This window comes from Nasonia vitripennis (assembly GCF_009193385.2).
Source record: "Nasonia vitripennis strain AsymCx chromosome 5 unlocalized genomic scaffold, Nvit_psr_1.1 chr5_random0004, whole genome shotgun sequence".
NCBI classification, from domain to species: domain Eukaryota; kingdom Metazoa; phylum Arthropoda; class Insecta; order Hymenoptera; family Pteromalidae; genus Nasonia; species Nasonia vitripennis.
In genome coordinates, this window is record NW_022279655.1 from 78,973 (window position 1) to 151,061 (window position 72,089).

The 72,089-nt window shown below is 35.5% G+C and overlaps 4 protein-coding genes and 2 long non-coding RNA genes across 7 annotated transcripts; 4 read left to right on the forward strand and 2 right to left on the reverse strand.

Annotated features, from left to right (window-relative positions):
- Positions 1-17,022: 17,022 nt before the first annotated feature.
- On the reverse strand, positions 17,023-17,433 carry LOC116417883 (coiled-coil domain-containing protein 115-like; the record flags this gene model as incomplete). Its single annotated transcript, XM_031932986.1, has 1 exon — positions 17,023-17,433. A coding segment is annotated over one exon (273 nt), but the record flags the coding sequence as incomplete, so codon positions are not given.
- A 1,772-nt stretch (positions 17,434-19,205) lies between these two features.
- On the reverse strand, positions 19,206-25,015 carry LOC100680327. Of its 2 annotated transcripts, none has more exons than XM_031932983.2 (5): positions 20,918-25,015; positions 20,768-20,831; positions 20,457-20,637; positions 19,450-19,666; positions 19,206-19,369 (listed from the first exon to the last, which is right to left on the reverse strand). In XM_031932983.2, exon 1 carries the CDS (start codon positions 24,771-24,773, stop codon positions 23,436-23,438), a length of 1,338 nt encoding a protein of 445 aa, XP_031788843.1. In that variant the 5' UTR covers positions 24,774-25,015; the 3' UTR covers positions 19,206-19,369; positions 19,450-19,666; positions 20,457-20,637; positions 20,768-20,831; positions 20,918-23,435. The 2 variants fall into 2 exon arrangements, with proteins under 2 accessions (XP_031788843.1, XP_031788844.1); XM_031932984.2 differs by having other exon boundaries at positions 19,255-19,369; positions 20,457-20,585.
- On the forward strand, positions 19,660-20,707 carry LOC116417884. Its single transcript, XR_004228105.2, has 2 exons — positions 19,660-20,263; positions 20,341-20,707. It is a non-coding gene; the product is annotated as an uncharacterized LOC116417884 (long non-coding RNA).
- An 8,305-nt stretch (positions 25,016-33,320) lies between the features above and the next one.
- Positions 33,321-41,324, forward strand: LOC116417880. Its single transcript, XM_031932982.1, has 2 exons — positions 33,321-33,499; positions 39,149-41,324. The coding sequence occupies exon 2, from the start codon at positions 39,151-39,153 to the stop codon at positions 40,909-40,911; it is 1,761 nt and encodes a 586-aa protein (XP_031788842.1). The 5' UTR covers positions 33,321-33,499; positions 39,149-39,150; the 3' UTR covers positions 40,912-41,324.
- LOC116417874 lies at positions 33,989-37,734 on the forward strand. Its single transcript, XM_031932977.1, has 2 exons — positions 33,989-35,519; positions 35,603-37,734. The coding sequence occupies exons 1-2, from the start codon at positions 33,989-33,991 to the stop codon at positions 37,732-37,734; spliced, it is 3,663 nt and encodes a 1,220-aa protein (XP_031788837.1).
- A 338-nt stretch (positions 41,325-41,662) lies between the features above and the next one.
- Positions 41,663-43,827, forward strand: LOC103316919. Its single transcript, XR_512621.3, has 4 exons — positions 41,663-42,251; positions 42,663-42,881; positions 42,962-43,345; positions 43,420-43,827. It is a non-coding gene; the product is annotated as an uncharacterized LOC103316919 (long non-coding RNA).
- The last annotated feature ends 28,262 nt before the right edge of the window (positions 43,828-72,089 follow it).

Here is a 72,089-nt window from a genome sequence, read left to right on the forward strand (position 1 = left end):
ATCAGGAAACTAATAGCACATACTTATTTGGAACGGATTAATGTAATTTTTATTCCCGTTATTTTATAAAGTAAATCGTTGAAAAACCTCTTTCGATAAACACAAAAACGAACTCATCGATTTACTTTGTACATTTACCTATACTGATATTACTAAACCGAGCGTGTCCCACTCGTATGTTATGTAACCCAACAACATACGGTTACACTGAGCGATCAACATAATTCTTGTATCCCCGTTATTTTTTTACGTAAATCGGTGAGAATCCTTTTTTTATACGCGGATGAAAGAACCCATCGATTTACTATGTATGTGTTACAATACAAATAATACTAAAAATTAGAGCATATATGTCCCGATCAAATATCAGGAAACTAATAGCACATACTTATTTGGAACGGATTAATGTAATTTTTATTCCCGTTATTTTATAAAGTAAATCGTTGAAAAACCTCTTTCGATAAACACAAAAACGAACTCATCGATTTACTTTGTACATTTACCTATACTGATATTACTAAACCGAGCGTGTCCCACTCGTATGTTATGTAACCCAACAACATACGGTTACACTGAGCGATCAACATAATTCTTGTATCCCCGTTATTTTTTTACGTAAATCGGTGAGAATCCTTTTTTTATACGCGGATGAAAGAACCCATCGATTTACTATGTATGTGTTACAATACAAATAATACTAAAAATTAGAGCATATATGTCCCGATCAAATATCAGGAAACTAATAGCACATACTTATTTGGAACGGATTAATGTAATTTTTATTCCCGTTATTTTATAAAGTAAATCGTTGAAAAACCTCTTTCGATAAACACAAAAACGAACTCATCGATTTACTTTGTACATTTACCTATACTGATATTACTAAACCGAGCGTGTCCCACTCGTATGTTATGTAACCCAACAACATACGGTTACACTGAGCGATCAACATAATTCTTGTATCCCCGTTATTTTTTGAAGTAAATCGGTGAGAACCTTTTTTTATACGCGGATGAAAGAACCCATCGATTTACTATGTATGTGTTACAATACAAATAATACTAAAAATTAGAGCATATATGTCCCGATCAAATATCAGGAAACTAATAGCACATACTTATTTGGAACGGATTAATGTAATTTTTATTCCCGTTATTTTATAAAGTAAATCGTTGAAAAACCTCTTTCGATAAACACAAAAACGAACTCATCGATTTACTTTGTACATTTACCTATACTGATATTACTAAACCGAGCGTGTCCCACTCGTATGTTATGTAACCCAACAACATACGGTTACACTGAGCGATCAACATAATTCTTGTATCCCCGTTATTTTTTTACGTAAATCGGTGAGAATCCTTTTTTTATACGCGGATGAAAGAACCCATCGATTTACTATGTATGTGTTACAATACAAATAATACTAAAAATTAGAGCATATATGTCCCGATCAAATATCAGGAAACTAATAGCACATACTTATTTGGAACGGATTAATGTAATTTTTATTCCCGTTATTTTATAAAGTAAATCGTTGAAAAACCTCTTTCGATAAACACAAAAACGAACTCATCGATTTACTTTGTACATTTACCTATACTGATATTACTAAACCGAGCGTGTCCCACTCGTATGTTATGTAACCCAACAACATACGGTTACACTGAGCGATCAACATAATTCTTGTATCCCCGTTATTTTTTGAAGTAAATCGGTGAGAACCTTTTTTTATACGCGGATGTAAGAACCCATCGATTTACTATGTATGTGTTACAATACAAATAATACTAAAAATTAGAGCATATATGTCCCGATCAAATATCAGGAAACTAATAGCACATACTTATTTGGAACGGATTAATGTAATTTTTATTCCCGTTATTTTATAAAGTAAATCGTTGAAAAACCTCTTTCGATAAACACAAAAACGAACTCATCGATTTACTTTGTACATTTACCTATACTGATATTACTAAACCGAGCGTGTCCCACTCGTATGTTATGTAACCCAACAACATACGGTTACACTGAGCGATCAACATAATTCTTGTATCCCCGTTATTTTTTGAAGTAAATCGGTGAGAAACCTTTTTTTATACGCGGATGTAAGAACCCATCGATTTACTATGTATGTGTTACAATACAAATAATACTAAAAATTAGAGCATATATGTCCCGATCAAATATCAGGAAACTAATAGCACATACTTATTTGGAACGGATTAATGTAATTTTTATTCCCGTTATTTTATAAAGTAAATCGTTGAAAAACCTCTTTCGATAAACACAAAAACGAACTCATCGATTTACTTTGTACATTTACCTATACTGATATTACTAAACCGAGCGTGTCCCACTCGTATGTTATGTAACCCAACAACATACGGTTACACTGAGCGATCAACATAATTCTTGTATCCCCGTTATTTTTTGAAGTAAATCGGTGAGAATCCTTTTTTTATACGCGGATGTAAGAACCCATCGATTTACTATGTATGTGTTACAATACAAATAATACTAAAAATTAGAGCATATATGTCCCGATCAAATATCAGGAAACTAATAGCACATACTTATTTGGAACGGATTAATGTAATTTTTATTCCCGTTATTTTATAAAGTAAATCGTTGAAAAACCTCTTTGGTATAAACACAAAAACGAACTCACCGATTTACTTTGTACATTTACCTATACTGATATTACTAAACCGAGCGTGTCCCACTCGTATGTTATGTAACCCAACAACATACGGTTACACTGAGCGATCAACATAATTCTTGTATCCCCGTTATTTTTTGAAGTAAATCGGTGAGAAACCTTTTTTTATACGCGGATGTAAGAACCCATCGATTTACTATGTATGTGTTACAATACAAATAATACTAAAAATTTGAGCATATATGTCCCGATCAAATATCAGGAAACTAATAGCACATACTTATTTGGAACGGATTAATGTAATTTTTATTCCCGTTATTTTATAAAGTAAATCGTTGAAAAACCTCTTTCGATAAACACAAAAACGAACTCATCGATTTACTTTGTACATTTACCTATACTGATATTACTAAACCGAGCGTGTCCCACTCGTATGTTATGTAACCCAACAACATACGGTTACACTGAGCGATCAACATAATTCTTGTATCCCCGTTATTTTTTGAAGTAAATCGGTGAGAATCCTTTTTTTATACGCGGATGTAAGAACCATCGATTTACTATGTATTGTTACAATACAAATAATACTAAAAATTAGAGCATATATGTCCCGATCAAATATCAGGAAACTAATAGCACATACTTATTTGGAACGGATTAATGTAATTTTTATTCCCGTTATTTTATAAAGTAAATCGTTGAAAAACCTCTTTCGATAAACACAAAAACGAACTCATCGATTTACTTTGTACATTTACCTATACTGATATTACTAAACCGAGCGTGTCCCACTCGTATGTTATGTAACCCAACAACATACGGTTACACTGAGCGATCAACATAATTCTTGTATCCCCGTTATTTTTTGAAGTAAATCGGTGAGAACCTTTTTTTATACGCGGATGTAAGAACCCATCGATTTACTATGTATGTGTTACAATACAAATAATACTAAAAATTAGAGCATATATGTCCCGATCAAATATCAGGAAACTAATAGCACATACTTATTTGGAACGGATTAATGTAATTTTTATTCCCGTTATTTTATAAAGTAAATCGTTGAAAAACCTCTTTCGATAAACACAAAAACGAACTCATCGATTTACTTTGTACATTTACCTATACTGATATTACTAAACCGAGCGTGTCCCACTCGTATGTTATGTAACCCAACAACATACGGTTACACTGAGCGATCAACATAATTCTTGTATCCCCGTTATTTTTTGAAGTAAATCGGTGAGAATCCTTTTTTTATACGCGGATGTAAGAACCCATCGATTTACTATGTATGTGTTACAATACAAATAATACTAAAAATTAGAGCATATATGTCCCGATCAAATATCAGGAAACTAATAGCACATACTTATTTGGAACGGATTAATGTAATTTTTATTCCCGTTATTTTATAAAGTAAATCGTTGAAAAACCTCTTTCGATAAACACAAAAACGAACTCATCGATTTACTTTGTACATTTACCTATATTGATATTACTAAACCGAGCGTGTCCCACTCGTATGTTATGTAACCCGACAACATACGGTTACACTGAGCGATCAACATAATTCTTGTATCCCCGTTATTTTTTGAAGTAAATCGGTGAGAAACCTTTTTTTATACGCGGATGAAAGAACCCATCGATTTACTATGTATATGTTACAATACAAATAATACTAAAAATTAGAGCATATATGTCCCGATCAAATATCAGGAAACTAATAGCACATACTTATTTGGAACGGATTAATGTAATTTTTATTCCCGTTATTTTATAAAGTAAATCGTTGAAAAACCTCTTTCGATAAACACAAAAACGAACTAATCATTTACTTTGTACATTTACCTATATGATATTACTAAACCGAGCGTGTCCCACTCGTATGTTATGTAACCCAACAACATACGCTTACACTGAGCGATCAACATAATTCTTGTATCCCCGTTATTTGTTGAAGTAAATCGGTGAGAATCCTTTTTTTATACGCGGATGAAAGAACCCATCGATTTACTATGTATATGTTACAATACAAATAATACTAAAAATTAGAGCATATATGTACCGATCAAATATCAGGAAACTAATAGCACATACTTATTTGGAACGGATTAATGTAATTATTATTCCCGTTATTTTATAAAGTAAATCGTTGAAAAACCTCTTTCGATAAACACAAAAACGAACTCACCGATTTACTTTGTACATTTACCTATACTGATATTACTAAACCGAGCGTGTCCCACTCGTATGTTATGTAACCCAACAACATACGGTTACACTGAGCGATCAACATAATTCTTGTATCCCCGTTATTTTTTGAAGTAAATCGGTGAGAAACCTTTTTTTATACGCGGATGTAAGAACCCATCGATTTACTATGTATGTGTTACAATACAAATAATACTAAAAATTAGAGCATATATGTCCCGATCAAATATCAGGAAACTAATAGCACATACTTATTTGGAACGGATTAATGTAATTTTTATTCCCGTTATTTTATAAAGTAAATCGTTGAAAAACCTCTTTCGATAAACACAAAAACGAACTCATCGATTTACTTTGTACATTTACCTATACTGATATTACTAAACCGAGCGTGTCCCACTCGTATGTTATGTAACCCAACAACATACGGTTACACTGAGCGATCAACATAATTCTTGTATCCCCGTTATTTTTTGAAGTAAATCGGTGAGAATCCTTTTTTTATACGCGGATGTAAGAACACATCGATTTACTATGTATATGTTACAATACAAATAATACTAAAAATTAGAGCATATATATCCCGATCAAATATCAGGAAACTAATAGCATATACTTATTTGGAACGGATTAATGTAATTTTTATTCCCGTTATTTTATAAAGTAAATCGTTGAAAAACCTCTTTCGATAAACACAAAAACGAACTCATCGATTTACTTTGTACATTTACCTATACTGATATTACTAAACCGAGCGTGTCCCACTCGTATGTTATGTAACCCAACAACATACGGTTACACTGAGCGATCAACATAATTCTTGTATCCCCGTTATTTTTTGAAGTAAATCGGTGAGAAACCTTTTTTTATACGCGGATGTAAGAACCCATCGATTTACTATGTATGTGTTACAATACAAATAATACTAAAAATTTGAGCATATATGTCCCGATCAAATATCAGGAAACTAATAGCACATACTTATTTGGAACGGATTAATGTAATTTTTATTCCCGTTATTTTATAAAGTAAATCGTTGAAAAACCTCTTTCGATAAACACAAAAACGAACTCATCGATTTACTTTGTACATTTACCTATACTGATATTACTAAACCGAGCGTGTCCCACTCGTATGTTATGTAACCCAACAACATACGGTTACACTGAGCGATCAACATAATTCTTGTATCCCCGTTATTTTTTGAAGTAAATCGGTGAGAATCCTTTTTTTATACGCGGATGTAAGAACCCATCGATTTACTATGTATGTGTTACAATACAAATAATACTAAAAATTAGAGCATATATGTCCCGATCAAATATCAGGAAACTAATAGCACATACTTATTTGGAACGGATTAATGTAATTTTTATTCCCGTTATTTTATAAAGTAAATCGTTGAAAAACCTCTTTCGATAAACACAAAACGAACTCATCTATTTACTTTGTACATTTACCTATATTGATATTACTAAACCGAGCGTGTCCCACTCGTATGTTATGTAACCCAACAACATACGGTTACACTGAGCGATCAACATAATTCTTGTATCCCCGTTATTTTTTGAAGTAAATCGGTGAGAAACCTTTTTTTATACGCGGATGAAAGAACCCATCGATTTACTATGTATATGTTACAATACAAATAATACTAAAAATTAGAGCATATATGTCCCGATCAAATATCAGGAAACTAATAGCACATACTTATTTGGAACGGATTAATGTAATTTTTATTCCCGTTATTTTATAAAGTAAATCGTTGAAAAACCTCTTTCGATATACACAAAAACGAACTAATCGATTTACTTTGTACATTTACCTATATTGATATTACTAAACCGAGCGTGTCCCACTCGTATGTTATGTAACCCAACAACATACGGTTACACTGAGCGATCAACATAATTCTTGTATCCCCGTTATTTTTTGAAGTAAATCGGTGAGAATCCTTTTTTTATACGCGGATGAAAGAACCCATCGATTTACTATGTATATGTTACAATACAAATAATACTAAAAATTAGAGCATATATGTCCCGATCAAATATCAGGAAACTAATAGCACATACTTATTTGGAACGGATTAATGTAATTTTTATTCCCGTTATTTTATAAAGTAAATCGTTGAAAAACCTCTTTCGATAAACACAAAATGAACTCATCGATTTACTTTGTACATTTACCTATACTGATATTACTAAACCGAGCGTGTCCCACTCGTATGTTATGTAACCCAACAACATACGGTTACACTGAGCGATCAACATAATTCTTGTATCCCCGTTATTTTTTGAAGTCAATCGGTGAGAACCTTTTTTTATACGCGGATGAAAAACCCATCGATTTACTATGTATGTGTTACAATACAAATAATACTAAAAATTAGAGCATATATGTCCCGATCAAATATCAGGAAACTAATAGCACATACTTATTTGGAACGGATTAATGTAATTTGTATTCCCGTTTTTTATAAAGTAAATCGTTGAAAAACCTCTTTCGATAAACACAAAAACGAACTCATCGATTTACTTTGTACATTTACCTATATTGATATTACTAAACCGAGCGTGTCCCACTCGTATGTTATGTAACCCAACAACATACGGTTACACTGAGCGATCAACATAATTCTTGTATCCCCGTTATTTTTTGAAGTAAATCGGTGAGAAACCTTTTTTTATACGCGGATGAAAGAACCCATCGATTTACTATGTATGTGTTACAATACAAATAATACTAAAAATTAGAGCATATATGTCCCGATCAAATATCAGGAAACTAATAGCACATACTTATTTGGAACGGATTATGTACTTTGTATTCCCGTTATTTTATAAAGTAAATCGTTGAAAAACCTCTTTCGATAAACACAAAAACGAACTCATCGATTTACTTTGTACATTTACCTATATTGATATTACTAAACCGAGCGTGTCCCACTCGTATGTTATGTAACCCAACAACATACGGTTACACTGAGCGATCAACATAATTCTTGTATCCCCGTTATTTTTTGAAGTAAATCGGTGAGAATCCTTTTTTTATACGCGGATGTAAGAACCCATCGATTTACTATGTATATGTTACAATACAAATAATACTAAAAATTAGAGCATATATATCCCGATCAAATATCAGGAAACTAATAGCATATACTTATTTGGAACGGATTAATGTAATTTTTATTCCCGTTATTTTATAAAGTAAATCGTTGAAAAACCTCTTTGGATAAACACAAAAACGAACTCACCGATTTACTTTGTACATTTACCTATACTGATATTACTAAACCGAGCGTGTCCCACTCGTATGTTATGTAACCCAACAACATACGGTTACACTGAACGATCAACATAATTCTTGTATCCCCGTTATTTTTTGAAGTAAATCGGTGAGAAACCTTTTTTTATACGCGGATGTAAGAACCCATCGATTTACTATGTATGTGTTACAATACAAATAATACTAAAAATTTGAGCATATATGTCCCGATCAAATATCAGGAAACTAATAGCACATAATTATTTGGAACGGATTAATGTAATTTTTATTCCCGTTATTTTATAAAGTAAATCGTTGAAAAACCTCTTTCGATAAACACAAAAACGAACTAATCGATTTACTTTGTACATTTACCTATACTGATATTACTAAACCGAGCGTGTCCCACTCGTATGTTATGTAACCCAACAACATACGGTTACACTGAGCGATCAACATAATTCTTGTATCCCCGTTATTTTTTGAAGTAAATCGGTGAGAACCTTTTTTTATACGCGGATGTAAGAACCCATCGATTTACTATGTATGTGTTACAATACAAATAATACTAAAAATTAGAGCATATATGTCTCGATAAATATCAGGAAACTAATAGCACATACTTATTTGGAACGGATTAATGTAATTTTTATTCCCGTTATTTTATAAAGTAATTCGTTGAAAAACCTCTTTCGATAAACACAAAAACGAACTCATCGATTTACTTTGTACATTTACCTATACTGATATTACTAAACCGAGCGTGTCCCACTCGTATGTTATGTAACCCAACAACATACGGTTACACTGAGCGATCAACATAATTCTTGTATCCCCGTTATTTTTTGAAGTAAATCGGTGAGAATCCTTTTTTTATACGCGGATGTAAGAACCCATCGATTTACTATGTATGTGTTACAATACAAATAATACTAAAAATTAGAGCATATATGTCCCGATCAAATATCAGGAAACTAATAGCACATAATTATTTGGAACGGATTAATGTAATTTTTATTCCCGTTATTTTATAAAGTAAATCGTTGAAAAACCTCTTTGGATAAACACAAAAACGAACTCACCGATTTACTTTGTACATTTACCTATACTGATATTACTAAACCGAGCGTGTCCCACTCGTATGTTATGTAACCCAACAACATACGGTTACACTGAGCGATCAACATAATTCTTGTATCCCCGTTATTTTTTGAAGTCAATCGGTGAGAATCCTTTTTTTATACGCGGATGTAAGAACCCATCGATTTACTATGTATGTGTTACAATACAAATAATACTAAAAATTAGAGCATATATGTCCCGATCAAATATCAGGAAACTAAAAGCACATACTTATTTGGAACGGATTAATGTAATTTTTATTCCCGTTATTTTATAAAGTAAATCGTTGAAAAACCTCTTTCGATAAACACAATAACGAACTCACCGATTTACTTTGTACATTTACCTATATTGATATTACTAAACCGAGTGTGTCCCACTCGTATGTTATGTAACCCGACAACATACGGTTACACTGAGCGATCAACATAATTCTTGTATCCCCGTTATTTTTTGAAGTAAATCGGTGAGAAACCTTTTTTTATACGCGGATGAAAGAACCCATCGATTTACTATGTATATGTTACAATACAAATAATACTAAAAATTAGAGCATATATGTCCCGATCAAATATCAGGAAACTAATAGCACATACTTATTTGGAACGGATTAATGTAATTTTTATTCCCGTTATTTTATAAAGTAAATCGTTGAAAAACCTCTTTCGATATACACAAAAACGAACTAATCAATTTACTTTGTACATTTACCTATATTGATATTACTAAACCGAGCGTGTCCCACTCGTATGTTATGTAACCCAACAACATACGCTTACACTGAGCGATCAACATAATTCTTGTATCCCCGTTATTTGTTGAAGTAAATCGGTGAGAATCCTTTTTTTATACGCGGATGAAAGAACCCATCGATTTACTATGTATATGTTACAATACAAATAATACTAAAAATTAGAGCATATATGTACCGATCAAATATCAGGAAACTAATAGCACATACTTATTTGGAACGGATTAATGTAATTAGTATTCCCGTTATTTTATAAAGTAAATCGTTGAAAAACCTCTTTCGATAAACACAAAATGAACTCATCGATTTACTTTGTACATTTACCTATACTGATATTACTAAACCGAGCGTGTCCCACTCGTATGTTATGTAACCCAACAACATACGGTTACACTGAGCGATCAACATAATTCTTGTATCCCCGTTATTTTTTGAAGTAAATCGGTGAGAAACCTTTTTTTATACGCGGATGAAAAAACCCATCGATTTACTATGTATGTGTTACAATACAAATAATACTAAAAATTAGAGCATATATGTCCCGATCAAATATCAGGAAACTAATAGCACATACTTATTTGGAACGGATTCATGTACTTTGTATTCCCGTTGTTTTATAAAGTAAATCGTTGAAAAACCTCTTTCGATAAACACAAAAACGAACTCATCGATTTACTTTGTACATTTACCTATATTGATATTACTAAACCGAGCGTGTCCCACTCGTATGTTATGTAACCCAACAACATACGGTTACACTGAGCGATCAACATAATTCTTGTATCCCCGTTATTTTTTGAAGTAAATCGGTGAGAAACCTTTTTTTATACGCGGATGAAAGAACCCATCGATTTACTATGTATGTGTTACAATACAAATAATACTAAAAATTAGAGCATATATGTCCCGATCAAATATCAGGAAACTAATAGCACATACTTATTTGGAACGGATTCATGTACTTTGTATTCCCGTTATTTTATAAAGTAAATCGTTGAAAAACCTCTTTCGATAAACACAAAAACGAACTCATCGATTTACTTTGTACATTTACCTATATTGATATTACTAAACCGAGCGTGTCCCACTCGTATGTTATGTAACCCAACAACATACGGTTACACTGAGCGATCAACATAATTCTTGTATCCCCGTTATTTTTTGAAGTAAATCGGTGAGAATCCTTTTTTTATACGCATATGAAAAAACACATCGATTTACTATGTATATGTTACAATACAAATAATACTAAAAATTAGAGCATATATATCCCGATCAAATATCAGGAAACTAATAGCATATACTTATTTGGAACGGATTAATGTAATTTTTATTCCCGTTATTTTATAAAGTAAATCGTTGAAAAACCTCTTTGGATAAACACAAAAACGAACTCACCGATTTACTTTGTACATTTACCTATACTGATATTACTAAACCGAGCGTGTCCCACTCGTATGTTATGTAACCCAACAACATACGGTTACACTGAACGATCAACATAATTCTTGTATCCCCGTTATTTTTTGAAGTAAATCGGTGAGAAACCTTTTTTTATACGCGGATGTAAGAACCCATCGATTTACTATGTATGTGTTACAATACAAATAATACTAAAAATTTGAGCATATATGTCCCGATCAAATATCAGGAAACTAATAGCACATAATTATTTGGAACGGATTAATGTAATTTTTATTCCCGTTATTTTATAAAGTAAATCGTTGAAAAACCTCTTTCGATAAACAAAAAAGGAACTAATCGATTTACTTTGTACATTTACCTATACTGATATTACTAAACCGAGCGTGTCCCACTCGTATGTTATGTAACCCAACAACATACGGTTACACTGAGCGATCAACATAATTCTTGTATCCCCGTTATTTTTTGAAGTAAATCGGTGAGAAACCTTTTTTTATACGCGGATGTAAGAACCCATCGATTTACTATGTATGTGTTACAATACAAATAATACTAAAAATTAGAGCATATATGTCTCGATTAAATATCAGGAAACTAATAGCACATACTTATTTGGAACGGATTAATGTAATTTTTATTCCCGTTATTTTATAAAGTAATTCGTTGAAAAACCTCTTTCGATAAACACAAAAACGAACTCATCGATTTACTTTGTACATTTACCTATACTGATATTACTAAACCGAGCGTGTCCCACTCGTATGTTATGTAACCCAACAACATACGGTTACACTGAGCGATCAACATAATTCTTGTATCCCCGTTATTTTTTGAAGTAAATCGGTGAGAATCCTTTTTTTATACGCGGATGTAAGAACCCATCGATTTACTATGTATGTGTTACAATACAAATAATACTAAAAATTAGAGCATATATGTCCCGATCAAATATCAGGAAACTAATAGCACATAATTATTTGGAACGGATTAATGTAATTTTTATTCCCGTTATTTTATAAAGTAAATCGTTGAAAAACCTCTTTGGATAAACACAAAAACGAACTCACCGATTTACTTTGTACATTTACCTATACTGATATTACTAAACCGAGCGTGTCCCACTCGTATGTTATGTAACCCAACAACATACGGTTACACTGAGCGATCAACATAATTCTTGTATCCCCGTTATTTTTTGAAGTAAATCGGTGAGAATCCTTTTTTTATACGCGGATGTAAGAACCCATCGATTTACTATGTATGTGTTACAATACAAATAATACTAAAAATTAGAGCATATATGTCCCGATCAAATATCAGGAAACTAATAGCACATAATTATTTGGAACGGATTAATGTAATTTTTATTCCCGTTATTTTATAAAGTAAATCGTTGAAAAACCTCTTTCAATAAACACAAAAACGAACTCATCGATTTACTTTGTACATTTACCTATACTGATATTACTAAACCGAGCGTGTCCCACTCGTATGTTATGTAACCCAACAACATACGGTTACACTGAACGATCAACATAATTCTTGTATCCCCGTTATTTTTTTAAGTACATCGGTGAGAAACCTTTTTTTATACGCGGATGTAAGAACCCATCGATTTACTATGTATGTGTTACAATACAAATAATACTAAAAATTAGAGCATATATGTCCCGATCAAATATCAGGAAACTAATAGCACATACTTATTTGGAACGGATTAATGTAATTTGTATTCCCGTTATTTTATAAAGTAAATCGTTGAAAAACCTCTTTCGATAAACACAAAAATGAACTCATCGATTTACTTTGTACATTTACCTATACTGATATTACTAAACCGAGCGTGTCCCACTCGTATGTTATGTAACCCAACAACATACGGTTACACTGAGCGATCAACATAATTCTTGTATCCCCGTTATTTTTTGAAGTAAATCGGTGAGAAACCTTTTTTTATACGCGGATGAAAGAACCCATCGATTTACTATGTATGTGTTACAATACAAATAATACTAAAAATTAGAGCATATATGTCCCGATCAAATATCAGGAAACTAATAGCACATACTTATTTGGAACGGATTCATGTACTTTGTATTCCCGTTGTTTTATAAAGTAAATCGTTGAAAAACCTCTTTCGATAAACACAAAAACGAACTCATCGATTTACTTTGTACATTTACCTATATTGATATTACTAAACCGAGCGTGTCCCACTCGTATGTTATGTAACCCAACAACATACGGTTACACTGAGCGATCAACATAATTCTTGTATCCCCGTTATTTTTTGAAGTAAATCGGTGAGAAACCTTTTTTTATACGCGGATGAAAGAACCCATCGATTTACTATGTATGTGTTACAATACAAATAATACTAAAAATTAGAGCATATATGTCCCGATCAAATATCAGGAAACTAATAGCACATACTTATTTGGAACGGATTCATGTACTTTGTATTCCCGTTATTTTATAAAGTAAATCGTTGAAAAACCTCTTTCGATAAACACAAAAACGAACTCATCGATTTACTTTGTACATTTACCTATATTGATATTACTAAACCGAGCGTGTCCCACTCGTATGTTATGTAACCCAACAACATACGGTTACACTGAGCGATCAACATAATTCTTGTATCCCCGTTATTTTTTGAAGTAAATCGGTGAGAATCCTTTTTTTATACGCGGATGAAAGAACCCATCGATTTACTATGTATATGTTACAATACAAATAATACTAAAAATTAGAGCATATATGTCCCGATTAAATATCAGGAAACTAATAGCACATACTTATTTGGAACGGATTAATGTAATTTTTATTCCCGTTATTTTATAAAGTAAATCGTTGAAAAACCTCTTTCGATAAACACACAAACGAACTCACCGATTTACTTTGTACATTTACCTATATTGATATTACTAAACCGAGCGTGTCCCACTCGTATGTTATGTAACCCAACAACATACGGTTACACTGAGCGATCAACATAATTCCTGTATCCCCGTTATTTTTTGAAGTAAATCGGTGAGAATCCTTTTTTTATACGCGGATGAAAGAACCCATCGATTTACTATGTATATGTTACAATACAAATAATACTAAAAATTAGAGCATATATGTCCCGATCAAATATCAGGAAACTAATAGCACATAATTATTTGGAACGGATTAATGTAATTTTTATTCCCGTTATTTTATAAAGTAAATCGTTGAAAAACCTCTTTCGATAAACACAAAAACGAACTCATCGATTTACTTTGTACATTTACCTATACTGATATTCCTAAACCGAGCGTGTCCCACTCGTATGTTATGTAACCCAACAACATACGGTAACACTGAACGATCAACATAATTCTTGTATCCCCGTTATTTTTTGAAGTAAATCGGTGAGAAACCTTTTTTTATACGCGGATGTAAGAACCCATCGATTTACTATGTATGTGTTACAATACAAATAATACTAAAAATTAGAGCATATATGTCCCGATTAAATATCAGGAAACTAATAGCACATACTTATTTGGAACGGATTAATGTAATTTTTATTCCCGTTATTTTATAAAGTAAATCGTTGAAAAACCTCTTTCGATAAACACAAAAACGAACTCATCGATTTACTTTGTACATTTACCTATACTGATATTACTAAACCGAGCGTGTCCCACTCGTATGTTATGTAACCCAACAACATACGGTTACACTGAGCGATCAACATAATTCTTGTATCCCCGTTATTTTTTGAAGTAAATCGGTGAGAATCCTTTTTTTATACGCGGATGTAAGAACCCATCGATTTACTATGTATATGTTACAATACAAATAATACTAAAAATTAGAGCATATATGTCCCGATCAAATATCAGGAAACTAATAGCACATACTTATTTGGAACGGATTAATGTAATTTTTATTCCCGTTATTTTATAAAGTAAATCGTTGAAAAACCTATTTCGATAAACACAAAAACGAACTCATCGATTTACTTTGTACATTTACCTATACTGATATTACTAAACCGAGCGTGTCCCACTCGTATGTTATGTAACCCAACAACATACGGTTACACTGAGCGATCAACATAATTCCTGTATCCCCGTTATTTTTTGAAGTAAATCGGTGAGAATCCTTTTTTTATACGCGGATGAAAGAACCCATCGATTTACTATGTATATGTTACAATACAAATAATACTAAAAATTAGAGCATATATATCCCGATGAAATATCAGGAAACTAATAGCATATACTTATTTGGAACGGATTAATGTAATTTTTATTCCCGTTATTTTATAAAGTAAATCGTTGAAAAACCTCTTTCGATAAACACAAAAACGAACTCATCGATTTACTTTGTACATTTACCTATATTGATATTACTAAACCGAGCGTGTCCCACTCGTATCAATATAATTTAATGTCTATTATTTCGTGAAGTTAATCGATGAGAAGCCTTTTTCAATAAGCGGACAAATGAACCCATTGATTCACAGATTCACTTTTCTATAGATCATAATATTAATTGCCGAGCACATATGTAGACCCTTACTCGGTATACGTTATTCTCGCGAAATACACGCTGGAAGCTACTTCCCTATGGAAAATAGTTTTGTTTTATGCTGCTATTGTAGAGCCACAGAATTTGAGAATTTCGTATTGGAAATTTTTGTATAATTTTTCAGGAGGAAGGTAAATACGGCAACTTCTTTTTATTTCGAATTATTACATACTAGGTATTAATTAGCTTTACTTTTTCAGAATTTCTGTCATGTTTCGCATACCAATAGACGAATTTGGTTTAGAGAGTAGCAAACGTTTGCAAGAAATTCTTAAAATATCAAAAACACACGATAAACACGTTTATACTTTTTAAAGAGAGAATAGAAATCGTATTTTTCAATTACTTGATAAACCCCAAAGACATTCCAGCAGTTAAAGAGAAATCGGAAACAAACTGTTAAACGTTTTTTGTAAAGTTATTACACGTTCTACTAAGTTGCCTCAATCAAATATTTTTAACAAAACATAATATCTAATTGTTAGATATGAAAAATATGACAAGAACACAGTATTTTCTTATTTTATTAAACTCTGTAAAGTTTAACGAGAAAACTACTTATATTCATTTGGTAAAAAAAATAGGCAATTTAATTTATTTTATATTATAATATATATAATGAGCGATCAAACTATGTATAGTACTAGCTGTACTAAATGTTCTTGTTGAAATTCACGAATACTAATTTATCAAAACAATCGTGCCTATATTAAATTGTGATGGTTTAATGATTTTTGTCATACTCTTTTACAATTAAAACTTGGTTGATCATTTATGCACTTATTGTGTCTATAGGTTTTTTAATTCTTAAAGGATGTGCATTTGACAAGGATTATTTTTTTACTACTTTTGTTTTATCTATGGTTAATACACTCGGTACAAAAATTATTTTTTCACTATTATATGGAATAATGGTTAATAATGTATGTACAAATATATTTGATTCTCAAGTTAATAGTTGTAAAAAAGGGATAGTTGGTTGAAGTATGGAGATCACAAACGAACAATAAAATTTATATAAAACTGAACTTTTTCTCTATTTATTAAGTATATTACAAACAAGCCATTGTACTTTTTAAAATTAATTAGACCTTATAGAAAAATACGCATCTCTGATATATTACAAAAACTTCATTAAAAAATATCTTAATCATATAGCGACTTTTTTTAGCAATTTCAAAGACTCAGACTGACTTGTGACTTTTGTCAACTGAGCTTGTACATTGGCAATTTTTACAGCGAGGTAAAGAGCGCCCTGAAAATGTTTCTGCGCGGTTTTCAAACTCTGTGGTACTAACATAACACCAAACCATTTGATAGGATCCTGTGGCGTCTCCTCCTCCTTGTTCGACTTCTTCAAACTTATATCAAAATTTGGAATGTCTTTGATTTTCTCTTGCTCGCCCTTACTATAGCTATTCGATTATGCTTCAGTGTCTCAGAGACGTGTTGAAATGTCGGAATTCTCTAATAATAATTAAATATTTTTGATATTTGGCTGCAGGGCAAATTGAAATAGCCCCTGAGCAATTTTTTGCCATATTTAAATTCTGTTATTATACTCGCTTAGTGAGATACAAGTATTCCAAAGTTGTAAATATTTCAATTTTTTATTTTGATTTTTCCTATAAAGACCAAGGCGGGGCAAATTAAAATAATAACATGGGTGGACTGAGCAAATTCAGATCTATCCAATAGTATTTTTTTTATTTATGTATATACATATTTGCGGGCTGAACTGGGGGGGGGGGTTTAAAAATATGTCAGAGTGGGGGCTATGGAAACTTATGTAAAAGTGTATGAGAGAGGATACCTAACGATACACTTTTAGAGATTGAGTCTCCTCTTCTGCACTCCGATTGGAGATAAGGCAGGGAAAGAGAACAGACAGGGTCAAGTCAATGAAGTACACTCGGGTTAAATAATAAAGACTTATATTGTAAACACTCGATTGGATGATAATGTACAAGACTAGGTGAATCGGGTCTGTTCAGCTCGGCGGCCCAGCCGAGACTCCTGATCGCGTCTAAACTGATAAGCTCCCTCGCGCTCGCCACGTCGTGGTGATCCGCCAGACGGCGCGCAGGTCCGATGGTGGCAGGAGGGGACCGCCACACACTTACTAAGTGTGTGTGAATGAATCGAGTTTGAAAAGCTCCGTATGTAAAAGAAAGTCTGCAATATTGAGTATATTTAAGTAATGTGCTTAGATTTTTTTCATGCATTAGTCGTTGATTAAACATATTTTCACGTTTGTTGGCGTTAGAATAACCGTTGTCTTTTTTTAATAAATATCTTTTGTTTTAAATTTATAAAGAAATTATTAATTGCTGTCAACATCAAAATAGAGCTAAAGTTATTAGTTATTAGTACAGTATTGTAGGGAAACGTAAGCAAACGTACGCGAACGTACGCGAATGTGCTCTGATGTACGGCAATGTCAAGAAATCTGCAGTTACATGTACGCTATTGTACGGCAACCTATGCAAATGTATGCTAATATATAAAAATATGCGAAAATGTATATTAAGTTACTAAAAGATGCAGAAAAATAGAAAGGACAAATAAAAAATTACAAAATTAATTCTTTATTTAATCATATTTATTACAACCAAATATAAAAAACAATAAATATTTTGTAATTTTTTTATTTTTACAAAACTATTTCTACCTTAAATATTTAAGTTTAACAGCAATAAAAGTCATATTTTCAAAGAGAACATCCTTAAACAAGTTTATATTAGAAATAAGTATATCTCTTTTTTCATGAACACAACTTAAATTTCATGTTACAAAACTAAAATAAATAATCTTTTATCAGAATTCAAATTCTTTAAAAAAACTAAAAGAAGACATAAAAATTATATTTTATCAAATATTTTTTAACTATTTTCTCCGAGTAAAGATGCTAATTCTTCATTTTGCTCTTGCAACTTTTTTAATGCTTCTTCAGCTGATTTTTAGCGTTTGTATTTTAATTTTGCGCAGGAAATTGCATTATGATAATATTTATCAATTTCTTGCAATTCCAATTTTATTAATTGCATGTTGCAATTATTCAATTTTAAAAATCTATATAATTCTCGCTCTATTGCCTCTTTTTTTACACAATGGCTGGATTTCTTCAGAAGGCTTATTATCAGATCTCTGTTTACGTGTAATAAGGTCCTCATAGCCATAAATACCAAACATTAGTTTTTTTATTACTTGAATTGGTTTTGACGATTTAAATGCATCTTTATAGGCTATCTTTTTGCATTCTACTCCGTTTAAAAGGGTTACAGTCTCCGATTCATCAGTCATTTGAAAAGGACCATCATACTTGTACAGTTGGTCGTAGTATGTCATTAATCAGGAATCTAAAAAAGTAAGAGATATATGTATTCGTATATGTACATATTTTATAAGAAGAATTATAAAACTAATGTATAATGTCTACCTGACAGTCCTGGCATTGAAGATTTTTCTTTGACTAGTTTATCATATTTTTCCTTCCAGTTCTGTATTTCAGTTTCAGCATCTTTACACTTATTTTGCAAAAAAATAACTTGCTGTTTATATGCATTCACAGCAGCTACACGCTTAGAATGTGGATTCTCATCGTTGTTTCTATTTTCTTTATTCTTATTAACAGTAGCGGGTTGCACCTGTTTATTCTGCAAAGTAATTAATATTGAAAGTATTAGATATTTCCTTATTTTTATATTTATATTATAGTATAATAATATACGATATTAGTTAAATGTTCTAAGGAGTCAAGCCTGTGTTGCAAAAAATAGTTTTGATAGAAAGTTATCAACAAATTACTCAAACCGTTGTGATTGTTTGTTTATCAATGTCTTAAAATAATTTAAAAGAGGTGCAAAAATTCAATCAAATTCAAATTGCCGCTTGAACATACTGCGCTAAACTGTGAGGGCTAAGAAGATCACTGTTTTACAAATTTAGAGCATTTCTATTCTGTGAACAGCTGTCTGCTATTCAAGGGTCTGGTATAGTTATCAATTTGAAAATGTCAATTTGCTGTACCAGTCACTAATATTAATATAAACAACCTAAGAGAATCAGATAAGTATAATAGACTAGATAAATACTTTCATATTTTATAAAAATGTTTGCTTTGTGTATTTATTTTTTATTTTAGGTGTACGTATTACCAAGAGGGATATTTATGTATGTCAACTCTCTGAGAGGTTAATTTACTGTATACTTTTGTGCTTACAGACTGTATACATATATTGAATATAATAACAGTAAGTGCAACCAAAATTATTAACATTAAAATAGATTAATTGAGAATTGATATCGATAACTTATATTTCATTTATAGCTTCAAGAGATGGTTATACAACAAAATATTGCATCCGGGTATCTAGAAATACTGATGAGTCAAAGCAATTTAATCCAGTTTTGACCCTTTAACATAACAATTAATTAAGTACTTACATCACGATTTGTTACATCCTTCAAAAATGTTGATAAAAGTAAACCATTGGGAAGATCCGGATCAGAATCATGATTTTCATAACTCAGCGATTCATCAGTGTTATCAGTGGTTCCAAAAGTCTGAATGTACTTTAACAAAATTTGATTAGAACTTTCTTGTTTTTTTGATTTTTTTTAATGCCTACAAAAATTATAATAGAGTAAAAATGTATTCAATGTAAATGATATCAATAAAATTAATTATTAATCAACGTCAGTTATTAATTACAAGGATTAACAAATTTTTATAGAGTACACATATCTATACATACCTAGAACTAGGTACTCGAAATCTTTTCTGCGAATTCACTTTGATTTGTACCAAAACGAGACTGTCTGAAAAAAATATAAATGAACTATTCAGCATATGTAAATATACATAAATGTAAAATATTTGCAAAGAATTCTTAATGTTTGTTTACCTATTGCATACAACACAAAACAATTCTTTTTGTTTCCTTCATCATCCCTATACTTCAATTGTTGATCTGCATAATATTTTGGATCTTCAAGGTACTTCTTATAATCAATTTTTCTTTGAAACTGTACTCCTTAAGTTTTAGGTGGAATTATGTAAATATAAGCATGAGGTTCCCTGTCATTAAGTTTATTTGCCATTTTGTGCAGATACACATAAATAATGATCCTTTTTTATGTAAAAAAATTACATTCAATAATTGTATAAACAGCCCAAAGTATTTACATCACTGCTACAAATAATGTTTATACTTTTCACTCGCACGGACTACGTGTATTTTTTTTTTTTTTTTTTTTGTATTGTTCGGAGCGAATGTTACTTCGTTCCCCGGCTGGACCACAAGGGTCAAAACGCCGACCCCAACTGCTTTTTTCCGGGTGGCGGGGAAATCTTCTTCTTCTTCTTCTTTTTTTTTCTTGGCAATGAGTTAGACTCGTGCTGCCATCACCCGGTAATAATTTGAATTATGGTCTGTTATTGTAGTTGGCGGCGATTTTGTTTTTGGTTTGGCAGTAAGGTATCTCGAGGCCGATTATTGATCAGCACCGTGGTTTTTCTGTTACATCTTATAGAATAAGTCAGGTGAAATCATCTACATAATGTGTAAATTTTTGATTATAAAGCTAAATTACAGGCTTTGAAAAATTCTGTTAGAAATTTTGCTTCTATGCTGTTAGGCATTTTAAATGTTTTTTTCAAGTCTAAAGGAATTGTTGATTTGTTTTTTTTTAATTTTTTAAGTAGGGATGCTCTCTCTTTAATATAGAGCGGGCATTCATTTATAACGTGATCTAAATCTTCTGTGAGGAATCCGCATTTGCATTCTTCTGAGTCGGTTAGGTTTTTCCTGAATAGACTCTCTGCTAGAGAGTAGTGGTTTGAACGAATTCTGTTAATTGTTGTTATATGATATCTGTTAGCAATGGTTTTATAAAACCAGGGTTTTGGAGTATCTTCATAATAATTTTCGAAGTATAGTTTACCCTTGTATGTTTTTTCGTGGTCTAGTTTTTTTCTGAAGCTTTTGTGTTCCTTTTTTTTGATTTCTTCAAACATATCAGTGTATGGAAGTTTTAGGTCAACTTGATCACCTGTTGTAATGGCATCTTTAGCTAATTTGTCTACTATTTCGTTATTTGTAATGTTTTTATGAGCGGGTATCCAGTAAATTTTCAGTTTTAGTTTTTTGTTTATAATCTCGTATAATAGGTTTTTTATGTCTAGAATAAGATAAGACATATTTTTTGTTTTTAGTGGGGAGAAATATTTAATCGCTTGTAGGACTGACTGGGAATCAGTAAAAATTCTGGAAGTTTTTATATTTTTGTTTAGTACTATTTTCAGTGTTTGTAAAATAGCAAATGCTTCAGCTGTAAATATGGATGCAATTTTGTTGAATTTGAATTTTTTTTCGAGATTATTGTATGGTGAATAAATTGCTGCTCCTGTGTGATTTTTGTCTTCTGTTTTAGAACCGTCAGTAAAAAAGTCAACCGTTTCTTCGGATGGGTTATTATAAAACATCTCCTCAAATGCAGTATTGGGGTTTTCTGATTTTTGTATGATAGAACCTTCTTTTATTGAGATGATCTCGTCCTCTTTGTCATTTAGCATTGTTTCAAGCTTGTATGGGTAAGGAAGTGGTAAGTTAAATTTTTTGATAAAGTGACCTCTGTGATAAAAGTAGTGTATAAATGATTTGAATAAAGGGAAAGAGCTTACGGTGAAAATTTTGTTTTTATTTCTTGCTAGGACAAATAATTCGCAGAGCATGTTAGAAAGTCTATCTGATTCTATTGATATGATCTTGACCGCTAGTTTGTCTGCTAAGTACTCCGTTCTGGTTGTTATGGGGACTTCTTTGGATTCTGCCAGCATGACATTGATAGGTGTAGAGTTTCTATATCCTAGTGCCAATCTGATTGCTTTGTATTGTAGCTTGTTGATTTTTTCTCTTAGTTTTGGATTCTTGATATTTATACAGAAACAGTTATAATCGGTGATGCTTCTAATCAAACCTTTATAGACATTGAGGAGTACTTGAGGATGTCCTCCCCACCAAGTCGTTCTCAAGACTTTTATAATATTTATAGTTTTTTGTATTTTTTCAATAAGATTTTGTGCGTGTGTATTCCAGTTTAGTTTGGAGTCGAGCCATACTCCAAGGTATTTAACAGCTTGTTCATTTTTAATTTTATGTCTATTTATGGTGATAGATATGTTGGGATCTATATTTTTGTTGGAGAAGATGATCAATTGTGTTTTATTCGGAGCTATATCTAGTCCTATGGATTGGAAAAAGTTGATAATCTCAGTTGTGTTGTTTTGTAATGTAGCTAGGCCTTCTTCTACAGATTTATTGTTTGTAAATATTATTGTGTCGTCTGCGAATTGTATGATATTGTTTTTAGGATTAATGTGTCGGTTGAGATAGATAACATAAATGAGGTAGAGGGTCGGGCTTAGAACGCAGCCTTGGCTATTGTAATGTTTTGATCTGTTGCCATGTTTTTTAGGTTTTGCTCTTCAATTTTTGCAGGACAACTTTTGTCAATTGGGAGGTGGTTTTGTTTACAGTGTAAACATGTAGGTTGTGTGTTAATGTATGGACATTCATTTCCATCTGTATGTTTTGGTTCACCGCATCTGATGCATCTTTCATTTGGGGCTTTGCAATTGTTTTTGATATGACCAAATCTAAAGCATCTGTAGCATTGTCTTACTTGCGGGTAGTATGTTTCAATTGGGTAAATTACTTTTAAGACCTTAGCCTCTGCCGGTAGAAATTGTCCTTTCACTGTTATTTGAACTGTTTTTGTTGGGAGGATATCTACTTTATCGGTTGATTTGTTGTATATCTTTTTCGTGAATCTTCGTGTGTGTGTGATCTGGAGTGGACCAAAAGGAGAGTCTAATTCGATGAACTGTTTTAATTCATCATCAGTTATTTCTACTGGAATACCCTTAATGATTCCTTGCTTTGAAAGCAGATGGTTTGGGATGAACGCACGGATTTTTAGATCCTTCCAATCTGTCAAGTTTAAGATAAGGTTGGCTATATTTCTATATTTGGCTATAACACAAACTTTATTATAGCTTAATTGTTTTATTTCATGTAAGGAGTCTTTGATTTCAATTTTTGGAATTAGGGATTTAGCAATCTTTATAGCATCTAGTCTATCATTGTCAATTGATTGTAGGTAGATTTTGTATGGTCCTTGTATGTTAATGTCGTACTCTGATGGTAAATCTTTATCATTTCTGTTATCATTGGGATCGGTCGGTAAAGAGTGGTCATTGAATAGATTTTTTCTAGCATTGTCGTTGTAAGGTTTTTTCTTGAATCTTTGATTGTTGGGGGATGATGACTCTGGCGATCTAAATTCGGCAGGTCTCTTCCTTTCACTGTCAGCTTTTGAGTTTTCGTGCGACGTGTTCTGGGATTCGTGATTGCGCTGGTCTAAGCTGCTCGTGTTTGTCTCTGTTATCGGTTGACTCTGTATTAGGGTTTTATTGTCATTTGGTGTATGGATAATCTTTTCGATTTCTTCGAGCGATATGTCTTCAGTTTCCATTTTTGTATCCTTTAGGTCATCACCTTTGGCTGTTGTGTTAATTTGATCTAAGTTGTTCGAACTTTTAGTGTGGTTAAGTCTTGCTTGTATCAGTGAGTTCCTCTTTGGATTCAGGCCATTTTTGGTAACGCGGGTGTTATGCCTATTATTAAGCTTAAGGCCAGAAGTAGCATACGTCCGAGGTGGTCTTAGCACTCTCGGAAGATTTTGTGGGTGATCTCCCATTTTTTCGATTAACCGCACACGCAGGTGCAGGTTATGTTGGGGGTTGCGCCCGCTTTAGCGGGCCTTTTTGGTTTCAGCAATCAGAAGTTTCTATATCTAATCCCTTTGGACGTATAAACACCGTTTCGTCTTCTTCGCCAGTCAAGTATTTGCCTGAATTCCGTTATTTATAAGTATCAAGAAACTAGCTGCAAAAAAAAACGCGTCCGTGCACTATGGCATCTCGAACCGTACTCCGGCGGGGAAATCAAAACCCCGTTTTTCGTGAAGGAGCCTTTGAAATCCTCTTGAAGGAAGCGATCTTAAAGTGGTTCTTGCGAGTGAATATTTGGAGTATCGACGACTTCGAAGTTTCGTTGGTTAGCGATTTTTATAGTCTGGTTTAAGCAAGCATTCATAGGTGTCGCTGCGTTCACGAGTTGTACGTGTAGTCGTGACATGGACGTATATGAATATGGCTCAAAGAAATCCGCTCACCTCCGCGTGGCGGGAATTTTGAATCCCTTGGAGGGAACAACGGTATCACCTGTCAGAGCGGTTAGATTCGAATACCAGTTTTTGAGAAAAAGTCGCAGAGTAGTTTTATGGCTTGTACATTCATTGATGCAAGAATAGAGTTAGTATCGCGTAAGGAGATACCAATTTTGTTTAGTTCGTCCTCAATCTCTTGTCTTGTAACAATGTATTGGTTACAATCCCAAACAATGTGACGGAGGTCACAGAAATCATGTCCACAAACGCAGATTGAGGATGGTATTAGATTGAATTCGTACAATTTATTGGGTGTACATTGGGAGTTTGTAAGGATTCGTATGTATGTAGTTAGTTGTGATTTATTTAGGTTTTTGAAAATTCTAGATAGGTTATTGGGGTGAGTGAAAGAAATTTTTTTAAAGTATTCTTTACCTTTCTTTTCAATCTTGTAGGAGTGTTCGCTATGCCATGCATTGTTGGATTCCAAGATCGAAGAGTTAAAAATTTGGTACCAATGGGATTTTAGTTCTATCTGGAGTGGTAATTTGAGGGCGCCTTTGGCTTCTCTATCTGCTATTTCATTTCCACTTATGTTTTTATGACTTGGAATCCAGACCAGTTGGATATTGAAGCCGGACTTCATTATAAAATTTAAGTTGAGTTTACAGTCTAGAGCGGTGGCCGGAATTTTAGCATTCGGATTGTTTGTTTTTATAAGATTTAGGGCCTGGTTTGAGTCGGAGAAAATGACAGAATTTTCTATATTATTGGATTTAATGTATCTTATTGCCCTTAGGACCGCGTATAGTTCTGATTCCGTACTCGTAAATAGATTTGTAATTTTTTCTTTTGATATTATATTTCCGTTTTCAAAATAAAAGGCTACTCCATGAGTATTTGAGTGGTCTGACTTTGATGCATCGGTGTAGAATCGGTTATAATTATGGTAATTTGTTTTGATGAGATGATCCGAGATTTGATCGCTGTTTGCAGTCAAAGTATCCTGATGAGTTGTCACTGTTGCCTCCTTGAGTTGACATTGTAATGGGAATTCATAAGTTAAAGGTAGGTCTGTTTGGAAAATGTTGTGGAATTTATGTTTAATTAGGTTATATCTATTGATTATAGATTTCATTATAAATTTTGATTTTGATTTTTTATTGTTTTTTATATTTTCTGACAATAATTGGAGTTTTGGGATAAGAGAGTGCTTTCTTAAACTAGCCGATTTCAAGAGATATTTGTCTATTAAACAGGATCTACGGTGAGAGAGAGACGTTTGCTGAGATATATTAAGAGTTAGATCGTTGGATGCGAATTTCGGAAGCCCTAGACAGATTTTTAAGCCCGTATTTTGCGTTGGTTCCAGTTTTTTAAGGTGAGTTTCTGCTGCGTTTGAAAAACATGTAAATCCCCATTCAAGAATTGATCGAGTGAGTGCTTTATACGTATTTAGTAAAATCGTGGGCTTTACTCCCCAGGATTTGTTAGAGAATGCTTTAATTATATTTAAAGTGTTTTGAGCGCGTTTTTTAATGTAGTTTATGTGGGGAGTCCATCTAAGTTTTGAGTCGAATATTACTCCTAAAAATTTAACTTGATTTATTGGTTGCAACATTGTGTTGTCTATTTTAAGAGTTATATTTTTTGATAATTTTTTGTGGTTATGGATTATTATGAAGTTAGATTTATGAGGAGCTATGTTTAAGTTCCTATTTTTTAGCCAACTTTTTAGTTTTTTAACCCCTTCTTCCAGTTTTAAGCTAGCTATTTCTGGGTTAGTGTGGGAAAAAGTTAGAGCGCAGTCGTCTGCGAATTGAAGGTTTTTACATTCACCAATATTTCGAGTTATGTTTCTTACGTATAAGTTAAACAAAATGGGACTAAGGACTGATCCTTGGGGAAGGCCTTTGTTTGTGGTTTGATCAATAAGGTGTTTCCTATTTAGATAGAATGATATTTTTCTTAAACTGATAGTGTTTTGAATGAATGCCGTGATCTTATTTGATATATTTAAATCAATCAAGTCTTTAATTAGGATTTTTGGATCCACATTATCAAAAGCGCCCTCAATGTCCACCATCAAGATAGCAAAAATTTGTTTTTTTGAAAGGGCAAGATAAGCGTCAGTAGCGAGCAATGTTGTGCTGTCTTGTGTCGATTTTTGTTTTCGAAAACCAAATTGGGAGTTAGGCAGAAGATGGTCGTTTTCGACGTACCAGTCCAAGCGCTTTTTAATGATTTTTTCCAAAAGTTTTAGGAGACTAGAGGCAAGAGCAATTGGTCTATAGCCTTTATTTTCGGGCTTCGGAATTAAAATTGTGTTATATTCCGTCCATTGTTTAGGGATGACTCTTTGTTCCAGTAAGCTATTAAAAGTGTCTTTTATTTTATCAAGTAAATTTGGAGGGAGATTCAGAATAATTTCGTTAGAAATTAAGTCTTTCCCTGGGGATGATTTAATTTTTAGGTTTTTAATTGCATATTGGAGTTCGTACGTGGTTATTTTGGAATCCAAGAGATGATTGGAAGTCGTGTAAGGGATATCTGTGGTTTCGGCATCTGCATTTGTGCAGAGTTTGTCTATAGTGGCTTTAATTTTAGGGTCTTCATAATCAAAGCTTGCTGTATTTTGACTTGTAGATAGGAATCCCTTTAAGCCTCCAATCATTTGCCATATTGAGTTCGTCGGGGTATTCACTCCTAAAGATTGCATGTAGTCCCGCGTATATTTAGATTTTAGAGTTTTTGCTAGTAGTTTGAGAGCGTTCATTGATTCGGCGTATTTCTGGTAATTTTCGGAGTTTTTATTGTCACGATATACGTCTAATTTCGTTTTCCTATCTTCAACAGCGCGGTCAAGTTCGGAATTCCACCAGGGCGGTTTAGGGGTAATGACTCTTTCTCCCTTAGATATCTTCGCTCCGGCTTCCATTATAGAGTCAATAATTAGTGAATTCATTTTATCGTAAGCTTCTATTGCGTTTGAGGGGCTAAAGTCAGTGTTATAAGTTTTTACTTCCAGGTCGCGTTTAAACCCTTCCCATTTTACTCTGTTTGTGTTTAGTTTTTCTCTATTTGTGGAAGAGTCTGTTTTTTTATTTGTAATTGTAATCGAAACCGGGAGGTGATCACCACCTAATGCATCTCCCAGCAGGGACCACTCTGTTTTATGGATTAGGTTAAGGGATATGGCGGATATGTCTGGGGATCCGGGTTTGTTCTGCGGTTTCGGAATTAGCGTAGCCCGAAAGGGGTCGTTTAAGATTACAAGGTTAGTATGAGTTATTTCGGAGGCAATATGTTTACCAATATGATCTTCCTTTCCCACACTCCACATAGAATGATGCGCGTTGAAGTCACCGCATATTATTACTTTATTGAATTCCGTAATATATTTGATTAGATTTTTGATAGATTTAATTTCTGTTCTGATTCTATGATCCCTATATAGATTAATAACCGTGATAATTTTTTTGTGATATTTTATTTCCGTGGTTAAAATTTCGAATCCGTTGAATTTTTCGGTCAATGGTATGTTTTTGAAACTTAAATTGTTTCTGACTGCAGTGATTAATCCACCACCATGGGTATCGGTTAAACGATCGATTCTACTGATGTTGAAATTTTTAAGTCTTACTATATCTTGGCTATTTAGCCAAGTTTCTTGAAGGCATGCAACATTATAATTGTTAAGTAATGATTCTAATTCGTATGTTTTCCCCCTCAGGCTGCGACAATTCCACTGCAGAATTTTTAAGTGTTTGTCTAGAGCCATTTTATTGTCTTTATTTCGGAGTGGGTTATAAGGTTGAGCTGCAATTGGGGTGATAGGGAATAGACTGCATAGATGGTTTTATCGTGTCTAGTTGCAAGTAGGGAAAAGGTTCTATCAATCGCCTTAGAGTAAAGGTGTGTAGAGTCAAACGATTGTATGATAAGTCCATGAGAGGTGGGATATTTGGACTTACTCATTTTATTTGTTAGTATATTGGTATTATAATAAGGATTAATTGGGATGACCTTAAAGCCTTTGTTTTTTTGGATTGATGATACGGAATAGCGGCAGTAATAGAGAGAATTGGTGGAAATGATGCATGAGGGAATTCCCGTCTTATTTGGAGCTACTCGAAGTCGAAATTTCCTAAAAGAGCTGTAAGAGCCTATAGGCATGTAATTTAGTATCACAGATATGCTTATAATTTTAATGTTAAAAAGTAGGTTAAAAACTTTATTGATCACGTTTTTTGTACTATTATAACTTTTACTATTTACAACGTTAATTGGTTTGGATTTTGTGAGTTCAATTGAATCCCTTTTTCTTTTGCAAGGATTTCGGTTAAGGTAAAAACCATCGCGTGCATCGCGGCATTTTTTTTGACTAGATCATGAATAGAGTCTATGAGTCTGTCTAATTTGTCAGTACCTTGTTGTAGCGAAGCAATTACGTGTTTGGGAATATAGCGCGATTCCGAGCGATTATCGGGAAGTTGTGTGTCATCGTCACTTAGTTGAACCGTTGGCGAATTGGATCTTCGGCGTTTGTTTATCTTTTCGGGATTATTAAGCAGATACTTGCTTTCTAGACTTGGGTGTTTACTAACACTGTTGGTTAGAGCGTATGAGTAAGGGCTTTCTGTTTTCGCATTCCGATAGTGATTAAGATATCCCGAGTGAAATAAACTTTTCGCATGGTTGAGGGAAATATTTTTAGTCGCCATGGCGTATTTAATTTCTTTTTGTTCAAGATATTTTAGGCATTGTTTATCCAGGGCAGAGTGTTTTCCCTTGCAGTTAATACACCTTTTTGATAGTACGCAGTTAGAAGCGGGATCGTGTTCCGAAGAGCATTCTGCACAGACAGGATTTCGGCTGCAGTTGTTAGCTGAGTGGCCAAAACGATAGCAGTTTTTGCATTGCAAAACATTAAAGATGTAAGGGTACACTTTGATGGAGACGCCGAAAAATTTTATTTTTTCCAGAAGATTGGTAGATTTGAAAAATATTTTGATCGAACTTGTTGGCTCAAGTTCTTCGTTAACTTTTTTGGAAATCCTTTCGATTTTCACGTCTTTATAACTGGGTTCTATGGCTAGTTTTAATTTTTCAATGGTATAAGAAGGATCGATTCCGTGAACTTGGCCGATTTTCAAAACTTTATAGTTGGGGATGTAATATATCCAGTGTTCGTAAATAGTTTTAGGAGATTCTACCGTGAGATTCGCTTCCTCTAGTGAGGAGAACGTTAGTTCTATTTTTTTGGGCCGATTTTTCGAACATTGTCGAAATTGATTTGGGCTTTGATTAAGATTTCACCTAGTCTTATTGGATCAATATGTCCGATATTATTTATGCTGTTAGTTGACTCTATGTGTACTATGAATGGGGCTTGGGTTTTGCAAATATATCTATTTTTTTGAAATTGAACAAAGTTTGGATTTGAGAAGGAAGGAGTCATTTGTTCGTCTGACATGATTTCAATTGTTGGGATTATAAATGAAGAATGAGAAATAGCGGTTTGGCGTACTTTAGCTATTTGGCAATCCCTTTTAATCCGGGTGAATATTTCCGATTGATGTTTAACCGAACTTGCAGTTTGAATGTACAAGCTACAGAGAGTAATATTCAACGCGAGAGGATTTGGTATTTTTCATTTATAGTTCTACAATTACATGTGTAGATGGTACTCGAATCAAACAACCTCTGTCACGCACCTTTTAATTACTATTGAGATTTTGCGTCAGTGAAGAGATTTCTGGACCTGGTGTGTATCTAGTCGGAGTCCTCGTCCTCTTGATTTATTGTGGATCGGCAATTAGGCGTTAAAAAGATTGTAGTTGGACAGTGAATGGCACTTTTACAGTCAATCGGCTATAGGATAAATCCTTTTATCCGGTCAACGGTCTGGTCTCTCTCGAAGTCGCACTCGGAATCCCTACGTGTATTTAAGTGATATATATGCAGACTGCATAAATTCGAGCACTCATGTGGACTCTCCCGCGCGTGCGCGGGTTTCTGATTGTAGACGCAGTTTACGTGTATTTACACACACGTTTTTGTCAACGTGCGATATAAATTTAAATTTGTAACATCAGTCAAGTATCGTAGAAGAAAACGAATTTTACCAGTTAAATATTATAATCATTGGGCGCTTTTTGTGACAGCCATGAATATATTTTTACATGACATAATTACTCCTCAATTGTTACAAACAGCTGCAATATTAATTGTAAAGTATGTGCATTATTTTGAATACGGTAAAAACTGTACTACAATATTCATTTATTATTACACTTGATTTTGAAAATGAAAATAGATTGTTATTAAGAAAAAAGAAATGTAATAATCGTATTGCTCAACAAATTGTTTATAGGCTTATTGTATACCAACAATTACCTTTACTTCAGCAAAGAAATTATATTTCAAATGATACAAGAAATTTTTGTAATAACATAAACAATAATAACCGACTAAAGAATTATGAAAAAATCGAAAACTGTTATTTATTAGGACGTGGGAAGATTCATGAGCTGTCAGAATTACAAAAGATGTATTTAAGACATTTTTTTAATGCCTCAAAAATAAGTACTTGTTTAATGTATTCCAAAATTATTTTCAATGGTTGTCGTTACACTTCTTGTACATGTAAGCAATCTACTAAAACAAACGATTCACTATTCAAAACAAAACATGGTGATTTCGGTATAATTCAAAAAATTTGTAAAATAACATGTAATAATAATAGAATCAATGTATTTATATTTTTTAATAAAATCAACATACAAGGTACTTATATTGTTGAAAATGCGGACGTATCTGTTAGGCATTTAAAACATTGTATAATACCGCAAACATATGATTTAAATATTATGAAGTTATGATGATATACGTCGACCATTTATTATAATGAAACTAAAAAACGATCTGTTTATAAGTTCCCTAAATAAATCAATGTTAGCAAAAAATGTTAACTTGTGACGAGACACGAGTCTCGCACATATAAATGTAGGTGCCCCACGTTAGGTGGCAGCACCTCCCGACTGCGGAGAGAGAGAGAGAGAGAGAGAGAGAGAGAGAGAGAGAGAGAGAGAGCAGCCATGCTGCGAGCGAGCGCCGACGCCGAGTAGAGTTCCGCAGACCACGGTACGTGTCGGTCGAGCTGGAGAGAGAGAGGAGAGAATAAAGTGATTGTTCAAGAGAAGAGTGTCCAGTCTCTAGCCCAGCCTAGACGTCCTCTTCCCACATTGGTGACCCCGACGCAGGCTTCTCGACGACGAGTCAACGAGCGCCGACGAGAAGAAGAAACGCACATCTCGGCAAGTCTCTCCAGCCGCGGAGTCTTTGTCTCGCACGTCGCGGACAAAGACATTTTGCGATTGCGTCATTCTTCACGCACATCGCACACTCCCGTGTGCACGCTGGCACGCCGGTGCACACGCGGAGTACTATCGACAACCAAGTCGATCTCCTCGACACACGTCTTTTCGTGTCGAGGGCGGCAGCAACAAGTCCTAGCGACGCGCCGCCATTTTGAGCTATACGCGCGCAGGCACGCCGGCGCGTATAGTCTCCCCGCAACTATACATTGCACAACGTGGAAGCCCTCGCCGATGGACTAAATCTTCTGCGCGAAGCCACCGTCACCGGCGCCTTCTCATCGTCAAGGCCGTGACCTTTGGCGCTCTACAACAAAGGATTTGCGTGAAGCCATCGTCACCGGCGCCTTCTCATCGTCAAGGCCGTGACCTTTGGCGCTCTACAACAAAGGATTTGCGTGAAGCCATCTTCACCGGCGCCTTTTGTCCACCCAACCAACACCTCCTCATCGGCAGCAGTAGTGGCGGAATTGTAGCGTCGTGTGTGGCGAGACGTGCGAAAATCCCACACTCAGGTAATTTAGTGCGCGCGAGCGAAATTTCACCGCAAAGCCGCCATCTTGGTTACAAAGCGGCTCTGATTCCGAGAACTGTGTGTGCGAATCGCAACAGTTCGTCGAAGTGTCACGCATACGTTGCGTCAAAGATTAGATTCAGTAAATCTATATATTTTTTTTTTTAGAATGCGTAATTAACACAAGTGTGTGATCTTCTTTTAGTTTCATAAGGCTTAGGGCACGTCAGGCCTCTCACGTGCAGACACGTTGCTTCCTTCTCCCGGACGTTGGTTCACGCAGAAGGAACAACAATCATCTCTAGTTGAGAGAGTCCTTTTACACACGCCGCAAGGTCAACTCAGCGCCGCGGCATATACAGGTTACAAACTTTAATTCCATAATCTTACGTTTCCTATCTAGGAACTTTGTGATTTCAATCATTTTCCTCTTTTATCAAATAAACAAACGACGATAATAAATAAATTCAAGCAACAGGCTCCCTCGCAAACAGACGCTGTTGCTTCCTCCCGGACGTTGGTTCACGCAGGAGGGACAACACGTCTTTTCCGAGAGCCACGTCGTTTGGCAACGCAGCGTAGCGTTAGCCTTTGCATTTGCACCTAGCAATAAGTTAATTTAGTTGGCGGTTGAACAAGTCTTTGCCTTGCTAATGTATGTACCTGCGAGTACACTTTAGTCTATTAATAATTTTGTACGGCTTGTTTCAACGTAGAGTTAGGCTGGTCGTTGCACCCCACCGTTTATGAGCGATAACGAGTCTAGCTTACAATTAAGGTCGGGCAAGCTAGTCCCCAAGACTTTCCTTCCTATTTCGCGTAATTCAAGGTCACTCAGAAGACCCGCGAAAATGTCGTTATTCCACTCTCCAGTCAAGACAACGAATACAAGTACCAGCAACGAGAGCACTCAGGATGCCACCACGAGCGACAGCCAACCAAGTATCTCTCCATCGCTCACCACCCACGTTAATTCGGGTTCATTACCGAGCACTTCGTCAAACACGATTTTTGACTACGTAGAGGTTACAAATACGGCAACCGGCTTTGGCCAGCAACCCAACGGTACGGCAAACGCCTTTCAAGATGGCTTTCGCCAGCCACCTGGCACCATAGCAGGAGGCTTTGACTTCAGTGGAGTGAGCCAGCGATCAAATTTTCCAACTTCAACTTCGTACTTCTGGCCCTCAAGCACCACTAGCACCATTACCAACTACACTGGTGCCACCAACAAAAACAGGCACTCAGACGGCCAGCGACGAGCGCCTAATGCCGACCAAATCCTGGAATCGATCGACCAGAAGATTGACAGCAAAATGGATGAATTTAAAAGGTACATGGAGGAATGCTTCGCCTCGTGGTCGCAGAAGCAACCCACGGATCACGTCATTGAAAACAAGGCTGTAATGACAACGACCTTGACCTTCGCAAGCTCGTCACTGGCAACGACAACAACTGCTAGCACTACCTGCTATAGTTCTTCCAGCTGGACGCCCAACGTCTTCGGCAACATTCCCTCAACTGGTCACACCTTTCAGCCGGACCTGCCTTTTGCTTCACATAGCAATTCAGGAGCAGACTTCCAACAACGAAATCAGTTTCAAGGAAACTCCATGCTTGGACAGCCACACTGCCTTCCAACGGCACCAAGCACCAAACATCTACAATTCTGGAACTTCCACAAACACGATCCTCAAGGATGGTTCAAGCAATTGGAAGATCTGTTCTTGACTCACAACGTCCATGACGAAGAAGCCAAATTCAACTTCGTCGGCACACGCTTGAGTCAAGACATTCATCACGAGCTCCAGTACAAGATGAACACTCTTGTTAGAGGCTGCAAATATGAGGAATTAAAAAAAATTCTCACGGATAAATATGCTAAGACTCCGGAGCAACAATTAGACAGGCTTTTCAAATGTCTGGAAATTGGTTGTAAGCGACCATCAGACTTCCTCGCTGAACTGCTCAGCCTAGCGCAGGACCGAGTGCCCAGAGATACAGTAATTTCGCTCTGGAAAAGCCATCTTCCAGCACAAATACGACTGATGGTTTGGAACTACAAAGAAGAAGCAGAACTTGTCAAAAGCGCAGATATGGCCTTCGACATCCTTCAACAGTCACACAACATCAGTGCTTTGAGGGACAATAACCAGCCTGCCGCCTACCGGGTCGACAAGTTCGAACAATTATTAGCTGCACTTCAGAAGACAATCAATCCTGAACAGCAAGGTCGTTCTAGGCCAAACAAGCGTCACAACAGGTCTCGTACTAATTCAAAGAATAGACGCGATTCGACCTCGGGCAGATCAAAATCCAAGCCGCGCTATTCCAACAACACAAACTTTTGCACCTTCCATCGGAAATTTGGCAAGGAAGCGCGTAATTGTCAGCTGCCGTGTGCTTGGAAACGTGGCCCCGGTCAGGAATACAAGATAAGGCAGCCAAAAGAAACGGACAAACAGGAAAACTAAAGAATCCTGCTGTCGAGGAGACTGACAGCCGGTCCAACCTCACCGCACGTCTCCACGTGAGAGACAATCTCTCAAATGAAGTCTTCCTGATAGACACCGGCGCGGACATTTCCGTAGTCCCCAAGCCAGACAATTGGCATGGAAAGCCAGCTGACCTCAAGCTCTATGCGGTCAATGGCTCTACTATCAACATTTATGGCGTCAAACGTCGCGAATTGGACGTTGGCCTACCATACAAAATCGCTTGGAACTTCACCATAGCGGATGTTCCGCATTCAATCATAGGAGCCGATTTCCTGAAGCATTACCATCTTCTGCCAGATCTCAAGCTCAAGAGACTGGTCATCATCTCAAGAGACAAAGGAAATCAGTTTACGCACGCTCCCGCTTTCGTCAAGTCAGTGCAGCCAGTGCAAATTTCCTTTTTGGCTCCGAACCATAAATACGCACACATCGTGAACAAATATCCCCAAGTCTTTGGCCCTGACCAGTTCAGAACGGTCAAGAAAAGGGGAGTTTTTTACCACATTGTCACCAAGGGCCAGCCAGTCTCGCAGCGAGCCCGTCCTCTCGCTCCAGCGAAGCTCAAGGCAGCGAAGAAGGAATTTCGGAAATGGTGCGAGCTGGGCATCTGCCGGCCTTCCAACAGTGCATGGGCCAGTCCACTTCACATAGCGCTGAAGAAAAACAACCAATGGCGTCCTTGCGGCGACTTTCGCAAATTAAATCTAATCACAGTCCCGGATCGTTATCCGATTCCGCACATGCATGATTGCATGACCTTCTGCCACGGCAAGAAGATTTTCTCGGCCCTAGACCTACGCCAAGCCTACCACCAAATCCCGGTAGCACCAGAAGATGTGCCCAAGACAGCAATAATTACACCTTTTGGACTTTATGAATTCCTAGTTATGACTTTTGGCTTTCGAAATGCCTCACAAACCTTCCAGCGTTATATTCACTCGGCGTTGGGAGACCTAGACTTTGTCTTCGTCTACTTAGACGACATTCTTATCGCTTCCACGTCTGAAGAAGAGCACCAGAAGCACTTAGACATAGTGCTCAATCGCCTCAACGAGTACGAGCTGCAGGTAAACCTGGAGAAATGCAGTCTCGGGGTTTCAGAACTCCTTTTTCTGGGTCACCTCATCACGCCTAACGGTTTCAAACCTAACCCAGAGAAAGTTAAGGCGATTCAAGAATTTCCATTACCACGGACCATCGAAGAATTAAGAAGATTCTTAGGTCTTGTGAACAGCTATAGGCGTTTACTCGCGCACGCTGTCGAGAAACAACGCCCTCTTAATGAATTCTTGAAAGGTGCCAAGAAGAAAGACAAACGCCCAGTTCCCTGGACTCCGGAAGCTGAGGCTGCTTTCCGCAAATGCAAAGAGGATCTCATCAACTTAGCTTTCACAGCTTTTCCCAGTGAAAACGCTGAACTGCGCCTCATCACAGATGCTTCCGATACCGCAATGGGAGCGGCCCTCGAGCAACACTCGGATGATGCCTGGCAACCCTTGGCATTCTTCTCGCAGAAGTTCTCTCCTGCGCAAATGAAATACGCCACTTATGACAGGGAACTAACGGCAATTTATGAAGCAATTCGTTACTTCTATCACTATCTTGAAGGAGCAGAATTTAAAATTTATACGGATCACAAGCCTTTGATCTACGCTCTTCAGCAGAGCCACGACAAAATGCCAGCAATTCGCTCTCGCAGATTGTCATATATCGCCCAGTATAACACGGAGATTCTTTATCTCCCAGGGGAGGAGAATGACGTTGCTGACGCACTGTCAAGAATCAACGCTTTCACATCTCCTGCATTTTTCAACTGGAGCGATCCTGAACTCTTGGCTGATCTACAAGTCAGGGAAGTCCTCGCTAACATCAACGCTTTCAACCTCCCAACACTGTTCGACGCCAAACAACTCAGCGAGGAACAGGGAAAGGACGAAGAGCTAAAAGAAATTCTGCAAACGCCGGACCACCCCTTAAAGCTGCGCAAACTTACGTGGGGATCCGAGCACGCAGCATTTTACTGCGACATCTACGAGGACGTCATTCGTCCATACCTTCCCAAGAAATTGAGAAAGGAAGTTTTTAACAACTTTCACTAACCCTCGCATCCTGGAGTCAAAGTCACAACCCGACTCATCCACCAGCAGTATGTGTGGCCGAACATGAGTCGCGACATCGCCTCTTGGTGCAAAGCGTGCACAGCATGTCAGCAATCTAAAGTGACCAAACACAATAAGTTTTTGCCCAGGCATTTCATTGCTCCAGATGCTAGATTCGATCACGTCCATTTGGATCTCGTAGGCCCCTTCACCCACAGCAACGGCTACACGCATCTCCTCACCATCATCGATCGCTACACGAGATGGCCAGAGGCAATACCAATTACAGATACCACTGCGGCTACGGTAGCTCGTGCTTTTCATGACAACTGGATCTGTCGTTATGGTTCACCCACGACGATCACTACAGATCAGGGTGCCCAGTTCGAATCCAAATTGTTTTCAGAATTATTATCGATCCTAGGAATCAACAGGATCAGAACCTCGTCGTATCATCCTGCTTCCAACGGCATGGTGGAGCGTCTCCACCGAGACATCAAGTCAGCTCTCATGTGCCACGGAGACAACCAAAACTGGGTTCGTTCACTGCCCACAGTCATGCTTGGACTACGCACGCGCATCCGTTTAGACACCGATGCTAGTCCAGCTGATTTAGTTTTCGGCAAGTCAATGAGGATTCCCGGTGATTTCTTTCCCTTCACCAACGAAGAGCCGAACGTTCGTGTCTTCTACAACGAATTTCGCGATTACATGAGACAACTGAGACCAGTTCCAGTTAATCACAAGACAGCCACCAAGCCATTCACACATCAAGGTTTAGATACCTGTACACACCACTGCTTACAGGAAGAACCTATTAAACCTGCATTGACGCGGCCCTATACTGGCCCTCACAAAATAATTTCGCGCAATCTAGCGAACCACACCTTTAACATAGATAAGGATGGTACTGTCAAAACAGTCAACATTGAACGGGTGAAGCCCGCGTTCATCCTGCAAGATGATCCCGACGGCACTAAGGAAAATACCACTTCTGAACCGATCAGGATTCCTTCACCGACGGATATCAACCGCGTTCAACCAGCAGACGACACACGTCCAGCACCCCTCACCACTGATCCGGTGGATCACCCTATTCCTTCCCCACAACCTCATACACCCAAACGTACGAAGTTCGTGCCGAACATTTTGAAAAGGAATAGGCATTCGGACTCGATTCTGTTACAAAACAAGACTTCTAAGAAACGAATCTCTTTCGCTCGTAAACCTCAAGTCAGAACGTTCGTTTCAGAAACTCAACCAAAGAACAAATTAGATTTAGTATACATTATTAACACGTTACGAGAAATTTTCTCACGTTAGTCAAGCTCATTTGCGCTGGGGTGTAGCGACTAAGTCCTCTCACGCTCTTTACTTATTTAATTTATCTAATAATCATTATTTAAACGTCTAGTCATGGACAAGGTCAGAGAAGCTCGAACACAGCTGCAGGCATACAGAAATGCCTCTTCCGATGAGCAGCTGCGTGCGGATTGCTTTCGAGTTGATTTAGACCTCGAGCAATTCGAAGTCTTCCTTCAGCAAGCCCTCGAACATCGCGAAACACGAGCACTCACCACCAGATACGCGAGTTCGTCAAACTTTCCGGTCATCCAAGATGCTCAAGTTCCTCAATTGTTCGTTAACAACAAACCTGTATTGCGACTTTTCCTGCGTGACATCCTGTATCGCGTTACTAGGAAAAAGCTCTACGAATGCTTGTCAGCACAAGGGTGCACCGATTTTTCCATAGATAGTCTTAAGAATACAAGAAAGGGCTCCGTCGCGGTCATTTCTTGCAAGTTGCTGTCATCCTCATGCGCTATTCAGATCAAATCTTGTAAAAAAGAACTGACTTTCACAGATCCTAGAGGCAGAGTCTCATACATCAAAACGAGACCCGATCAATTCACTCAGCAAGAACCTTTACCGAGCACTCAGCCCGCATTCAACAAATTAACGCTTCTACCCACTCCTCTTGTAGACATTTTACAATGTGGAGATGTGATCAAACGCCTAGCTCACTATCTTACTTACAATAATTTCCTAAATCTTTACACAGCTTGTCATGATGACCCCCAATTCCATGGCACAGCACTTCCATTCGACTCTTGTTACGATCGGTACTCTCACCCCAGTGGTCTGAATAGAATGCTTGAGGATGTCAATAACTTCAAATTCACTAGTATTTCATTCAATACTTCAGTCAATATAATAGAAATTCCGTTTATTAACAAATTGTTATGGCGCTGCGTCAGCCACAGGCCCATTCCCGACAAGTATCTTCGTCTGCGCGAAATGGACCTATCAGCTGTCACTGTCTCTAAGAAAACTTTCGATTTACTCTCGGACAGTTTTGCAATAAACAAACTCACGTTGGGCAGAACTCCAGGTGGGTGCGACGAATTTCTAACAATAACCAACTTAGAATCACTGAACTTTTTAAATAACAAAAATTTATCGCTTAAGTTTTTAACCAGAGAAAAATGCAGTTCTCTGTGTTCTCTATCGTTTAACAACTGCCAAGAAGTGCCTATCGAACGTCTGTTCGACTTCGTAAAAAACAATACACACCTTGCAGAATTAAATTTCTCAGATTCTCAAGGTAGAAAGAGACACACAGTCGATCTTATTATGTCAATTTTCTCTCCGTCCAATGTCACTGAAGCATTTAACTTCAATTATTCAGCTTGTAAAGTATTCCGTACTGAGATCATTCCTCGAGTAGTATTCTTGCGTACGACTGCTCTCAGAACACTCAATCTCGAAAACAACGACTATTTCAAAGGTTTTGTTACAGACATCATAGACAATGCGCCAAACCTAGTCGAGTTGAACTTATTAGGATTGGACTTCAATTATCCGTTACTTCTTTCAAATTTACCTCAATTACGATCGATCCGGATGAATTACAACCACCATATTGTAAATGCACTCATTAGTGCTGGTCCTAAACAAACCTTTGAAGTACTCATAAACAATACGTGGGAAAAGAAAAGAACTCGAGTAATCAACCTAGCTAACTTAGCTGGAGCGATTCACGCCTGCGAACAAATAGATTTTAAGTTTGTTAACTGTCGAATCAATGTTCCGACGCACGTTCGCCAAGATCTCGCTACACACGGCGTTAGTCTACGAGCGTTAGACAATACGGTCTCTTTACTAAAGACTTTGTAAATACTTTAAGTTCATATTAATAAGTTCATACCGCGAGTTGTTACCATTAGAATTTACACAATCGTTATATTGTAATCTCAGATTCTAATATCTTTAGTTTTAATCATAACTTCTGTAAACGCTCTCCAGCTACTGACACTTCGCAATCACAAAAAATGTTGTAATCTCTCTCCGTCATAATTTCATCGATCAAAATAATAAAAATACTTTTCAGTTTTTTTTCCTTTTCGGGGGGGAGTACTGTAGGTGCCCCACGTTAGGTGGCAGCACCTCCCGACTGCGGAGAGAGAGAGAGAGAGAGAGAGAGAGCAGCCATGCTGCGAGCGAGCGCCGACGCCGAGTAGAGTTCCGCAGACCACGGTACGAGTCGGTCGAGCTGGAGAGAGAGAGGAGAGAATAAAGTGATTGTTCAAGAGAAGAGTGTCCAGTCTCTAGCCCAGCCTAGACGTCCTCTTCCCACATAAATACACATGAAGACACCCCCCCCCGGCCCAGCCTGCGACTTTGCTGGATTTTAATTTATAAAAATACTAGTCGATGGTTTTTAATTTGCGCAGCAAGCCTACGTTATTCTATTTTGCCCAGCTTTAGTTTTTTCAGGAAAAATAAAAATAAAATAAAATTCGACTCACTCAACTTTGATTGTTTACAACTTTTTAATCAAGAGTGGGCTTTTATATTACCATGGCTAAAAAAATTGCCCCCGAGCTAATTTAATTTGCCCAGCCATCAAATGTTAAATTTAATAATTATTTAATAATCTAATAGTTAAAAGCTATAAAATTCTTATCGCGGACAAATTCTGGACAAACTTGAGTGACTCATGCGAGCAAGAACTTTAACTCCTTCATTTGAAAATTCACCTGCATGTTTACTAAAGCAGAAATATAGCAGAAAGAGGGAAACATAACCTCTGAAAATATAACATTTTTAAATCTATTCAATTATCAATTATTAACAGTCAAGAATTTTAATAACGATTAGAGTACTTCATTGGCATTTTTTAATTGCTGGGAGAGGAGCTGGACGAGGTGATGTCGTTGAGATTATTAAGAAATAATGAAAGAAAAATGATTAAAATAAGAAGAGAAGCGTGCAAGGAAAATGCAAGAACAAGAGAATTTAAAACAAGAGGCCGCAGCTGTGCCTGCTGTTCAAGTGCAGCAACTAGTGCTGGTAGAGGTAGAGAAAATCTGCTGGAAAAACTGTGCAGCAAAATGACACCAGGAGTATAAGATACTTCAACACCTATACCGTCTACAACAGCCAGTTACATCTGTGCAAACCACATCTACCGCAACAGCAGGCCGAGGAACACTCCTTAGGGCATTGATGAAAAAGTATGTTTTCTACTGTATATTTTTTATTTATATGTTTTATGACTATTACTTTTTTCTCGCAGGAATCACTGATAGCATAATAAGTGATTTCCTGATATAGCTTACTTTCTTGATATAGCCCAACATGCCTGATTAGGCAATTCTGGGTGATTTTCAATTATTATGTTGCACTGATTCTCGACATTCATTAGAAACTTGATCCTTCCTTAATATACTGCTATTTGACAAATTTCATTTCATCATGTTGGTTTTATAATTGTAAAAAATATTGATGTAACCTAAATTAATTGTTTTTTATGATATATGGTACTTATCGCTGCTGCAGTGTGCAAGTGTGATATTGACAATTTATACCATCCGCAGTTTTTATTTACTAATTTACTAATCATGATTATGAAATGTTCTGTTTAGCCATCATCTCTCAGCCATTTGTTGAAAACACCAAGGCAAGAATAGAGGGTCTGCCAAAACTAATGAGTATTGGTAAACATTAAACAACATACGTGTGTTGAAACTGAATCAGTTTGCTATGCTTATAAACCATTGGAAAAACTTTGCACGTTACTCATTACAACAAAAGTTAGTAATATTTTGGCGGATCTGGAAACATTACGTCTCTTTGCTACAATAGTAAGTGTCCTTGTATTTGATCACTTTTTAAACTTTTAAGCTGAATATTACATTAGAGTAATAATCATTATTCTGTCTAGATTCCAGAGTATTGTAAATCCATGGATGAATTGGAAATTGCTGAAAATTCATTCAATTTAATATTTGCTTTCGATGAAATAATTGCTTTAGGATACAGAGAAAGTGTTAATTTAGCACAAATCAGGACATTCGTATAGAAATGGATTCGCATGAAGAGAGAGTTTATCAAGCTGTTAGATTTACGCAAGAAAGAGAAGCTAAAAACAAAATGAAAGAAATGCCTGATTAGCCAGTTCTGTGCACACAAAGAAATCAAAGGAATTGTAATGATTTTGTTGAAACTCTGAAAGCTGTTTGTCAGAAAGTTAGCATCTGAATTGGTGATCCTCGGTTGGGATAATTTTCCCTGCGTTCAGACGAGATAAATATGCAGAAGTTAAAAAGTAAATATACAGCTTTGTTCATAATTAAAGTTAATTTTTTACGGATTGTTAATATTAATATTTTATATTTCTAGAGTTTGCTGTATGTGTTGCAGTGGACAAGAGGGGAGTGCTGGACAGAAATTCCAATTACATATATGTTCATGCAATGTTTTAATGGTGTTTAAATCCACTCTAACCCAAACTTTGGACAACTTGTGTGATTTTTATAACAGACTAAAGACGATTGTACTTCTCGAACAAATAAAACAAAGCCATCGAAATTAATGAGTCACAAAATTGTGTAATTACAAACATGACAATTTCAATAAACGTAGATCTTACCTGCTGTGTGATAAAGACTTAGAACTTTAGAAAAATTATAGGAAAAACGTTTATGTCTGCACTTAGAAAGTTTTCGATCATAGCAGTTATAATTTATTGAAAAAAAAAATAAATAAATGAAAAATAAACAAAATTACGTATAAGGTCAAATGAATCGTAAATCACAATTTTTAAACTCGTTGCTAAGAGAAGTAAAAAGTCAATAAAAATGAAAATTACACATAAGAATCAGCAAAGCACAATTTTAATTAAGCAAATAATAATTTTACAAATTTCACAATGAAATTTTTCGACTCAACGAAGATTAATGTATAAATGTATGTACGCGAGTACAGAGAATCAAAGACGAACGCAATTTTTAGTTTGATTATTCTGTAATTAAAGCGGTGCATGTAAACGTCACAACAACGGTCTGCTCATTGATTTAAAGGTCGCGCCTATTCATTAAATTATGTACATACATATATTATAACACTTGTAAGATAAAGTATAAATTTTCATTTACCTAAATAAAGAATATACAATAAAAATTTTCTTTTTTATTGAAGTCGCTTGCTCATTTTTCCATTTCGAATTCCCTTTGTGGGAATTACAATTAAAAGAAGTTTGGCCTACACTTATGCGAAAACTAATATATCAAACTGCAAAGTTGCCATGTTCATACAGTTTTCATAGACATGTTATAGGAAACTATGATTTTTACATAAAGATGACAGGTACCTGTATAGTATGTGATGGTAAAGTTCATATCTTTTGTGAACAAATACCTACTATGACAGAATCTATCAAGTTTACTGTAACTGCTGTAGACGCAAGATCTATACCACATCCACAGAATATTAAACCTCGATTACAAAAATCAGCCAAACGAGAGATAGAAGAAGAACTGATGAATATAAATCCCAAGCAATGGAGGCGAGATAAAGCTAGAACTGAAATGGTAGATGGTGATCCTGAACCACCATACCTCTATAAATTATCTCAACTCCAAAATGCAAAACAAGATGCAAAAAATAAAAAACTGGGGATAAAACGTGGATCTAATTTATTTGATTGACAAAAAATAATGTCGAATTTAACAGATTTGTTAAAGGTATAGGATACGACAAGTTCTTTCTGATGTATTGGTCACCAGAGCAAATTAGTATTCACAATGATATTTTATCTAAACTAGGTAACCCTATAACATTAGATGCTACAGCATCTGTAACAATGAAAATAAATAGACCAGAGGGGGACTCTAGTGATATTTATTTGTCAGTTTTGTGCACACATATTGGCAACATGATTGTTCCACTGACACAAGTTTTATCAGAAAAAAATGATACGGATTTCTATACTTTCTGGCTACAAAATTGGATTCAATCAGGTGCAAAACTTCCCAGAGAAGTTACAACTGACATGGGAAAAGCAATCCAAAATGGCATTTCCATATCCTTTAATAACATGACCTTCAGTGCCTACAATGACTTGTGTCTACGAATTTTACTAGGACAAAAGACACTTATAAAAATTCATACACAATTGAGAACTGACATTGCACATGCACAACATGTTTTAACAAAATGGCCTTGTTTTAAAAATATACCAAAAAAGTGGTTTTGTTCTACAAGAAATGTTTTGGCTTTATGACAACCATAAAAGAATTTGAACATTTTGTGGAATTTTTAAAACATGTTTTTGTAGTTGTGTACAGTCAATTTTACCATGAGAATTGTGAAAAATCTATAAAGTATATAATCGTACGGATCCAAACTTTTACTTTTGATGAAAATTTAACAAAAGAAGATAAACTAGAAAAAAATTAAACTACTTTGGACACTTTTGAAGACGAAAATTCTGATAACACAACGCTTACTGCCTTTTTATAGAAAATATTCAGAACACAGTGAAATCGGCTAAAAATGATTCATACATTGGAATGCAAGATAATGCTTATTACCTCCCAGATGTTGGTAAAAGATTTGGTAATCTATGCAAGGAATTCGTGTGCTGGTCAAATGTAATGCAAAGCTACTTTGATAACGATCATGATGTAGCTTCCTCTGCTCGATCTGAAGCTTACTTTGGAGAACTTAAAAGTTCTTTAACAGCTATCATGAGAATTGATAAGTTTTTTGTTGAAACTGTGAGAAACATTGATGCTGATATGAAGTTGGCTCGAGCAGAGTTGAATAATTTAGAAAAAGAAGGAATTCTTAAACATAAGATCAAAGTCAATGATAATAATTCTAAACACTTATTTGAAGTTGAACGATGGAAAAAAAATACTGCAAAATTGAATATGAAAAAACATTTGAAGAATCTATTGCTAAATTTGGTGAAAAATGAGACCTTTCGGCACTACGCTGAACTAACTAAACTACTATGCGGCACGTCACGCCGCCGATCGAGGTCATCGTGAGTAAGAGCGAATTTCTACACGCGGCCCCGCAACGTTTTAATAATTCTAACCTCCTTCTGGGGAGATCACCCGCGCCCACCGAGCAATCGACGCCACCGCCACGCTCGTCAGCGCGCCGTCCGCCGACTTGTCGGTGCGGGCGAATACCCGCCTCGCCTCTCTGATCGTCTACCGGCCCCGACGACCAACGCGTCCGTCGCGGCGTATTCTCGCGAGTTATGCGATTTCCGCGGCCCATCAGACGCTTATTTTTCCATATATCGCGTCGTGAAAAACCCGTACTACTATAATAAATCCCCGAAAACCACTTCACGATGTGACGACCTCGACACGACCGCGCGACGACACACAACACTTGCCCGTCCTCTCCGCGCACACTCGTGCATTCTGACAGCTACTTAACGGAAACTCTAATAATAGCTAACTTAACTTAATCGCTAACTTACTTACTAATGGTAACTCGGTAACACGCAGTAATCGGTAGCTGATAGGGATAGCGGGGGTGAGGAAACGATAGCGGGGAGGTACAATACGAGGGGAGAGCGATAGCGAGGAAATATGCACAATACATGGGTAACGATAGCGGGGAATTGTGCAAGAGCGAGAGCATGGAAAAGACAAACGGTAGCTTGAACGGAGGGTAACGGTAGCGTGAAAGGAACGATAGCGAGGAAAAAAGAGAGCTTACAAAATTCGCAACAGGCGACGAGACCTCACGGCACTCGACTCGCCGCCCTTGCCACGTCCGTCAAAGTGCATTGCGTCGCACTAACCGTGTCGCGACGCGTTCATCCGAGGCACAGCCGCACTAGTTTATTCGCACGCTAAGTACACTTTTACTTACTTGCTACGATAGCGAGAGTGAAAGCGAGCTGCAATGGCACGCGGGTACCGGGACAATCGAAAACCTCGGTGAGCAGCGCAGACGTCCTATCGGTAGCAGCGTTGCAAAGCGAAAAAAACCGAGCTCTCGCGACGCGGCAACATGTGGCCGCGGGGCCAGCGCTGTGCGCGCTCCCCACGCGAACTACTCCCCCTTCTGTGCACCTACTCGCGGCTCGACCTGCCACGTTGCGAGGTTGTCGTCGCCTCTCTATTGCGCGGCGCAAATTTTCCACTTGTAACGTGCAGTCGAACTGCCACGTTACAGCACAGAAGGTGGCATCTTATACCACGGATAAATTTCTGTGCATTTTTTAGCAGTTTCCAAGCAATATTTTTTAAATGCGTTTAAATTAACTTCTTTTGTGCAAGATATAATTTGTAGAATTACATGCATTCTAATTAATAACTCTTCGTCTACACCGATAATTTGAGATACTGCTTTAGATTTGGCAAAAAAAGAACGTGCCACATTTCCTGTGTTAGTTGTTCCAGAACCTTGCTTGACTACATCTACCGTTAAACCAAGTTTGCTCTTTAAAGACTGCTGAACTAACGATTTTCTCTCTTTTTTGAAATCTTTATCTGAACCTCTTGCTGATCATTTCTTAAAATCTAGATTGTAAGAAATATGTAAAATATATTCCATGGATCGAATCCAGGTGTGTAAGATAGGAAATCCCCATTGGTAAAACTCTGTATTGCCCTGAAGTTTTAAGACAAAATTCATATCATTAATATCTTTAGGACTAACTCCACAAATGTTGCAGCGAGAAGAAGCCTTTTGTTTAGTTAAAACATTGCATACTTTGTCATCTATCATGGTACATTTTATGTCAAATGCTACGTCCAATGCCATCTCTATACATTCAAAGTTATAATTTTTTATTTTCTTTAGCAATGCTGAAATATTTTCGTAATGTTTCTCGGTTACTTTATCGCTTTCTTTAAGAAATTTGAAATTTATTGGACGACAATAAAACACGGATGAAGGTTTTTTGTTAACCCATAAAATTTCGTTTTTTGTAGTCCTTAGCTGCAGAGGTACAAAATTACAAATAAATACAGAAGCGTCAGTGGCTGTAGTTTGATAAATAGAATTATCATCGCTTGATTCAAGATCGGTGGAGTCGACATCACCAAAATTCCATTTTTGTCTTGTCGTCTGTTGTCCTGAAGCTCCATCCATTCCCCACTTGCCCACAAATATTAAACTTTTCGTTGCATTTGTTAATACTTCTTTATCTAAAGTCATTAGAATCCGTTTTATAGTCTGTTCTAGCAAAGATATAAAATGAACTTTTGCTCCACTATTAGAACAAGTGATATGCTCAGGGTAACAAGCTTTCTTAGCTTTCATGCATATTGTAAGTATGTTTCCTTAATTTCTCATATGTTCGTTTTGTTAAATCTAAGTCCATAAACATCGCTAATACTTTGTTTGTATATTCGGTACTAAATAAATTTTCTATAGTATCCGTAGTATTATCTGCTGAAGATGTTTGTTCTTTTAATTTTAGCGCCAACGATAGCTCCTCTTTAGAATGCTTTACAGAGATTTCACGAGCTCGTCTATTTTTTGTTTTTGAACATCCTTTGTCATAACTTATATGAGGTCGACCTATATTACAAACATTAAAAAACTTTTCAGAAGTACGTGAAGTATTACTAGTAAATAATGTTAAAGCTTCATTATTCATGATTGATATTGAAGTATTCATATTTGATGTTGAAGTATTTATATTTGAGGTTGAAGCTTTGTCAAGTAACTGAATCAAAAAGAATTTTCAAAAAATTCTTTGTGTTTAGATTTAAAAACATCTTTCTTTCGAGAAACATCTTGCCATTTTAGTTTATATTTTGGAAAAAATGATCTGGTTAGTTGGTTTCTTAGATGCTGTGTATGTCTTTCAGAAAGTGCATACTTTATTTTTACATCATTTACAACTATGTCGAGAATACAATTTTGCTCATTAGGATGATTCACATAAATATGAGTGTTCTATATTGAGTAACATTATTTTAGCTCTTAAATAGTTCTACGTTGTAGTTATTTAATAAATTTTATACCCCTTCAGAAAATTATTATTGACAAAGTAAATACCATTTCGTTTTCAACTAAGTATTTATTTTATTAAGAAAATCAATATGATGTCTGTATCCATTATTTCATTTCTAAATAAATCTTAAAAATCACTACTGCTGATATGAAATATAAGAAAAAGGTTAAGTAATTTTACATCCTCAATTAAAATTGAAGTCCATGTGTTTATTAATGTAGAAACAGAAAATATGAAATAAAAATTGATTGATTCTTTAGTAGCAGTTGTATTAATTAACAACAAATAAATACATAGAGTTAGAATCAACAGAACGCACGTATGCCTTATGTTATAACAGACGTAATAGAACAAATTTTACTGAAGAGAAATATTCTTAGATTTGACGGAAGCAAACTTAATTTAAATTTAAACTTATTTTTTTTTTCAATATGATAAAATAAACATTTGTACGTATTATACTATAATATAATAATTTCAAAAGTAAACATTTAGCCATCGAAAAATCGTATGATCAATAGATTTAATTATATTTGTATGTATTATACTATAGTCTAATAAATTCAAAAAGTAAACATTTAGCCATCGAAAAATCGTATGATCAATATTTGTATGTATTATACTATAATATAATAAATTCGAGAAATCTTCAAAAAATTCTGATAGAATTTCAACGTATTTTTTTTATTTAATCTAAGAACTTTTTTTTCAGTAAATTTTTTTCTAAAGTCTATCATTCTCAAGTTAAACTCTGGACATTTTTCACGATTTTCCGATTTCGAAATTTAAACTTTGACACTGAAGTTTATATCTCGAGGACACGATTTCTTCGCTCTAAACATTAAATCTTAAATGATTTCAATGTGAAAAATCGACACGAATAAAGATTTTTTTTTAAACCATGTTTTATTGCTTGTGGTTTGGTAGGGGTGGTTTCTAGGGGATAAGCAGGTTAGGGGTAGGTATTTAGGTGATTAGCTGGCTTCTGGTGTGTGGCTTAATTATTTTGAGAAAAAATAAAGCGATTTAACTCGCTGTTCCCAGGGTTAGGCTAGTTAGCCTGCTTGTGGTTTGGTAGGGGTGGTTTCTAGGGGTTAAGCGGCTTAGGGGGCGGTATTTAGATTATTAGCTGGCTCATGGTGTATAATTTAATTATTTTAAGAAAAAATAAAGCGATTGAACTCGCTGTTCCCAGGGTTAGGTTAGTTAGCCTGCTTGTGGTTTGGTAGGGGTGGTTTCTAGGGGTAGGGGGGTGAGTGGTTAGGTTATTAGCTGGCTCATGGTGTATGGTTTAATTATTTTAAGAACAAATAAAGCGATTTAACCCGCTGTTCCCTGGGATAGATGAGTTAGACTGCTTGTGGTTTGGTAGGGGTGGCTTCTAGGGGTCGCATGGGTTTAGGGGAAGGAGATACAATAATTTCCGCACCTGTAGCTTAAACTTGATACTTTTTTAAAGAGTTTAAAAAAAATCATGGCTCTACGATTAAAAATGACGCGTGGCTCGAATTTTGTCCATTTTCTCCCACTGTGCGACGGCAACGACAGCGATAATTCGCATTATGTTTCCCCGGGCTTGTGCAGCCGCGTCTTTGTCCCAGTCACCAGAGTCCTGCTGCGACGATATAGCAAGAATTCAAAAAAGTAAGACATAATTTTGTTACTTCTCTAGACACTTGTCGAACGTTAATTTTTGTCTAAGTAATAAGTTTAAGACCACCGAGAGACACTTCAAAAGCTAGCATACCTCCGAGAGTATTTCTCGTCGATCGTAAATCCCTCCGAGAGTATTTGTCGACGATCGAAGATCCCTCTGAGAGTATTTGTCAACGATCGATAATCCTTCCGATATAATGCTCGACCACGGAGAGCTTGACCTGTAGATCGAGCTCTTGCATATTTTAGTTACAAAAATGTTTAGGCTACACACGCGTCAGTCAATCTCACTAATATTTCTTTCTCGTCTGTATAGGGCAATTTTTTACGTTGGTAGCCAAGAGGCGTGTAAAACGGTGGCGGTTATACGCATTTCATTTCCCCGGACTCGTGCAGCCACGCCGTCGGAGTGCTGCAGTCGTTAACGATAAACCGAGATTACAAGAAATTTATCAGGTCCTATCAATAAAGCTCTTGCATATTTTCGCTACAAAAGTATTCATGCTAAACACGCTTTTGCAACATTTGTATAAATATTGCTGTAATTTATAAGAAAAAAAATGTAACTTCCATAATTAGCTTATTTTTCATTATTTCAGTCAATCAAGTCTTGTTTCATTACGCTAAAATATATTTTGATTTGATTTATAACAAACTGCTATCCTGTTGCACATTTTATAAGTGTATTTATTCAATAAAATTGAAGACCACTGTATCGTTTCTCAAAGTTATTATTAGTTTACGAAGACTAATACAGTTCAAGTATCGCGCGCTTTTCATGCGAAGGGTATCACATCTTAATAGCTCACGCAAAGAGTAGTGCAACTTAAGAGTTTCTTCGAAGAGTAGTACAATTTTGCAACTTGAAAGCTCCTGCGAAGAGTAGCACAATTTTAAAGTTCCCGCGTACACTAGCACAACTTGATTCCTTCCTGCAAATGTTAGCAAAACTCGAATGCCCATGTTCAAGAAAAGCACAAATCAGAGTGTCCTAACAAAACTTAGCCATTCCTGGAAGTCCTTGTCTTAAATTAACAGTTTTTGAAGCTTCCTGCCAGTCGGAAATGATTATTTTGTTATTTGGAATATAAAATATGAAATGTTATCGTATTTTTTAGCAGTTTATAATTGTCTGAACACATATTAAAATTGAACACATAATTATATAAAAATCTGAACTAATTAAAAGTTGTCGACTTGTAGTGTCCGTCTATTGTTGATTTTTACGTGAGAATGGTTCTAAACACCGTTAAATGAAATATGTAGTTACTATGGAAACGCCAACTCTAAGCAGATATTGATTTTTCAAAGATCTCTTAATTATTGATAGCGAAGTTCAAAGAGACAGCGAATACACACGGTCATTTAAAAAAGTTAGTACGAAAAAGTTCATTATACTGAATTCCTATATCGTCGACAAATACTCTCGGAGGTACTTTCGATCGTCGAGAAATACTCTCGGAGGGATCTTCGATTGTCGACAAACACTCTCGGCAGTATTGTCACAAAATAAGCCATGTTACGTTATAATCAAATAAAAAATAAAAGTTTTTAAAGAAAATATTCATAATGTTTTTGTTTTATTAATTTACAATAGCAACGCTATTAGCAAATTACATTTTTGGAAAAAAGTTAGTTATATTTTTTTAAGTATATAAATTTAATTAAAACTTGTTAATGAAAAAAAAAATTCGTAGCGTACTGATTGACCCGGCGAAGTACCAAAAGAGTTGCTAAATTCAATGAATAACGGATTATAAGGGCTAAGAGAAGTTTATTTCACAGATCCTAATGTATTTAGTTATATTTTTTATATACTGTATTTGTAAATTTTTCTAGAAAATACAGTATGCAAATTTTAATAATATTTATGCATTTTTAGCCACATTCAACATTGCTGAAATACAGTTTGCAAATTGTTTTGGATCGCCTTTTGATTTGTTTGTTGTTTAAAATCTTGAATTGATGTCTTTTTCTGCTTCTTGTACCTCTATATTTTCCTACAATTGAAGAATTAGTTTTATTATCTCTAAAAATTTCTTAAAGATGTAAAATATTTTGATTATTATGTAATATATATTATTTTTATGTTTTTTTTTTTTACATGGCATTTGGAACTCGAAAGTTCATCGCCTCATCTACGCAAGCCTTCCACGCTGCCCTATCTTGTGTCAACCCCACCCAAGATGCACCTCTCCGATCGACACCCACCTGTCCTATTTCTACTAGATCCGCTTTTACGTTGTCCTCCCATCTACGTCTAGGTCTACCTAGAGGTCGCGTTACGATCGGCCTGCCCTTCATGACACGCGCTGCCGTACGGTCGTCTCCCATTCTCGCTATGTGCCCTGCCCATCCCAATCTGCGCGATTTTATTATTCTGTTAATATTTGGTGACGCGTACAGATTGTGTAACTCATCATTGTGTAGTCTCCTCCATTCCCCGGTTTCCTCATCTTTCTTCGGCCCGTATATTTTTCGCAAGTCTTTATTTTCAAATACCCCAAACGGTTGTCCGCCTGCTTAGTGAGAGCCCACGTTTCGCACCCGTACAGAACCACCGGCAGTATTATTGTCCTGTATATTCTTATTTTAAAGTTTTTAGACAACAGCCTCGACTTAAGTAAATTACTCACGGCGTAGAAGCAAGCATTACCCGAATGGAGTATCTTATTTATTTCGAGATTAATCTCGTTTCTATCATTTATGGTCGTACCCAGATACCTGAATTCGCTAACCTTTTCAAAAGTAAAATTCCCAACTCTGAGATCTTCCTCCTCTCTGCAGATGCCTAGCTTATCCACAATCATGTACTTTGTTTTTGATTCACTCACTTCTAACCCTGTATCCTCCACCGCTTTTATGAGGATTTCCGCGTTTCTTGCTACCGTTTCCCTACAATCCCCCAGTATATCCAAATCATCTGCGTAGCCTAATATCTGCGTTGTTCCATTAAGCGTTGCGCCCATCTGGCTAACCTGCATTTTTCTAACGGCATACTCTAACGATAAGTTGAACAGCACCGTAGAGAGCCCATCCCCTAGTTTTAAACAATCGCGTATCATGAAGGGTTGTGATACATTACCGCCTACTCGGACCTTTCCCGTGCTTCCGTTCAGACATATTTGAATTAATCTTACGAGTTTTTTCGGTACACCGAGAAGTACTATAATTTCATACATTTTGTTTGCTTAATAGAGTCGTACGCTTTTTTAAAATCTATAAATAGTTGGTGTATGGTTTAGCAAAATTCCCACTTTTTCTCTAACAACTGTCTTATGGTAAACATTTGATCGCTCGTCGATCTGTTGCGCCGAAATCCGCACTGATAATCTCCTACTATATCTTCCGCGAATGGAGTGAGTCTAGCTTGTATTACGTTTGAACTTTGTAGCACGTTGCTAAAAGTGAAATACCCCTATAGTTATTGCAGTCTGTCTTATCTCCCTTTTTAAAAATCGGTATAATGATAGATTCCTTCCTATTTTCGGGTATTGTTTCATTTTTCCAGATGGCACATACTAGTTTATAGATTTTGAAAGTGAGCTCGACGCCCCCATATGTGAGTAACTCAGCTGGTATAGAGTCATTTCCCGCGGCTTTGTTGTTTTTTAGTTTTTTAATCGCGGCCTCTACTTCTTGGTAGCTCGGTTCCTCCACGTGGGGTTCAGCAGTGTGAATTTCGTCCCCTAATTCTTCGCTATTTTCGTGCACGTTTAATAATTTATCGAAATAATTTTTCCACAGCGAAAGTAATGCGTTGTCATTTGTTACGAGGTCCCCGTTTTCGTCCTTCATCAATTGCGCTCTACTCCTAAAACCCTTTCTGATGGCGTTAATCCCTTTGTACATTTCGCGGGGGTTATTTTCCTTACTGTTAGTTTCTATTCTCCTAATAAGATTATTTTGATACTCCCGCTTCTTATTTCTGTAGATCGCGCTCGTCTGTTTCCTTACGTTAGAATACTCTTCTACGGTCCTATCGCTTCTATTTTGTAAGCTATCTAATTTAGCCTTTTTGCGCCTTTCAAACCAGAGTTCGCACTCTTCGTCAAACCATGGTTTGCTTTTTGGCTTTTTCTTTTTACCTAGTACTTTGTTCGCGGCCGCTTTTACCGTTTTTTCGATGTCCCCCCATAAGCTATTCGGTTCGTCATTCCCCTCCGGCGATGTGTTTGCTTCTTCAAGTGCCTGAAACCTGTTATTAATTTCTATCTGGTACCTAATTCGCTCTGTTCTATCTCGTAGTTTCTCAATATCGAAGCTTTCTACCTTCTTTGCTCGCTTACTATTTTGATTCGCTACTAGTCTAGCTCTTAATTTGGCTACTACTAGGAAGTGGTCCGAGTCGCTATCTGCCCCTCTGTAAGCTCTTACGTCAAGAACATTAGTATGACGTCTTTTTTCAATGAGGAAATGATCAATTTGGTTCTGTGTGGCCCCGTCCGGCGATGTCCACGTTGCCTTGTGTATGTTCTTGTGCTTAAAACACGTAGTTTTGATTATAAGATCTTTTGCCGCCGCGAAATTTATGACCCTAATACCGTTATGATTGCTGGCTTCGTGCAGGCTTTCCTTACCTATAGTAGGCCTAAACATTTCCTCCCTACCTATTTTAGCATTGAAATCGCCTAATACTATTCTTGTGTCGTAAGACGCGAACTGGTCGATTACCTGCTCTAAAGTTTCGTAATAGAGATCCTTAGCTTCTTCTTCTTTGTCCTCCGTAGGACAGTGTACATTAATAAATACATATCTATACCATTGACCTTCGATAATGATGTACGAGAGCCTATCATTGACGGATTTGTAACTTTTAACCGAATGTATGATGCTTTTGCTTACGAGAAATCCGGTGCCTAGAGATCCCCCACTCCCGGCCCCATACAGGTACGTGAAGTTACCCGATGCTAGTACTCCGCCATCTGACCACCGCGATTCCTGTATTGCTACCAAATCTAGATTGTACCTATCAGCTTCCTTTACGAGTTCTTTAAACGCACCTGCTCTGTATAGACTGCGAACATTCCAAGTTCCGACCCTTAAGTCCCTTTTGGTTCGGATTTGATTTTTTTGAGCCATGATGTTATGTTAAACCCGTGCGCTTCGGATCCTGTTCCGATCGCAGGTGAGTCCACCGTTCTAGAGGTGATAACCCCCATACCTCTCTAGAACTAAGTATGAGAGCTTTCCGACTTTCACGAGGACAGTGTCAATTCGTCGTCAGACACACTACGGTTTCATTCTCGCATCCTAACGCCCCCCTGCAAGGCAGCGCGCCTTCGCTGGCATCGTTACCGCGTAAGACCAGGTGACGAAGCATTCTACACATCCCCTTTCGGGGCAGTTGTCATCGCTCCCGCATCCTCCTCGGCAGCAGGATTTTTGCCCATTTTTGTAATGTGTGATGAAAGAGATAGATTGAGAGATAAGAAATAATGTGAAGTGTTTTTGTTGTTGTGGTACTTGCGTAGTGTTTCTAGATGAATGCGTTCGACAGTGTGGGCTCATCACACCCACGCCTGTTCCTATCGGCTGTCCGCGGCTGCTTATTCAATTTATTCGCAGCTAACCTCTTTCTCAGGGGCTGTTCCTCTATCCGCAACCTAAGGACGCGCTGAGTAGTGGTGATAGGCACCCACCCGTCCGATCTGGACGAAAACGCCCAAGTCCCGCTTAGGGTAGCGGCATTGTAACAGATTATTTTTATGTTTATGCAAATTAATTTTACATTAAATAAATCCATTGTTGAATTTTGACGTTGACGATAATCTAAAACATATGGAAATAAATCATTTCAAATATAAATATTTAGGTGATAAATAATCTTGGTAGAAAATTGGCAGTTAAAGTTACTGATGGAAATAGTACATTACGATACGTGTAACTTAAATGGTTCTTTTTTACATGGCGCAGGTAGCACCCGAGCGTAGCGAGGGAGCTAAGCGCGGTGTAAAACTGAACCATTTAAGTCAAGAGTATCGTATAAAATTTCATAGCACAGACTGCTAAAATCCGTAAGTCTCGCATATTCGTTACTAAAGTAGTCCTTATGTGCACCGTGAGGTTAGCGCAAGAGCGTAGCGAGTGTGATAAACACGGTGCAAAAAAGGACTACTTTAGTCACAGATAGGCGTGACTTAACAGCGGATTTTAGCCACACTCTGCTATAAACCTACTTTTTAAGCATTGGCAATAGTGCAATTATTGAGCAAAGAATTAATCGTGCGAAAATCTCGATTATTAAGTTTCAACATAACGCTAATCTCTTAAATCGATATTAAAATTTTAATTTCCCAAGTATATCTGTTATTATTATTAAAGGAATACAAATAATCTTATAAAGGTCTAATAACTTTTAAATTTCTAAAAAAATTTCTTATAAGTTATGTTGCAGTGAAACTACTAACTCTATAGCCTACTGTATTTTCGGTTCCTAATGCATTGCATCCTAATACATGCAGAAAGTGATGTTTACTTAATCTTTTATATTAGTAGATTAGTGAGAATGTTGACTTTTAAGAGTAACAAGTGAATTTGTAACAAGTCTGATGTTTGTTTTTAAATTTTGCTTTTGCTCTTATTCGAAAACTAACATGTCCTAGAGTGCTCATAATTTATATTTACATTTAATTTGCTACTAGCAGGGTCACCTTGCTCCTAACGTCGCTCGGTTGATGTTGGATATAAATGTTTATAGCTTTAAGGAAAATTAAAAAAAAATGATATTATAATTATAACTACAAAAAACTTAAAAGGTTGAGCTAGTATAATTTTTATACTGTGCTTGTTAGTATTACCAATATACAATGACCATTCAAAATAGAAATGAGATTAATCAAAGAAAGGCAAGTTTATAACAATATATTTTCAAACATAATATAACACAATCCTAAAGTTGTATTATGATTAAGGTAGTTCACCGGCTGCAGTGGTACTCAATTAGGGTTTTTATTAAAAACTTCCTTTTTTAAGATATTATACAGTGTTATCTAATGTCAAAATGTCTTATAATTCATAGTATCAAACATTAGAATGGTGATATAAATTGTTTAGAGTATAAAATATTCTCAAAACTTGTAAGAGAGAGAAACACTGTGCACCTATATAGATATACTGATAGCATGAGATGAAAACTTTGAATTGTTGTATATTAAAAAAAGCCTCGTTTACCCTATCCAACTTTTTCTCCATTTGTATTGCTATTTTACACCATAAGCTAGTTTTTTAAAAATATTCTAAGAAAACTCGCTAAACATCCTCAAATTCGGACTCGGTATAGGCTTCCCATGTTAAAATACAAAATTTCAAGGTTCAATATCTCTAAAAATAATGTCGCTTGGGGGGTAAAAAAATACCACGTTGTAGAGGACACTTAATTGAATATTGTAACGGGGTTAGCCGTTAATGCGAGAGGAATGAAAAGCAGCTTGTTGCAGGCGTCTTGCAGGCTATGCGAAGCCTGGCCCTTAGCGCAGTTTGCTACACGTACTCGTCCTTGAACACGTGAGCCCGCGGAGACGTCGTGAGTTTTATGCTACGCAGCTCGGTCGCGAGTAATTCATGCATATGAGAGACAAGCGCTGGGAAAGGTAAAGAGTCAGGAGCGAAATAACAAAGCGAGTTAAGTTTAGAGATATGTAGAGTTTTATGTAACGCAAAACAATGTACAGATACGGCGCGAGGCAAGAGAGAGAGAGAGAGGGAGAGAGAGAGAGAGAGAGAGAGAGAGAAAGAGAGAGAGAGAGAGAGAGAGAGAGAGACAAAGCGGAATCTAATGCAGAGAGAGAAAATAGCGATCAAGCAGGTACTTAAATCCACACTCGCGCAGGTTTTCTCGGATGCCTCGTACACAGAAAAAAGTCCGCAGCGTGAAAGGCGGTGTTTGAAGCAGACGACGGCGCGCTGCGGCGACTCGTGCGGCGGTGTGCGCGGCACTGTCTTCAACGCTGACGCGCAGAGGGAAAGACGCTGCCTCGCACGGTTTTTTTTGATGCACGCCGGGAGAAGTTCCTTAGTCAGTGTTTTCGCGCGCAATTGCCGTATGTAGCTACAACAATGGGCGACTTCGTGGAAAATACTTTGAATCAATGGAAATTATTTGAGCTGCTGTACTTCTTTGTCAGTAAGTATTTATCTTACGTAGTAGTACGAAGTAAAGTAGATTAAGTATGACTTAATCTACTTCACTTCGTACTTGTTCAACTTTTGTAGTTGCTGACATTGAGAAAGAAAAGTTTATGACACTAGACAGTGATTCGATTGACAAAATCATACCGTCTATTTGTAATCTCAAAAATAAGTTTACAATCATGTACAATACGTACAGAAAATTTATTGGTATAACCGTTGAACCTGCAAGATTACCCTTGCAAACTGTTGAGAATAATTTATTGCATAACGTAACGCCAGTCTCAAGCATGAGTAATGTGTGTGATGGTGCTAGAAGCATGAATAATTCTTTGAATAATTTGGATGATTCTAATGTAGATTCGGATGGAAATCACATTAAGAAAGGATACCAATCAGATGAAACTGCTTTGAAACGGTTAATTGATAAGGATTACGAAAATTTTTATACACAAAGTAAATATTTTTTTTGCTTTTTTGCTTTTATACCAGTTTTTATTGTGGAAGAAGTTATTTCGTTTACATAATTTCAATTTATTATTATTGTTCTATTGAATATTCAAAAATGTATTATTTCATATTTTAGTTCAAAAAATTAAATGACTGTATAAACAGTTGAGTTCAGATAACTGTTTTTTGGGCAGATTAGCTTTTATTAAGGTATGCTGACGATCAGAATATAACGCTGTTTCGAAAAGCAATCAGCTATATTATAATTGATAACGAATTAACGAAGTCATTGGGTTCTACAAATCCATTATCGTAAGGCTTAAAAAATTGAATCTATAATTTTGTAGAAAATACGTAGTAGTTGGTTTATCTTATTTTTATGATAATTTTAACTTGCAAAATAAAAATTTGACATGTTTACAGTATAAGTAATGCAAGATATCAGGAAATGGCTAATTCTGTTGTTGAATTATTCAAAACTGAAAAACCTGAATTATATTTCGAACCAGGATATACTACCCCATAGAACAGACAAAGGGAAAAAAGTTACTGAACGAAAAAATTCTTCTGATCTCTTGCACAACGCTTATGTTAGATGAAGAGATTATATGCGAAAAAGTAACTTAATCAAAGTAAAGTATGTATCAAAGAGTGCCGCCGAGTCTACGAATTCTCGTAGTAATAAACACTAAAATAATTATCTTTTCAATTTACTTGAAGAGCTACGCATCTTTATTCGTTAAAAAATTGTTCATTATTTTCTAGTAACAGCAGAACTCGATTTATCTGTACTCGAAAAAAGTACTGACACCTTCAAACCTGGTGAAGTTGACAAAATCAAAGAGGTTTAGATTAAAAGTTTGACACACAGGCTCAAAACGACTTTTATGAATGGCAGTGGTTCAGATATTATACAGGAATATGGAGTTTTACAAACTCAACTTGCACCACAGCTGGTAAGTGATGTCGATTATTTAAAACTGAAATTTTGTGTAGTACTTTTAATAGTTTGTTTTATTAAAATGTGCACAGTTGAACTTAATATTATTCAATTTTAGATTTGTTTGGTTTTTGAAAAGAGGTTTGATCCATTATACTTACCTCAAGATGAGAATGGAGTAACATTGTCAAATAAGCTAAAATCTAAGTGGCCCGAGTTATCAGAAGCGATCATTAAAGTAGCTCAAAAGGATTCGAAACAAGTTGCCGAAGTGCTGGATGCACACAAAATTCTACAAAATAACAGTAACGATCAATCATTTATTATTATTTAGAAGGTATATATATATATGGACAGCTGAGCGTCAGCAAAAGCGAGTAAAGCTTTTTTATATCAATTATCGAAAGAAATATACATTATATTTAATATCAACTTTTTTACTTTAATTCTTAGGCAGAAATGGGGGTTGGCGAGCGAAGAGAGCAGGGGGGTTACCCTAGTGATATATTAAAGCAAAAAAATTAGATAAATTATAGTAAATGAACAAATGATTTTTATCTGTATGATTTATTTTCATTCTTTAAAACATACACTCATGTATGTCCAAAGTCTTGTACAGAAGTGTGCCAGCTCAGAACCGGCTCGACCACCGAAGCAACACTTAAAAATTTTTGTTTTCGGAAGTTTTAATTATATTGAATATAAATTGTGACGGCCAAGTGCACGTCAAATGTCTAACGGCTAATCATGTACTAAATGTAATAAGATTATTGTTTCAGCAAGCTGCCAACGAGCGCCGAAACGAGCGAGAAACGAGGCAAGATAGAGACAGAGAGAGTGAGAGCATAGGTAGCGCGGTTGCCGCCTGGCCGCACAGCGTTGGCGAGATATAACAACGATGTGCCGACGGCCGGGAGAACCGCGACTAGAGTTAGTCTCGCTGCGCTATCCACACGAGTAGCTCGCGCTACTATATACGCGGATTTGTTGTGAGTCCTGCGAGCATCTCGAGAGCGAGTGATATTCGTCCGTGCGTTACCGACGAGTTGCTGCGACGCCCGTCCGAACTGTACATCTCCACGTCCGAGACTGGACCACGTCCGTTGCATCAAGTACTACTGCCACTACCGAGTTGTAAGTACCTGCACTCTCACTCTCTCACGTCGACAGGGTAATATCTCTCGTCTCTCTTTATCGTTCGTCGAAGTGTGCGGCGTTTGCACCTCCATGTATAGTTACAATTGAATATACATTTCCTTATCTAAACTTCTTGTGTGTTATTTCCTACGACCCGACCTACGCCGCCTCCGCGGGCTCGTGTAAAAACACGTGCATGATCTGAGTCGGCCGAGCCGTGCCTTCTGCACGCCCGACGTTAATTTACAATAAACAGGGCCCTTCTGGCCCTGGTTATAACACGGCAGGAAAGTATTAACCGAGTGTTATAAAATATAACATTAAAAAAGTCTCTAATCAATTTAAAATTCAAATTTCGCGCCACAATATAACAATTAAAAAACCACTAACTCGCTTATATATAAAGGAAATTTACAATAAATCATACAATAGTAATATAGTTAATTATATCAGTATATCATAGTTATATGATACAAATCAATTACGGACTCTCCCCTATCTCATTTTGCAAAATTTCATAGTTTTATTATAATAACATAATGAGAAAATTCAATTACTCTAATTTTTTTTTTTTCAAAAAACTTAATATAGTTTACATAATACAATCACATTATATCAATTATGCTTCAAAAATTTGTCAATTGACGGGTCCAATAACTATATTTTTATTCTAATTAAAAATATTTATAAAATATATTTTATTTTTCGACGAAACTTAGGATACTTCTAATAAGTTCGCCCAAAAAGAAATGTAATCTCTACAAAAATTTAACTTTCGACAAGAGTAAAATGTTACGTGAATTTGATTTATTCTGCATTATTGTGCATGCCAATAATATAATGTAACATAATAGTATATATTTCAATTGCAAAAAACTTACAGATGTAAAAAAAAAGATAAATTAAAAAGAATGAAATATAGTATTATAATATATATATATATATATATATATATATATATATATATGTTAAAAAGTTTTTAAATAATATTACAATAATATTACAATATTATTTTAAAGGGGAACTCCACTGGTTATAAAAACTATTTTAAATTATATAAATTTTTACTAATCAAATATGTAATTTAAAATAAACAAATTTGTATTTGTACTTAGAATAGGAAATATTTGACTTGGGTAAAAGTGCTATTTTTACTGTTCGATGTCTCATTTTATCGAGTAACCCACTTTGACAAGAAATGTTCCCTGCGCATAGCCGAATTATGAAAACTTATGAATCTATGGTTAAAATTTATGGTTCAAGTATAAAAATAAAAGTTTGATTTTTATTTTTATACTTGAACTTGAAAAAGGTGGATATCTATATGGATGATCCATGTGGATAATCCATATGGATTTCTATGGATTCCATATGGATTTGTATGAATTCCATGTGGATATTCTATATAGATTATACATATAGATATCCATCAATTTTTTTAAAAAGTTCAAAGTTTTAAAAATTACTTATGCGCCTGTTATATATAGGTTATCTGACCATTAGTGGAAGTACCATCCGGATGATAACACCAAAACTGGGGCTGTGAGCTCCAAAATTTCCATTTTCTAATTAGTTCATAGAAATAAAAATTTTTTGTTATGTCGAAAGAATCAAGCTTTTGGAGCTCACAACCCTAGTTTCGGTGTTATCATCCGGATGGTACTTCCATTAATGGTCAGATAACCTATATATAACAGGCGCATAAGTAATTTTTAAAACTTTGAACTTTTTAAAAAAATTGATGGATATCTATATGTATAATCTATACATATAGAATATCCACATGGAATTCATACAAATCCATATGGAATCCATAGAAATCCATATGGATTATCCACATAGATCATCCATATGGATATCCACCTATCTACATATATCTACACTACATTAAAATTTTATATTTGGTCAATTTTGTAAAAACCCTCCAAAACTCGTAAAAAGAAAAAAATTAGATCTATTTTACAGTAGAAATGTTCTTTAAACTAAAATCATTCAAGTTACCGAAAAAAATCAATTGTATAAAATTTCAATTAGTTTTCAGCAATAAAAGAACTTAAAAAATGTCCATCTGTCCGTCCGTCCGGATTGTTTTTTGCATTTATTCCACAAAACTTGATGTATTTTATAAATAAAAAACTATTTAATGGTACAGACAGGTACATATGCTAAAAATATACATTCCTACTAAAAAACATTTTCAAGATTTCTCCAGGTAGATTGGAAGCTGTGAAAACAATTAAAAAAGAAATAGACGCAATTAATTAATTTTTTCATTATATTATTGACACACACACACACACCCACATATATATATATATATATATATATATATATATATATACATGGATGAATAAAGATTATTTTAAAATTTGTCTAGATGAAAGGTATGCTGCGATTAAATATTTGTGCAGATATGCTGTTTTTTTTTAAAGACATCTATTTGTGAATATAAGATGACGAATGCTTTATGTATTCGTGCATATCATAAGATGTTATCATTGAATTCGGTCCAGATAAAAGGGATGTTGCGATTAAATATTTGTGCGGATATAATTTTTTTTAAAGTTATTTGTTTGTGAATATGAAATGACGATTTATGTATTCATGCATATCACAAAATGTTATCTGCAGATTCGATTAACATAAAAGGGATGCTACAAATAATTACTCGTGCAGATATAATCGTTTTTTTAAAGTTTTGTGTTCGTGACATATAATGCGTGGCGAATGCTGTAAGTATTCATTCATATCACAAGATAAAATCCGCAGTTTTGGTCGAGATCAAAGGGATGCTGCAAATAGTTATTTGTGCAGGTATAATCTTTTTTTAATTCTATGTGTTTGTGAATATGAAATGACGCACATGCATATCACAAGATGAAATCTGCAATTTTGGTCGAGATAAATGGAGACGATAAATGTATTTGAAGACGGTGTCTAGGTGTACAGGGTGGCCGATGATGAGGTCTAGGTGGTGCGCTCCGTAATTTTTTGTCTAGGTAAATACATCATTCGAGGGCGGTGTCTAGGTGTACGGGGTGGCTGATGAGGAGGTTTAGGTGGTGCACTTCGTGGTTTTTTGTGTCTAGGTGTAGAAATAATTCAAAGGTGGTGTCTCGGTGTACAGGGTGGCCGATGACGAGGTCTAGATGGTAAACTTCGTGGTTTTCTGATATTTTATGACACAACGTGCGTAATCCGAGATTTAGAGAGTGCATTTTTGCACGAGCGTGCGGTAAATCGAGGTTTACGCCAAGGCGTGTCATACAGTGATAATGTTTACCGCAAGATGCCAATAATGTTTACCTGGAAACGTTTTGCGCATATTAAAAGTACCGTGAAAGGGTACCGCTATATTAACGATATGTAAGGGAAGAGCTGATCTGCGCGAGCATGCTAACATGCGCGGCGAAGAGCGCGTGGTGGGGGGAAAGAGCTGCCTCTGCTTTGGTGACGATCGGTCTGTCGCGCCGTCGTGGCGGTCGCCGCTCGCCGATTCACTCCCCAGTGAAATGTGTACCCGGCGAGCCTATAGAAGTATTCACTTCAAAACTTTCAAGATACTTACTACGTAACTTGCCATGACCGTTTTATTTTGTTTATTGGCGAACAACTAAAATTTTCTCTTTACGTATTATAACATCATAAAAACACAATAAGTACAATGAAACGGTCATGGCAAGTTACGTAGTAAGTATCTTGAGAGTTCTTGCTAATTGATTAGTATATAATTTATCTTTAACCCATTAAAAACCAGGCAAAACCTGGTAGAGATATCGAGAAACGAACTGTGCCATCCTTTGCATAACCAAAAATAAAAGTACCCGTGTTTTTTCTTTTGTCGATTACAATTGTTTGTAACAAATTATTTAAACAAATAACCCAAAATGTCGTAATTTTGCAAAACTGAATGCGGATATCGATTCTACGGGCAAAAACGCGACAAAAACCTATGTAACTTTTTTTTGTCAGAGTTCAATTTATTAGTCTAAAACAGGAACAAACTGTTCACATGTAAATCATCCGTCTTAGATGTAGACCTGCGGAATACCGTAGTGTTGCATGCTACAATTGGATGAGCTTATTTTTTTTCAAAACCTTCCGTGTTAGAGATCACGTTTGAGTGGCAGGCTAACGGTGGTACGTCAATTGAAAAAAAATTATCTTTCGAAACGAGACTTTAGGAATAGAACTTTTCATAAAAATAGATCACATTATTCTGTGTCGATAAGAGATAAAAAATGGACATGGTGTCTTTTTATGCGGCTTATTCAAGCATCTTTAGCGAACGCTACGGTGATTTACAATAAACTCCATCCGGATGAAAAGAAAGGTTCTAAAGATATTGTTCAAGAAGTTTGTGAATATTACATTCGGAAGCTATGATCAGTACGTATTCCCAGGGAAAAGAGGAAGCCTGAAAATTCTTCAGAACACATCACAATAAGATCACGGCAATGAGCCATAATTGGGTTCATAACTCAGAAACTATATTGAAACTTTTACTACTTTGCGCACGATTGTTTATCCTTATTTTACACTAACAAATTGAACTGTGACAAAAAAACGTTACATAGGTTTTTGTCGTTTTTTTGTCCGTAGAATCGATATCCGCATTCAGTTTTGCAAAATTACAACATTTTGGGTTATTTGTTTAAATAATTTGTTATAAACAATTGTGATCGACAAAAGAAAAAACACGGATATTTTTTTTTGGTTATGCAAAGGATGGCACAGTTCGTTTCTCGATATCTCTGCCAGGTTTTGCCTGGTTTTTAATGGGTTAATATAAGTAAGCCCTTTATTGACCAAACAAAATTTGGTTGCTTCATTATGATTAAATATAATAAACTGGACTTTGGTTGATTGATCTCAGTTCTTTTTTATCTGTTATTTCGTTGCGGAATATATCAAACTCGCCTAACTTTTTACTTTTTTAAATGTTAATGTTCTTTTTTATTTTATTAAAGGCGTATTTTTAAAAAAAGTTAAGAAAAATGTATAGAAATCCGAAGATAGCTGTTTTGATTCGGAACAAACTAGTGAACGTAGAAGACAGCAATTGTAAATTGAAGAAAACTGCTTTGTACTATGAAAAAACTGTTGTCTTCACTTATTAATAGTTATTGTCTGTTGTATTCATTTTTTTATTTATTTCTAAATTGTAAAATTTTACACCTGAAGAAAAAAAATCCAACTGAAGTATCTAGCAAACTAAATAAAACTGAAGACAAGAAAAGATTACTGTTATCTGTGTCTTAATTCCGACATTTTTCTGCTATTATCTGCAGTTCATAACGTTTTTTTTTTTTCAATTATTTTAATTTTTCTTTTTTGTTAGGGATTGAAGATATCGTTATCATTTAATATAAAAGTAAATATTGTATTATGTATTACATTTTAGTACAGAATATGATTGTTATAATCTCACAATTTACATCATTTTATAAATGTAAATAAAAAAAATGTTTAATTAATATTATTTTTTGTTAGATTTTGTTAATATTATTAATACTGTCATCAAATAATTATAAAGAGTTTAAAAACATTTTTTAATATTCAAAATTTATTTCTACTTTATTCTATAATTTTAAAGCCGGTCCTGTGTACTAGTAGCTATAACTACTTTTATAGAATGTTGACTGTATTGAATATATTCATTTATACTCGACTGTAATTAATCCTTATGAAACGTTTCCGAAGTCGTGCTTTTGATTGATTAGAATTTATCAATCTGGCAATCTTATTGAAGCATTTCAAGAACATTCCACAAGAATTAACTACCATCGAGTGTACATATAATATTTAACAGTATATTAAATAATGACACGTCAAATAATTAAGGGGATGTCGGCGCAAAAGCTTCGCAAATCCACCACGGTGTATTTTCAAACTTCTAGAAAAACAGAAACTCCGATCGAATTTTTCTTTCGGTAGAACGATTCATTAAACTTAACACTACGGCGCTACAGACTCGGTTTTTTATTTGCAAACTTTATTCAAAAAGTTTTATGTAATAGAAAACAGTGTTTTTTGGGACGACATTCCCTTAAATATCATCACACGTAATTTGTAAATCGCGAGCGAAGCGAGCGTTATTTCCTAGTATATTATTAACAGGGGATGTAAAAAGATAAGATAAATAAAAAAGAATAAAATGTAGTAGTATACAAAAAATAATATATGTTAAACAGTTTTAAAATAATATTACAATATTATTTTAAAGGGGAACTCCACTGATTATAAAAATTATTTTGAATTATATAAACTTTTATAAATTATGTAATTGTAAATTAAATTAATGCGCTGACGCGCAGAGGGAAAGACGCTGCCTCGCACGGTTTTTTCGATACGCGCTGAGAGAAGTGCGCGTGTGATTGTCTCAGCGAGCTCGAGTGCGAATTACGATGAAGTAATATCGAAAAAATCAATACTCATCATCGTATATCCGGTAAAAACGTTGCACGTTTTTATAAACAGTAAAAAATTATATAGAAATTAGGTTGGGCAATAAATAAATAAAACTACAAAATAATAAAATGTAAAATGAAGGATGAAGTAATGCTCGTAACTTTTTATATAAACTCCAGTATCGGTTGTCAACTGGTACAATATCTCCTACGAGAACACCAAAATCTCGCGCGAAAAATAAAGATTCTGAAGCAGACATTTTTAATCTTCGATTTTTTTTAACATAATCCAAATTAATAGGCGGTGGTACATTAGAAGTCTCGAAACCAAAATCCATACAACGTAGTTTATAGCTTATATTATCTATGCTTGATTTCTGCCATAGTGTAATTGCAGACTCCCTCGTAAATATCATGCATAACATCTACGGTAGAATTCTCAATAACGTCAAAATCTTTTATTGCATTAAATATGCATTCTTCTCTAATGCCAGATTCCATCAAAGATAATTTTTTGACATCTTCTTTGTACTTCTCTACGGTGCGCAATAATTCTTCGATCTCATTTATCAAAGTTTTCATGAGATCAGGACTAGCATAACAGAAGCGGCACCAAAGTGTTTTAGTAAAAGACGATATGAAACCAAGTATAGCATTCAACCCGAGATTATCACCAAGTATCAAAGTTGTTATAAAGAATATTTTAATTTTGTTTCCATTTATTGTTATCTCTATACTATTTTCTCTCAAATCTTTCAGATCTTCGATAAAGCACTTAAAGACTACTTCGTTACCGTACTGTTTTCGATCGTTGGAGTAAAAGATGTCAGACATAATTATACTATCGAGCTTCGAAGCGAAATTTGGTGGCAAGCAAGGGATGGTGACGTAGACGGCTCCTACTTCGTTGATTTTGGCATGCGATCCAAGACAGTTCCCAGTCTCGACGTCGTCGAAGTATCCAAATAATGGGAGTGCAATGCCATTTTTATCAAAATTTGACAACTGTTTTTCCCACAATTGGCCTTGCACAAAATTAGTCATTGCAGTCTTATCTTTATTTAAAAAATTCATATACTCAAGTAGAGCATCAAATAAACCGTCAATCTGTAATAGCTGCCGAAGAGAGTTTTGCAATGGTATGTGAATCATCGAAATATTTTTGTCTTGAAGGAGTTTTTTTCCGCTTCCAGTCGAAATTACCGTGCTAGTAGCAATAGGGCAATTATCTGGTTCCACATACAAGCCCATTCCTTTATATATCCTCAGTGCTAAAGTCTGCAAACGGTTTTCTGTATTTTTCGAAAGTTTTTTGTATTTCTTCCGAAACTTCTTTGTCAACAGCTTTATACAAATTTTTACACAGTTCGTTATATAAATAAGGATTATACGTTTTCTCAATAAACGTTTGCATTAACTCTATAATAAACTGGACATCTGTTCTCGAGAATCTCAAATTGCCGTATAATTGACAAGTAAATTTTTAAATTTCTTGATGAAGATTCATTTTATATAAATTATAAATAAAATATGATATAAAACTATAAATTTATTTCTTCTTTGTAACTTTCTCCAATTCAATAACTAATTCAGTGATTGGTCGTGACGCCACTGTCCTTCTTTATTTGTCTATTCCATATACATGCTTTTGAAAAAAGGCCCAAACATGAGCGCACATAGGAGGATAATCAACGTTCAATACAAAAAAAAGTTTGAAAAGCAAATCTACTGCGTCAATACAATCGTCAAAATTGTAGCGTATTTCACCTATAATAACATGACAGCATTGTAAAGAATCTAAAGGTCCACAGAATACTATGTATGGTAACCTTTGCAAGAAACTGTCGCTATGTAAAGTACGATGCCGTTCTACTGAACCGTCGAAATCTTCGTGATTCTGAAACCATATCAATATAAGTAATCTAATTAAGTTAAAAAGTTATACGCGTTGTATGAAAAATGTTCTACCTCGATGCATTGTATGTAAAAGCTTTTGACATCGCTTTTCGACAAAGGATAAGTACAATTAGGTGCCCTTTTGAATGCGTGTTTGATTAGCGGCAAAATGATTAAAAATGCCAAAGCATATCTATGCTCTAAAACAAAATTATTTGTAAACGTTAAGTCGATATATATATATATATATATATATATATATATATATATATATATATATTTCACACGTTTTGTATTTTCCTGTGACAAATATACCTGCTTTTTAAAACTTTTTTTCGCAACGTATGTATTGCATTCACTCGAGATGACAGAAGAGACAGGGAGAGAAAGAGAGTAAACACGAGCATGCTGTTTTTGTCGCTACTACTAAGCTCGCGCTGATCCAATAATCCAAGCGTGCATCAGCTTTGCATCCGCTTCTGTAATCAGTCTGTAAACTTAGAGATCTGTCTAAATCATTTTGCGTGAGTACAATTCATTGGATTCAATTAAGAAAACGTGCATTGCCAAATCGTAGAAATGATATAGATTGGCGCCACTGAAAAGGGCACGAGTTTCTGCACTTTTGAGCTTTGGTGCCAAAAAGCCCTTCCACTTATGTTGCGGTTTTCCGAACCGCGGAAGGGGCGCGACTCTCTTAGGATGCAACTTACTTTTGCTCTATGCTTATCTTAATATCGTAGCACTACATATTATGAAATTGTTAAACTACTTATATGGTTATGTTATATTATTTATACTCGTATAGTATGTCTCATCCGTACATCTTAGCGCTTGATATGCAACTTTATACTAAACTTCGTGTAGCCACAGAGCACATGTTATAAGCTTTTCACGAGCTGTTAAGTATTATCACTTTAGTATTGTAGATTTTTTTTGTAATATACTGACCATGCTTTATAGAATAAATTCGTATTCTTTGATAACAGATCAATTTTTCAGATTCGTCAATTGCATAATCTAAATAAAACTACTCAGTTTCATTCGAATACTTTTATTAATCTGCTGCAGCAAAAAATAATGTTGAATTTTAATGACCATTGATTTGTGTATAAAAGATTTTAGGGATTGTAATGATAATAACATAAAATTTATAAGTTAATAATACGATTAGAAAATAATAATCAACGGGACCTTTTTCGCAATAGCATTATTCCAACTCAGGAAACAGACTAAACTATTCTTGATAAATGCTGCACTACGGGATAATACTTATTTAACATGGTAGGTCAGTATTTATTTGTTTCTGTTCCTTTTTGTGTGTAACGGGCCTAATCTTCAGTCACGACAGTGGCTGCACTTCCATATGTCTAGCAGCTACTCCCTCCTAAAAATATGCGATTGTAATTGGATTGGACAAAAAATGAATCGATTCCGAGTCTATATCTTAATCCTGCGTTTTACATTTAAAAGCGATTATATTCAGGCTACTGCGTGTATAATATATTGATGGCATTAAAATCGATTAAATACGATAAAATAATATCGATTAAACCGGATTAGAATACATAAGTATTAGGATATTCACTTAATCGATTCAATGCTTATTTAAATTAGAACCAATGCATCTGTGTTCACTAGAAAAACGGTTTTAATGATTTTTTATATCTAAAATGACATTTGATATTATTCAATCGTACTGTATTCAACTATGCAATCGTTTTTACTGATGTGTATATCATGGTGTTAATCGATTTGAATTGATGATTTTTTTTTAATCATGTGTCGTTTAATAAAGTGATCGATTTAATAAATCGATTTGAATAAAGTTTTAATTCAAATCGATTGTAGTTAATAAATCTATTCTGTCTTCTACAGCATTTGACCTTTCTTATATAGTAACGGAGAAGAAATCACGTCACTTGACGTCATACTAATGTTCTTGACGTAAGAGCTTACAGAGGGGCAGATAGCGACTCGGACCACTTCCTAGTAGTAGCCAAATTAAGAGCTAGACTAGTAGCGAATCAAAATAGTAAGCGAGCAAAGAAGGTAGAAAGCTTCGATATTGAGAAACTACGAGATAGAACAGAGCGAATTAGGTACCAGATAGAAATTAATAACAGGTTTCAGGCACTTGAAGAAGCAAACACATCGCCGGAGGGGAATGACGAACCGAATAGCTTATGGGGGGACATCGAAAAAACGGTAAAAGAGGCCGCGAACAAAGTACTAGGTAAAAAGAAAAAGCCAAAAAGCAAACCATGGTTTGACGAAGAGTGCGAACTCTGGTTTGAAAGGCGCAAAAAGGCTAAATTAGATAGCTTACAAAATAGAAGCGATAGGACCGTAGAAGAGTATTCTAACGTAAGGAAACAGACGAGCGCGATCTACAGAAATAAGAAGCGGGAGTATCAAAATAATCTTATTAGGAGAATAGAAACTAACAGTAAGG

Coding starts and splice junctions, on each gene's coding strand:
- LOC116417880 (XM_031932982.1), top strand. CDS start 39,151: ATGGACAAGGTCAGAGAAGCTCGAACACAGCTGCAGGCATACAGAAAT.
- LOC100680327 (XM_031932983.2), bottom strand. CDS start 24,773: ATGGGAGATCACCCACAAAATCTTCCGAGAGTGCTAAGACCACCTCGG.
- LOC116417874 (XM_031932977.1), top strand. CDS start 33,989: ATGTCGTTATTCCACTCTCCAGTCAAGACAACGAATACAAGTACCAGC. Junction 35,520..35,602: donor GAAATTTGGCAAGGAAGCGC/GTAATTGTCAGC, acceptor ACGGACAAACAG/GAAAACTAAAGAATCCTGCT.